Source organism: Cannabis sativa, chromosome X (genome assembly GCF_029168945.1).
Source record: "Cannabis sativa cultivar Pink pepper isolate KNU-18-1 chromosome X, ASM2916894v1, whole genome shotgun sequence".
In the NCBI taxonomy this organism is placed as follows: domain Eukaryota; kingdom Viridiplantae; phylum Streptophyta; class Magnoliopsida; order Rosales; family Cannabaceae; genus Cannabis; species Cannabis sativa.
The window spans coordinates 51,149,558-51,200,257 of record NC_083610.1 but is presented as its reverse complement, the minus strand read 5'-3'; the positions used below and the strand labels follow the sequence as shown (position 1 = coordinate 51,200,257).

The window sequence follows — 50,700 nt, the reverse complement described above, 5'->3', positions numbered from 1 at the left end:
CTAAGTGTTTTAAGGATATACATTGAAGGGTAGAACAATAAATTTGTCCATGTTCAGTGTAGATCATCTATAGAGGATCCTTGACTATTAGGATTGTAACAATGGACAATCATAGCTAGTCTATATCGTGGTACATATAGAGCGTTCTATATAACTGAGAGTGTATTCAATTCCAAATCTATAGTGGAGCAAGTCGAAATTAATAAGTTGAGAATTTACTTGGTGAATTCTAGATCTATTTATTGAAAACTCGGTTATATAGACCCATGGTCCCCTCACTAGTTGAGGTAATACTGTTTGCAGACTCTGTTAATTGATTTTAATTAATCAATTATAATTCTTAAATTAGACTATGTCTTATTTATGAATTTTCACTAAGCAAGGGCTTAATTGTGAAGAAAAGATATTTTGGGGTCAATTTGTTAATTAAGAGACTTTGTTTGGTCTAATTAATAAATTACAAAAATGACAATTTTATTTAGTAATTAATTATAATTATTAAATAAATAGTTTTGGCATTTATAGTTTGAATTGGAAAATATGGTTTTATTGAAAAGAATAATAAGTGGTTGAAAAAAATAGCAAAATTATAACTAGAAAGTGGTCCATTTAATGTGTACAACTATGAAGTTATTTTGCCTAATATTTTATTCTTTTTCAATCCATATAATTCAATCCTAAGCCCTAGTTGAAACACTATAAAAGGAACATGATACTCTCTCATCCAATCAATGTCAACTTGATGCCTTTAACCAAATCAAACTTAGTTTTCTATGTGAGACAACTAGTTGATGAGAGAGTTCCTTCCTTAGTGATTTCAAACCTCCTTCATTTTTCTTCACCATATTCGAACCTTGAGTGAATGAGTGACATGCCCACACATAGCAAGTCAAGTACTCAATCATAGTGAGTAAGACGGTGGTAACCAAACCGAAGGAGAGAAAGAGATCCAGGTTCAGATCTTGATAATGCTCTGCTACAGAAAGGAATCAAGGGTTAGAGATCTTGAACAGAATGAGTCATATTATTCCGCTGCAACCAATGTAAGGTTTTCTTAAACCATTATGTGTTTATTTCATTATTTTAGAGAATTCATATTTAGGATGTTAATCAACATACTTGTTAATAAATCTAGATCCTGGTAAAATATTCCAAACAACTGGTCTCAGAGCCATGGTAATGATTTACTTTCATGAAATATGGATTTAAAATGATGAATATTGTTTGGGTGTTGATTTGGATGTGTTCATGTTAGTTTATGTGTTATATGATGATTGAATGTGAATTACGAAATTTTTCCATGAAAATAATTTTATTTTCAATCTAAAAATATTTTATTTGGATTTCTTGTGAAAAATTAAGCAATTTTGTTTTTTACGAAACTCAATTTTGATAAAACAACGAAGAAGTTATGGTGGTTTGAAAATTGGATGTCCATGGTGTTGAAGCTTGGTGCACGCACGCACTAGGAGCTTCGGACAAGAAGGTTGTGCACGCGCTGGACAAGTCGTGTCTGAAGACACGGCATTGCACCCGTTCAGACACGCTAAAGGCTGCATTCCACCCACGTGAACCCTGCAAGTGCCAAGGAATGCCGCCCATCACCCCTGTCAATCCTTCCTTGCGCGCTCGTAGGAAGCTGCATGCAGCCTCCTCGTGGGCAGCACACCTAAAATGCGATTTTTGTGGGATTTTCTCCCAAATTTCGATTTTTTTTCAATTTTCAACCCCTAATTTCAAAATAAAATATTATTTTTAATATATTTAAACTTAAATATCAATTTTAAATTAATAATATTTAATTTTTACTAGATTATTATTAATTTTTTTGATATTTTGAGGTTTAAACTTAAAAATTGATTATTTTATTTTTTAATTATAGTCAGATTTTAAAAATTTATTAATTTCTTTAATATTTATATATTATTTAATTATAAGATCAGGTATTTTAATATTAGCCATATTTTAAATTAAAAGATAACTTTATCCTTTTAATTTGAAATATTATATTAAAATTATATTATGAGATTAATTAAATAATTAATAAATTTAAAATTAACTTAGATATTTTTATAGATATTCTAACTGTTGCCCCTGATTTTGCCCAATATACGTGGACCAACCAGATAAGGACACGTGGATCAAGCAATCCACAATATTTGCTAAGTCTTTATGCCATAAGGTAGCGTCCAGGACGTAGCCCCCGGAGAAGGCACATGGAACTTCATATGCTCCCGGAAGCTCGAATAGCGCTAAGGCATCTCCGCGAGGTGTCAGGCTTCTCCTGAGAATCAAGTCGCATTAAATGCCGCATGGGAGGAAGCGTGTTGGGACTGCTACACGCAATAAAGTGTGACAGCACAACCTCCAACCAGCAGCGGCACAGTAATGATCATTTAAGTCTAGCGACGGCTACACTGTGAAGAGTCACGTCAATCAAAAGGCAATAAGGACATTCCACATAAAAACCCTACAACACCTAGGGATTTGACCATGCATTACCCATGGTATATTCATTGGGAATACCCAACTTTATGGATACTTACAGATACACTTGTAAGGATAATTCTAGGGATCACCCCACCAAAAACACTATAAATACCCCCTCAAAGCTCATTAAATGGGATCGAGAATCTTGGGCTGCATATGAGCAAGTAGAGTAAATACTCACCAAGAACATTCTCTGTATTTATAAGAGTGAAACACTCCCAAATATATTCTCTGTATTAAAGACATCCATAAATAACAGAGACTCGTGGACTAAGGCTCATTAACGCCCCAACCACGACAGACAACAGCTTGCACTTCTCCAAGCAGGCATCCGCACTGGGACTCCTTTCTGGAATGAACTACAGCAAGAAGGAGCTGCTAGCCTTCAGGACTTCCAGAAGAGAGTCCAAAAATATATCAACCTTGAAGAAGCCCAAATCGTGGCTTACAGAGGATACTATCCCACCGGGATAGCAGGGTACATGCCCGGAGTATCGCCCTCGGGTACTACCCCGACCGCAACTCCACAAACAAGTGGCATACAATTCTCTGCTACCCCCGGATACAGCCAGGGCCAGGCCTTGGCACCAGCATCATCCCATTTCGGCAACCCGTCCAGAATGAATGGACAAACTCCTTCGCACTCTGCTCCGGCTGCTAGCCTGGCCCGCCCTTCCCAGGGCTCAAGGAGTAAAAGGTCCTCCAAGGGTAGCACCCGGACAGGGGAGAAGCGCCAGAAAAGGGGGTACACCCCCCAGTATACTCAATACACAGAGCTGTCGGACTCCCAAGAGCGTGTGTACTTTGCTACTAGGCAAAATACACACTACCGGAGACCACAACCGTTGTACAAAGATAGCTCCCGGAGAGATCCGAGCAAGAGATGCGAGTACCACAACAACATCGGTCATAGCACCAATGAATGTAAGAATCTCAAGGACGAGATTGAAAATCTAATCCGATTAGGCCACCTCTACGAGTGGATCAAAAATAGGTTGCCCCACCTCAATCCGGGCCAGGCGACTGTGGGTATGCCTCAGGGAACACCGGGGGGTACAGCAGGGGCATTGGCTCCAGCTGCTCCCACGGGCGACGCCCAGCACATCCCCGGTCTGCCGCCCAGGCCTAATGGGAGGGTAGCCATGATCTCCGGAGGTCCCCATATCGGAGGAACTACTCGCAAGGAGCTTAAGCGATACGCAGGGGCCGCGAAAGACAGTGAGGTTTGGGAAGTTACTCAACTCCCAGCTCAAAGGCCCCGGTTGATGGACCAACCCATCACGTTCACGGAAGAAGACGCCAAGACAGTGCGCTTCCCTCATCATGACCCATTGGTCATAGAGACCCCCATCGCGAATAGAGTGGTGGCCAGAGTCTTAATTGACAATGGAAGTTCCGTGAACCTACTCTTCAAGGAAGCCTTCACCGCGATAGGCTTGACGGACCGAGACCTCTCACCTAGTGGGTCCCAGCTCACAGGGTTTAACGGGACGACACTTATCCCAATGGGAAAAGTAAGGCTCCCAGTCACCTTGTGCCCGGACACCCCCCAGAGCACATTTAAATACTGCACTTTTCGTAGTGGTGGACTGTCCGACAGCCTACAACGCGATCCTCGGCCGACCGGCCTTGGTAGACTTTGGCGCAGTCACATCGATTCGGCACCTGTGCCTGAAGTTCCCTACCCGGGAGGCCGGGATCGGAACGGTGAGGGGAAACCAGGGGGAAGCAAGACAATGTTACAATGTCGCAACCCACCTGCCCGTGCTAATGGTCCGGGAGTCAGTTGAGCCAGAAGTGGCTGAAGAGGATGAGTTAGACCCCCGTGTGGGGTCCGAAAGACTTGTGGAACCAATGGAGGATGTCGAGGAATTATCAGTGTGCGACCTCGACTCCACCAAAGTACTCCGGCTGGGGAAGAACCTAGATCCGGAGGAAAAATAAAAAATAATAAAAACACTGAAGGGCGCCATCGACATCTTTGCATGGCGCCAAGAAGACATGACTGGCATAAGCCCTCATGTCATCACCCACGTACTCAACATCAATCCGGACATGCCCCCCGTCCAGCAAAAGCGATGCCCGCTCGACTCGGTGAAAGCCGAGGCTCTGGAGAAAGAGGTGGACAAACTTTTGACTAACGGCATGATCCGCGACTTGTACTATCCGGAGTGGCTAGCCAATCCGGTCCTGGTGCCCAAGCCGAACGGAACTTGGCGAGTTTGTATAGATTTCACTGATCTAAACAAGGCTTGTCTGAAGGACTGCTTCCCGCTGCCCAGGATCGACCAGATAGTAGACGCCACTTCTGGGTTCAAATTGTTATCCTTCATGGATGCCTATGCTGGGTACAATCAAATAAAGATGCATACGGCAGACCAGGAGTGCACTAGCTTCAGGACCGATAAGGGGGTATACTGTTACTTAGTCATGCCCTTCGGACTGAAAAACGCCAGAGCAACCTATCAGAGAATGGTTAACCAGATGTTTAAAGGCCTCCTGGGGCGAAATATGGAGGTTTATGTAGACGACATGCTCGTCAAATCCAAAGCATGCAACAGCCATGCAAGCGACTTAGAGGAATGCTTCGAAGTGGTCCGGAGATACGGCATGAAGCTCAACCCAAAGAAATGCACCTTTGGGGTCAAGTCAGGAAAGTTTCTGGGCTTCATCGTCAGTCAAAGAGGGATTGAGGCAAATTCGGAAAAAATCCAGGCTCTCCTGAGCATGCCATCTCCCAAAAAGCATAAAGATGTGCAGAGCCTGACTGGGAAGGTAGCTGCCTTAAGCCGCTTCATCTCTCGGTCCACGGACAAGTGCATACCCTTCTTCAACATATTGAAGAAATGCCAAAAGTTTGAATGGACGGACGAGTGCGAGGAGGCATTCAAAAAGCTAAAAGAGCACATGGCCAAGCCTCCTATCCTATCAAAACCCGTTCTCGGAGAAGACCTATTTCTTTATTTGGCTGTCTCCGAACATGCGGTCAGCGCTGCCCTAGTCCGGGAAGAAGAGAAAACTCAGCATCCTGTGTACTACGTCAGTAAGCGCATGATAGAAGTCGAAACAAGATACCAGTCATTGAAAAGCTAGTTTTTTGCCTCCTGATGGCGTCAAGGAAATTGAGGCCATACTTCCAAGCACATCCGATCAAGATACTGACCAACCACCCGCTCCGGCAAGTCCTCCAAAAACCTGAAGCATCCGGAAGGCTCCTCAAGTGGGCAATGGAGCTAAGTCAATTTGACTTGCACTACATACCCCGAATTTCTATAAAAGGCCAAGCCTTGGCGGACTTCATTACTGAATGCAATGAAGCCGAGGCTACCGCGAATATGCCGGTACCGCTAATCCCCACCTGGAGGGTATTTGTAGACGGAGCCTTCAATGAAAATGGTTCCGGAGCCGGAGTAGCAATGATATCACCAACCGGACTGGGACTCCAGGCGGCCCTACGGTTCGACTTCGCATCTTCAAACAATGAGGCCGAATATGAAGCCCTAATAGCAGGACTGAAATTAGCAAAAGCCGTGGGAGCCAAAAGAGTGGAAGTCTATAGTGATTCCCAACTGGTCGTGAACCAGGTATCCGGAGAATACCAAACACGCAGCGAGCGAATGGCCGCGTATGTAACAATAGTCCGGGAACTACTCCACGAGTTCACGGACTACAAAATAGAAAGAATCCCCCGGGAAAAGAATGCTCACACGGACTGTCTGGCTAAGCTAGCCTCAGATAGCGAAATCGAAGAGTTGGGGGTAGTACCAGTGGAACGCTTGGCAGAGCCAAGCATCAAAATAAAAGAGACCACGATAACGGTTGGGCAAGAACCCAACTGGATGGTCCCCATCATAAAATACATAACAAAAGGTGAGTTGCCCCGAGAAAGGGCACTGTCTCGAAAGATTCAGTATCAGGCTCATCGTTATGTAATGATGGATCAAATTCTCTACCGAAGAGGACTCAGCATGCCTTATTTAAGGTGTGTATCGGACCTTGAAGCTAGACAAATCATGTTAGAGGTCCATGAAGGGTTCTGTGGAGATCATACGGGAGGACCCAGTCTCTCAAAGAAAATATTGAGACAGGGGTACTTCTGGCCAACAATGAAAAGAGATTGCATAGACTACGTCCAAAAGTGTGATTCGTGTCAAAGGTTCGCGAACATACCGAGAGCTCCTCCAAATGAAATCACCCTGATGACTAGTCCCTGGCCCTTCGCGGTATGGGGAATAGATCTTATTGGGTCCCTGCCAACAGGAAAAGGAGGAGTAAAGTATGCAATAGTAGCAGTAGACTACTTCACCAAATGGACGGAGGCTGAGCCCATGAAGACCATAACTGCTAAAAAAGCACTGGACTTTGTTATCAAAAACATAGTGTGTCGATATGGCTTGCCTCACAAAATAGTCTTTGACAATGGAAAGCAATTCGATTGCGAGGAATTCACTGACTTCTGCAACCCACACGGAGTAGTGAAAAGCTTCTCCGCGGTGGCCAGACCTCAAACAAACGGTCAAGCAGAAGCAGTCAATAAAATCCTAAAGGTCACCTTGAAGAAAAAGCCGCCGTCCGCAAAAACAACCGGCCCGAAGAGTTGCCAAGAGTGTTATGGGCCTCGCCGAACGACCCCGTAACCACGACCGCCACTCGCCTTTTTCAATGGCGTACGGTTGTGAAGCGATGGTCCCGGTAGAAACGTTATTCCCGTCCCACAGGAGAACGACTTACGATCCAGCCACGAATCAAGCTTTGCTTCAAGAGGCCTTGGATCAAGTTGAAGAACTCCGGGACGAGTCTCAAATACGGATGGCAGCTTATCAAAAGAAGGTGACCAAGTATTTTAACTCTAAAGTTAAAAACAGAAAATTCGCTATTGGGGATATGGTCCTAAGAAGAGTCTTCCCAGCCACCCAGGAACCCGGAGTGGGGGTACTTGGGCCAAATTGGGAAGGACCATATGAAATCGAGGACGAAATCGGCTCAGGCACTTACAAGCTAAAAAGAATGGATGGAACCATTGTGCCAAGAGCCTGGAATGCCGATCACCTCAGAAAATATTACCAATAGCCAAGAATGTAACTTAGACTTTGTTTAAAGAGTTTGTACCGTCTAAATGTATACTTCCTCCACAGGTAAATAAAACTGAGTGCCTTAAAAACAAAGTTTCTATGCCACTCAGGGGGGTACTAGGGTATACCACACGGACAGACAGAAAACAAACTAAGTAATATATCCTGACCCAAAGGGCAGGTCAAAAAGAGTATGCACAAAAATAAAAAGCATAAGTATAAAAATCCTGATCCAAAGGACAGGTCAAAAAGAGAAATATGTGCATAAAAAAAGATCACGTATAAATATCCTAGCCCTAAAGGGCAGGTCGAAATATATACAAATGGCCCGGGGACAGGCCTTAGAAATTGTCTCCCCTCAAAATAAAAACAGCTATATAAATGTATTGTCTCAAAGTAGCTGTATATAAACAAATATATATAAAAGAAAAAATAATAATAAGAGAAGTGGGTGAAATCCTGGTTGTACTGGGTTAATCTCGAGCGGCCTAATCAATGCGCGGAGGGAGACAAGGTCCGATGCGTGCCTCCACCATGGCATCAAGCTTCTTCTTCTTCTCCCGAAATTTGGCGATCATCTCCTCAGGTTTGGGGTAGAAGGTAAGCTTGATATTTTGGTCATTGGTAGACCAAGCCATGAAGACGCCATCATCGAAGCGCTTAGGGCACCGGCCGCAGGAAACGGGAGAAAGAAGCTCAGCCCTTTTTGCCTTCTTTGAGGCTTGTTCCTTGAAGTCCCTGAGCTCCTTCAGCTCCGCGGCCAGAGCGGCCCTGGACTCTAAGTTTGCCTGGTGAGTTTCCTCTAAGGATCTCACCTTGGCAACCATCTCGTCCAAGGCTTCCCTGGCCTCCCGGAGCTCCCGCCTGGCCTTTGCAGTGGCCTCACCTTCCGCCCTCAGCTCCTCTTGGTGCTTGGCCTCCAGCCTGTCCCTCCGTAGGGCCTCATCCCAGATCATCGCCTCCGCTTGGGCTTCTCTCTGCTTAGCCTCCTCCTCATTGGCTTTGGCAGCGGCCTCCCGGCGCTCAGCAGCCTCTTGGTAAAGCTGCCTCTCCGCAGTAAGATCCTGAAGAACCTTCCTGACTTCGTTCATGTCCCCAAAATCAGACAGGACGAAGCCATTGTTGATTATGTTCTTGGAGAGGCGGCCAGCTTCAGCAGCAAGCTAAACAACAATACAAGCATAAGAAAGAATCTCCAAAAAAGAATAAGGGGAAAAACAAAATTACAAAACACTTACCACAGTGAGGGAGTGGCTGAGATCCTGGACTTGGAAGATGGAGTTCAGGGATGCACAGGTAGCGAACCGCTTAGGCGCGCACCGGGTAAGCTGAGACGCGAACTCGCCAGTCATCTCCGCAGCAAAGGGAGCTAAGGTGGGCCCAAGGAAGCGACGGAACCAGTCCGATAGGGGGTCCAAATTTAGGTCCCACGGATCCTGGTACTCCGGGTTGTTGATGGTGTCTTGCACCTCAACCCGCAGAACCCTCCTAAGGGCTTCCACCTCAGCATACCCCCGGGAGTATTCATCCATGGCGTAGTTGTGTTTAGCTATCCGGAGCTCCTGTCTCGCCTCGTCTCCAGGAACCGGAGTCAGCACAATGTTGGGAGGGGCAGTATGCTCTTCCATGGGAGAGACCCCGCCATCAAGACCGTGGGCCGGAGTATCAGCCCTCCGAGGCCGCTTGGGCTCCTCCTGGGCAATCATTTTGCCTTTACCCTTGCGAATCAGAGCAATCTCTTGCTCTTCTTCACTTTTTTCAGCTTCCTCAGGAAGAGCCCGGAGCCCTCCTACACCTTCTTCAACTTCCTCAGAAAAGCCCCATTGCTTTTCTTGACCTTCTCTCGGTAGCACCTCCTCGTCATCCACTAAATCAATAGTGTCTGGAGGAGCGCTGGAAGAAATCTTTAAAGCGGGGGCCATCGGGGAAGAAGTAAAGGCAGGAGGAGCCTCAGATGTGTGAACCCCAGCAAGTTCGGCCAAAATGGCGTCCATAGAAGCACCTGCTACAACAAAAGAAAGCAAGTGTTAGAACATCCGTGGGAAACCACCAACACAAGATATGGAAAGCAAGCTAGTCCTACCTTGACTCTCTAATTCGGCCCTAGCAAAGTTCCGAATTTTGATGCTGGCAGCATCATCTCCGAGATAGCTGTCCGAAGGCCGAAACCAGCTGGATGAAATGTAAGCTGAAGGACCTAAGGGAACGGGCTCCGGAGGACCAGAACCCATCCGAGACCGACCTAGGAAATCTCCTAAGTTTGAAAAATAAAATTCCTTCAAATGATCCCCCACCGGGTCGAGGGCATCCTAAATCTATAAAGGCGCTCGTCGAACCCTACGGACCTAAGACTGGCATACTCACCAACAGAAGGAACATAATGAACTACCAAAGGAGACTTACCACCGGCACCGGAAGTGCTGGCACCAGGAGCCCCAGTGTTCGGCTCCTGAGCCGAAGGCTGTGGCCTGGGAGCCCTTCTCTCTGTTGAATCCCTAATGTGAAGGGGCTTCCCGTCAATCGCCTGACTCCTTCTCTCCACCGGGCTCCCCACGCGAAGTGCCCTCCGGTAGAGATACTCCTGGTACTTCTTCTCTGTCGTGGCAATGATCTCGTCTCAGAAGGTCTTCTCCGCGACCGGCGCCCTCACGTTGGGACAGATAACCCGGGAAAGGTTAGAGTCCTCCACGGATTGATGCGGAAGGATGAGTTTTGCCTTCCTGCAGTTCTCCGTAGTGACCAGACCCCGACGTCAAGATCAGCCCGGTCGTAAGAGGCAAAGGCCTGGGCCCTCCGAAGAAAGGCCTGAGTAGGTGCAGTCCGTTCATAAGGAGGAATCCTCACCCACTCAGTAAGGAGCTCCGGGTGGTCCACTGCCCGGAATCCGGAGGAGAAGAAAAAGCAATGGCGATACTCCTTAACGTGAGTTTGCCTGTTATACGGGACCACCCCTTCGTTAGCAGGGTGGGCCCGGAACCCATAAAAACCATCCTTAAGTTTGTCCCCCTTTTTGGGGATGGAAACAAGTTCATAAAAATACAAAATTTCCACCGAGCGGGGAGATCCCCATCCCCGAGCGGCATAAAAAATAAACAAGCCTGAAAGCAGGCGGTATGCTTGGGGAATAAGTTGGTATGGCGCAAGGCCGACAAAAACTAAAAAATTAACAAAATAATCTTGAAGAGGAAGCATGGCCCCAGCCATCAGGTGCGTCTGGCTCCAGGCCCCGAAACCGTCGTAGTTATGGTTGGGCGTCTCCGCGTCGCGGGGTGGCCGATGGTAGGTCCCTGATGTGGAAGGCTTGATTCCAGCAACCTCCACAATGTTCTCCAACTGATGGGGATAGGTCAGAGTAGAGTGAAGCTCGGCCGCTTCCCATCCGGTCGCCCGGGACTTGTACCCCTCCTGGGCAACGGGTCCCAGGGAGACCTCCTCAAGGGTAGCCAGGCGCTTACCACTTTTCTTCGATGACTTTGAGCCAGAAGCAGACATTTTTCGATTCTGTGAAAAGAGTAAGATTCCAGCAGTTAGGACCCATACCAAACCTTAAATTAAGAAAAAGGGAATGGGGGTCCCCTAACCGCTGGAAAGAGGCCCCCTCCGGACACATGTCATACAGGAAACCCTGGGAGGATTCCCTGGACAAGAGTCGGGTGCAATAAATTCACAGAAGACGGCCTTACGCGTTAAAGAAAACAGAAAGAAAAAAAAAAGTCTGTCCTATGCCCTAAGCAACCATTATACGAAGAACGTATGGCCTTCTACAAAAAAAAAAATAATAACAACAGAGGCGTGACAACAATAATCCTATCACCAGAGCAGTAAACTCAAACCGATTATATGAAGGGTTTAAACACTTGCATGCCCAGAAATTTCGAATGCAAGCCCAGAAAAGAACAAACAGATAAGTAATAGCATGCCATTCAATAATAAAGCAAAGGGTGCAAAGAACTTACGATGAAGTGTTGAAACTGGGGGTCCTGCTGTGAATCGAATAGAGACAAGAAGGACTGATAGCAACGAACGAAGAGGAACTGGGGAAAATTGCAAAGTGTTTAAAGGCCTTGTTTTAGGTCTGAGAATTTTCTCTCTGGGAAATTTAAGCAAAGTTGGCAAGAAATGGGAAGTAATCGAAATGAAGAAAAGGTGGTGGCTTTTATAGGCAAAGCTGCATGAGGAACAGGCGTCATCACCTACCAATCGAACGGTGGGGGAAGCGCACGATTCGAATGCTCAAAGATCAACGGACCAGATCGATTGGCAATAAAGGCGGTGGAAACGTTTGAGTATCCGTCTGACACCATTAATGCATCGTATCAATCAATGGGCGCGAAACGAATCGACCCCTGCAAAAAGTGAATCGCAGCATTAAAAGCCATCATTAAATACACCCTCACGCGCTCAAAGCTCGTGCCAGGAAACCGAGGAGTCAACCGGAGGCACTTGAACAAGCCTTGTTTCATTTTTCAAAAGAACAAGGCTTGGGGGGTAAATGTTGCCCCTGATTTTGCCCAATATACGTGGACCAACCAGATAAGGACACGTGGATCAAGCAATTCACAATATTTGCTAAGTCTTTATGCCATAAGGTAGCGTCCAGGACGTAGCCCCCGGAGAAGGCACATGGAACTTCATATGCTCCCGGAAGCTCGAATAGCGCTAAGGCATCTTCGCGAGGTGTCAGGCTTCTCCTGAGCAATCAAGTCGCATTAAATGCCGCATGGGAGGAAGCGTGTTGGGACTGCTACACGCAATAAAGTCTGACAGCACAACCTCCAACCAGCAGCGGCACAGTAATGATCATTTAAGTCTAGCGACGGCTACACTGTGAAGAGTCACGTCAATCAAAAGGCAATAAGGACATTCCACATAAAAACCCTACAACACCTAGGGATTTGACCATGCATTACCCATGGTATATTCATTGGGAATACCCAACTTTATGGATACTTACAGATACACTTGTAAGGATAATTCTAGGGATCACCCCACCAAAAACACTATAAATACCCCCTCAAAGCTCATTAAATGGGATCGAGAATCTTGGGCTGCATATGAGCAAGTAGAGTAAATACTCACCAAGAACATTCTCTGTATTTATAAGAGTGAAACACTCCCAAATATATTCTCTGTATTAAAGACATCCATAAATAACAGAGACTCGTGGACTAAGGCTCATTAACGCCCCAACCACGTAAAAATCCTTCTCTCACTTTCTTACAGCTCAGTAATTTTATAATATTTTATCGGTTGCCGAAAAACTCGGTCAACGCTAACCATAATATTTTTAAATTCAAAATTAGTTATTTTGTTATATATTTAATTGTTTGTAAATTATAAGTTAGAAAAATAATATTTTATATCATTTTACTTATTAGAAATTTATAAATAGTATTTTAAATATTTAAATAACCTAGATATTTTTGTAGAAATTTGAAAAATGCTTAATTTGAGATATTTTGACATATAATTAGGATAATAATTATTTGTTTATTATTTTATTCTTAAAATAATAATTGCCTAACCATATCTATTTTAAAATTAGTTTTTTTTAAAAAAATTTTTATTAAATTATAAGATTAGAAAATGATATTGAAAATATCTATTTTGTTATTTTCAAATCATTTATCTTATTAGAGATTTAATTTAATTTGATAAAATAATTCAATTAAACCTGAATATTTTAAATTAGTTTCGTTTTTGAATTTTAAATTTTGAAGAGATATTTAAGGTTGTTTTTAACAACCTTAAACTTTTAAAATTTAATTGGTTAGTTTAAAATAATGATTTAATTATATTAATATCTTATTTCATATTTGTTGCATGGACATTGTTTGCTAAGTATTTAAATTGTTTATTCAAAACTTTTTTTTAACAAACCTATTATTTATTTGATCTAAATTGCTAGATTAACTTGTTGACAGATCGAGTGATCTGATTTTAATCATAGTCCAATTGTCAATAGATCTTATAAATAATTTGTAACAGGTAAATTTTGTACTTCTTTCATCTGTGTAAACCTAGAAACATGATAGTGCCCATCCAAATCAATTTGACCTGTGTGAGCTTAGATGTTTGCTTTTGGGCTTAGATGCATATAGGAAGCACATTTATTTCTAGATATTTAAATGGGCTAGGTTGCTAAAATAAAATATCACCTAATGATAGTTTTATTTAGGCCCAATTAGTACTGGGCTTATTCAATGAATAACAATTATTTAATGAAAAGTTAAATTCCTCTCCTTTGGGCCTTGTGTGAGAGTTAGGGGGCCATTAGTAGTGGGTACGACATACAGAACCCAACCCTCCCTCACACGAACAACCCCAATTGTGAAAGCCCATTTGCCTTATTTAATTAATTGTATTAGGCTAATTATACTAGTTTAACCTAATTAAAATTGAATTAGCAACATAATTAATTTTAAAATAAATGAAATTAATTTTTCATTGGATTATTTTAAAATTAATTTAGATAAATACACTTAGTTTAATGAAATATTCTAGATAGTGATTTCTAGTAACTAATTTATATTTTCTAATATTTAATTAAGTAGAAAAATATTTTTAAGTTGAAAATTAATTTATTAATTAATTTTAGACAAACTTAAATTAGAATATTTTTCTTAAATATTAAATTAGAATTAATAATTAAGTTGATTTTATTCAAGATACATAATTATTTCTATTTTAATGAATTTAATTAAATAAAAAATTATATTCAAGTTGGAAATTTTTCAATTTCAGATCAACTTAAATTAGAATAATTTTCAGAATATATTTTAATTTATTTTAATAATAATTTTCCCACCTAATTTTGAATTCTATTTATTTTTTTAAATGCAGATATTTTGAAATTTTTCAATTTTGAAAATTAGATTAAAGTTGAAAATTAATTTATTAAAATAATTAATTTTAGATCAACTTAAATTAAGTAATTTTCATTAATGATTTATTAAAATAAATAGACTAAAATATACTTGTTGCTCCAGAATTCGCCCAAAATACGTGGACCAGTCGAGAGGGGACACGTGGATCAGATAACTTGTAAACATTTATTAAGTCTTTGTGCGCCACAAGGAAGCGCTGTTAGCATGGGTCCCGGAGGAGGCACCCGGAGTACAAGGTACTCCAGGAAGCTAGTATAGCGTGAAGGCTCTCCGGGATATGTCAGGTCTCTCCCGAGCAATCAAGTCGCATTTAATGCTGCATGGGAGGAAGCGTGTTGAGACTGTAACACGCAATAAAGTCTGACGGCACAACCCCCGAACAGCAGCGCTACAGTAATGATCATTTAAGACTAGCGACGGCTACTCTGCGAAGAGTCACGTCCATCACAAGGCAGAAAGGACATTCTTCATAAAAGCCCTACAGCACCTAGGGATTTGACCATGCATCACCCATGGTATATTCATTGGAAATGCCCAACTTTATGGATACTTACAGATACATGTGTAAGAACAATTCTAGGGATTACCCCACCAAAACACTATAAATACCCCCTCAAAGCTCATTTAATGGGGTCGAGAATCTTGGTTTGCAAAAGAGCAAGAAGAGAAAATACTCACCAAGAACATTCTCTGTATTTAAGAGAAAGACATTCTCTCAAGTGTAGAATCTGTATTAAATACATCCATTAATAACAGAGACTCGTGGACTAAGGCTCATTAACGCCCCAACCACGTAAAAAATCTTTATCTCACTTTCTTATAGCTCTTCATTACAATCATATTTTAATAGTTGCCGAAAATCTCGGTCAACATTTTGGTGCTTTCATTGAGAGCTGAGGAAAGCTGCTACATAACAAGCATTTGACTTCACAACAATGGTGGAGACAAGAGCTACACGTCATCCTCGCCCTCTAGAAGACGCTCAAGATCCCAATGAGGAAGATGTAGCCTCAAGGGCAGCAGAGGAGTCCGAGGAAGAAGAAGAAGAGATAGTTCCCGACGAGAACTACAAGGAACACCTCGACGAGTATGCCTATGACGGAGGAAGCTACTCAGAGTTGGTGCTCCTTAGACAAAAAGCTATCGATCATGAAACTGAGATCGAAGCTCAGAAAGTGTAAAATCAAATAATGCAGGAAGTGATGCTAGCCATGCAGAAAGCCATGGAGGCAGCTGGTATTCACGTGCATCCCAAGGCGATGGCAGCTGGGCTCGACGGGGAGCCAGCGACGTCTTCGCCTAACTCCCAGCAGCAAAGACCTAGGGAACCTAGCCCTATAAGGCACCCTGCTGTGGAAAACCAAACAAAAAACCCTACTTCTACCCCAGGGCGAAAGAAAAAGGTGCAGGATCCGCGAAGGGTCCGCTCAGATTTCCCTAAAGGGAAAGGTCCGCAGAGGGGCAAGCCCCAAAGAGGGAGTCTTGGCCCTCAGGATCGAGGGGACCGGAAAAGCGTTTCCGTGCACCAGGCACCAGGGGGTAGAGGAAGAAGAGGACAGAGATGTCCTCCCATTGATCTGAGAAATCAAATCAATGGGAATCAAGGTGACCTCCGGGATCACCTTGACCAAAAAAGATACAAGCCCGTGGTCTCCTCAGGTACTGTAAACGAAGGGATTATGGCGGAACTTGCCATACTTCGAAAAGATATTGCTCGAGTCTCCCGGAGGCAGAAGGGAGATGACTCCGACTCGGACAGTGAGGATCGGGAGCCTTGTGCCAAACATATCCTGGAGGCGGAGCTCCCTAAAAATTTCAAGATGCCCGAAATGGCGGCATATACTGGGAACTCCGACCCCAGTGATCACTTGTCACGGTTCAACCGTGTCATGACAGTCATGCGGGTCAGCAATGACGCCAAATGCTTGTGCTTCCCCCTCACTCTGAGCGGATGAGTAGAGGAATGGTTCAAAAAATTGGAACCAGGATCGGTGGGTTGCTGGAACAAACTCCAAACCAACTTCCGGAGACAATTTGTCGCTGCCAGGAAGGTCAACTTGGAGGTTAGTGCCTTGACCAACATCAAGCAACTGCCCACCGAGACCTTGAAGAATTACATCAAGAGGTTCCGAGAGGAAGCCTCGAAGACCAAGAAGGTCGACGACGGACAACAGCTTGCGCTTCTCCAAGCAGGAATCCGCACTGGGACTCCCTTCTGGAACGAGTTGCAGCAAGAAGGCGCTGCTAGCCTTCAGGACTTCCAGAAGCGAGTCCAAAAATATATTAACCTCGAAGAAGCCCAGATCGTGGCTTACGGAGGCTACTATCCCACCGGGATAGCGGGATACATGCCAGGAGTGTCGCCCTCGGGTACTGTCCCGACCGCAACTCCACCAGTAAGTGGCATACAGTTCTCCGCTACACCCGGATACGACGTGGTCAAGCTTTGGCACCGGCATCTTCCCATTACGGCAACCCGTCCGGGGTGAATGGACGAACTCCTTCACAGGCTGCCCCGACTGCTAGCTTAACAGGCCCTACCCAGGGGTCAAGGAGCAAAAGGTCCTCCAAGGGCAGCACCCGAACGGGAGAGAAGCGCCAAAAGAAGGGGTACACACCCCAATATACTCAGTACACAGAGCTCACGGACTCTCAGGAACGTGTATATTTTGCCACTAGGCAAAGTACGCACTACCGGAGGCCCCAGCCGTTGTACAAAGATAGCTCCCGGAGAGATCCGAGTAAAAGATGCGAGTACCACAACGACATTGGTCATAGCACCAATGAGTGTAAAAATCTCAAAGACGAGATTGAAAATTTGATCCGTTTGGGCCACCTCTATGAGTGGATCAAAAATAGGTTGCCCCACCTTAATCCGGGGCAGGTGGCCGGGGGTATGCCTCCGGGAACGCCAGGGGGTACAGCAGGAGTATTGCCTCCAGCTGCTCCCGCAGGTGACACACAGCATATCCCCGGACTACCGCCCCGGCCTAATGGACGGGTAGCCATGATCTCCGGAGGTCCCCATATCGGAGGAAACACTCGCAAGGAGCGAAAAAGATATGCCGAGGCCGCAAGACACAGTGAGGTTTTGGAGGTTACTCAACTCCCGGCTCAAAGGCCTCGGCTAATGGACCAGCCCATAACGTTCACGGAAGAAGACGCCAAGACGGTGCGTTTTCCTCACCACGACCCGCTGGTCATAGAGACCCCCATCGCAAATAAGGTGGTGGCTAGGGTCCTGATTGACAATGGGAGTTCCGTGAACTTGCTCTTCAAAGAAGCCTTCACTGCGATAGGGTTGACCGACCGGGACCTCTCGCCTAGTGGATCACAGCTCACAGGGTTTAACGGGACGACGCTAATCCCGATGGGAAAAGTCAGGCTCCCAGTTACCCTGTGCCCGGATACCCCCCAGAGCACATTCAAGTATTGCACCTTTGTGGTGGTAGACTGTCCAACAGCCTACAACGCGATCCTAGGCCGACCGGCCCTCGTCGACTTTGGTGCAATTACTTCAATCCGACATCTATGCCTAAAATTCCCTACCCAGGAAGCCGGAGTCGGAACGGTGAGGGGAAATCAGGGAGAGGCCAGGCAATGTTACAATGTTGCCACCCACTTACCAGTACTCATGGTCCGGGGGCCCCCTGAGATAGAGAAGGCTGAAGAGGATGAGTTGGATCCTCGCATAGGGTCCGAAAGGGTCGTGGAACCAATGGAGGACGTCGAAGAAATACCAGTGTGCGACGAAGACTCCACCAAAGTACTCCGGATAGGGAAGAGCCTGGATCCGGAGGAAAAAGATAAAATAATAAAAACACTGAAGGGCGCCATCGACATCTTTGCATGGCGCCAAGAAGACATGACCGGCATCAGCCCTCATGTCATCACCCATGTACTCAATGTCAACCCGGACATGCCCCCTATACAGCAAAAGAGACGCCCGCTCGACTCGGTGAAAGCCGAGGCCTTAGAGAAAGAGGTGGACAAACTCTTGTCCAATGGCATGATCCGCGACGTGTATTATCCGGAATGGCTGGCCAATCCAGTCCTGGTGCCCAAGCCGAACGGGACTTGGCGGGTTTGTATAGATTTCACAGATCTAAACAAAGTCTGCCCAAAGGACTGCTTTCCGCCGCCTGTGATCGACCAGATGGTAGACGCCACGTCCGGATTTAAGCCTCGTCTTTCATGGATGCCTATGCTGGGTACAACCAAATAAAAATGCATACGGCAGACCAGGAGTGCACTAGCTTCAGGACCGATAAGGGGGTATACTGTTACCTAGTCATGCCTTTCGGACTGAAAAAGCCTCCTAGGACGAAACATGGAGGTATATGTAGACGACATGCTCGTCAAATCCAAAGCATGCAACAGCCATGCAAGCGACTTAGAAGAATGTTTCGAAGTCGTCCGGAGATACGGCATGAAGCTCAATCCAAAAAAATGTACCTTCGGGGTCAAGTCGGGAAAATTCCTGGGCTTCATAGTCAGCCAAAGGGGGATCGAAGCGAACCCGGAGAAAATCCAAGCTCTCCTGGACATGCCATCCCCCAAGAAACATAAGGACGTGCAGAGCTTGACCGGAAAGGTAGCCGCACTGAGCCGCTTTATCTCACGATCCACGGACAAGTGCATACCCTTCTTCAACATACTGAAGAAATGCCAAAAGTTCGAATGGTCGGATGAATGCGAGGAGGCATTCAAAAGGTTAAAAGACCACATGGCCAAACCTCTTATCCTATCAAAACCCGTCCTTGGAGAAGACTTGTTCCTTTACTTGGCCGTCTCCGAGCATGCGGTCAGCGCTGCACTGGTCCGGGAGGAAGAAAAAATTCAGCACCCCGTGTACTATGTTAGTAAGCGCATGGTAGGGGCCGAGACAACGTACCCGGTCATTGAAAAATTAGTATTCTGCCTCCTGATGGCATCAAGGAAGTTGAGACCATACTTCCAAGCCCATCCGATCAAAATCTTGACCAATCATCCGCTCCGGCAAGTTCTCCAGAAGCCTGAAGCATCCGGAAGACTCCTCAAGTGGGCGATGGAGTTGAGTCAGTTCGACTTACATTACGTGCCCCGAATTTCCATAAAAGGCCAAGCCTTGGCAGACTTCATCACCGAATACAATGAAGCTGAGGCAACAGCCAGTACACCGGACCCACCAATCCCCACTTGGAGAGTATTTGTGGACGGAGCTTCTAATGAGAACGGTTCAGGAGCCGGAGTGGCTATGATATCACCTACTGGATTGCGGCTCCAGGCGGCACTCCGATTCAACTTCACAGCTTCGAATAATGAAGCCGAATATGAGGCCCTGATAGCAGGGCTAAAATTGGCTAAAGCTGTAGGAGCCAAGAGAGTGGAAGTCTACAGTGATTCTCAGCTGGTCGTAAACCAAGTTTCCAGAGAATACCAAACTCGCGGCGAACGGATGGCCGCGTACGTAGCAATAGTCCGAGAACTGCTCCACGAGTTCACGGACTACAAAGTAGAAAGAATCCCCCGAGAGAAGAATGCTCATGCGGACTGTCTGGCTAAGTTAGCCTCGGACAGTGAAATCGAAGAACTGGGGGTAGTACCAGTGGAACGCTTGGCAGAGCCAAGCATCAAAATAAAAGAGACCACACAAACAGTTGGGCATGAACCCAGCTGGATGGTCCCCATCATAAAGTACATAACCACAGGTGAGTTGCCCCAAGAGAGGGCACTGTCTCGAAAGATTCAGTATCAAGCTCATCGTTATGTAATGATGGACCACATTCTCTACCGGAGAGGACTCAGCATGCCTTATTTAAGGTGTGTATCGGACCATGAAGCTAGACAAATCATGCTGGAGGTCCATGAAGGGTTCTGTGGAGATCATACAGGAGGACCCAGCCTCTCAAAGAAAATATTGAGGCAAGGGTACTTCTGGCCAACAATGAAAAAAGATTGTATAGACTATGTCCAAAAGTGTGACTCGTGCCAAAGGTACGCGAACATACCGAGAGCTCCTCCAAACGAGATCACCTTGATGACCAGCCCCTGGCCCTTCGCGGTCTGGGGAATAGATCTCATCGGGTCTCTACCTACGGGAAAAGGAGGGGTAAAGTATGCAATAGTAGCAGTGGACTACTTCACCAAGTGGACAGAGGCTGAGCCTATGAAGACAATAACTGCTAAGAAGGCATTGGACTTTGTTATCAAAAACATAGTGTGTCGATACGGCTTGCCTCACAAAATAGTCTCAGACAATGGAAAGCAATTTGATTGCGAGGAATTTACTGACTTTTGCAACCGACACGGAGTGGTAAAAAGCTTCTCCGCGGTAGCCCGGCCTCAAACAAACGGCCAGGCGGAAGCAGTCAATAAAATCCTAAAGGTCACCTTGAAAAAGAAGCTACCGTCCGTAAAAATAATCGGCCCGAAGAATTGCCAAGGGTATTGTGGGCCTACCGGACGACCCCCAGAACCACAACCGGTCACTCGCCGTTCTCAATGGCGTACGGTTGTGAAGCAATGGTCCCGGTGGAAACATTATTCCCATCCCACAGGAGGACGACTTATGATCCGGCCACCAATCAGGCGCTCCTCCAAGAGGCTTTGGATCAAGTCGAAGAACTCCAGGATGAGTCTCAAATACGGATGGCTGCTTATCAAAAGAAGGTGACCAAGTATTTTAACTCCAAGGTTAAAAACAGAAAATTCGTTATTGGGGATATGGTCCTAAGAAGGGTTTTTCCAGCCACCCAAGAACCTGGAGTGGGGGTACTTGGACCAAATTGGGAAGGACCATATGAGATCGAGGACGAAATCGGTTCCGGCACTTACAAACTAAAAAGAATGGACGGAACCACCGTCCCAAGAGCCTGGAACGCCGATCACCTCAGAAAATATTACCAGTAGCGAATCAAACTTAGATTTTGTTCAAAGGGTTTGTACCGTCCAAATGTATACCTCCTCTATATTAAATAAAACTGAGTGCCTTAAAAACAAAGTTTTTATGCCACTCAGGGGGGTACTAGGGTATACCGCACGGACAAACAAAAACAAACTAAGTAAAATATCCTGACCCAAAGTAAGGTGTCAAAAAGTATGCACAAAAATAAAAAGCATAAGTATAAAAACCCTGAGCCAAAGGACAGGTTAAAATATATAAGTGTGACGAATAAAGATCGCATAAAAAAATATCCTGGCCCAAAGGGCAGGTCATATACATATAAATGGCCCGGGGACAGGCCTTAAAATATAACTGTCTCCCCTTCAAATGAAAGCTGCCGCCTATATGTAAATTGTTCTAAGGTAGCAGCAAATATGTACAAACAAAAAAAGAGTTATAAAAGAAACGGTAGAATCCGGGTCAATAATACTAAGAAATTTCACCAGCTCATGAGGAAGACGAGGTCCAATCCGTGCCTCAAGCGCAGCATCAAGCTTCTTCTTCTTTTCCCGAAATCTGGCAATCATCTCCTCGGGTTTGGGATAAAAAGTAAGCTTGATACTTTGATCATTGATGGCCCAAGCCATATAGACACCATCATCAAAGCGCTTCGGGCACCGGGCGCAGGAAACAGGAGAAAGGAGCTCGGCCCTCTTGGCCTTCCTGGTGGATTGTTCTTTGAAATCCCTAAGCTCCTTCAACTCCGCAGCTAGAGCGGCCTTGGATTCAATGTCCGACTGGTGAGTCTCCTCTAGAGATCTGACCTTGGCGACCATTTCATCCAAAGCCTCCCCGGCCTCCCGGAGATCTCGCCTGGCCTTCTCAGCAGCCTCGGTTTGAGCCCTTAGTTCCTCCTGGTGCTGGGCCTCCATCCTGTCTCTCCACTGAGCCTCGTCCCGGATCATGGCCTCCGCCTGAGCCTCCCTCCGTTTGGCCTCCTCTTCCTTGGCCTTGGCCGCTGCCTCCTGGCGCTCGGCAGCCTCCTGGTAGATCTGCCTCTCCGCTGTGAGGTCTTGGAGGACCTTCCTGACGTCATTCATGTCTCCAAAGTCGGACAGAGTGAAGCCATGGTTTATGATGTTCTTGGAGAGGCGGCCAGCCTCAGCAGCAAGCTGAGCCATAACGAAGTATAAGGAAAAATTTCTCAAAGGAAGAAAACAAAATACAAACAACAAAAGGAAACGCAAAAATTGCAAAGTACTTACCACCGTGAGAGAATGGCTGAGGTCCTGGACCTGGAAGATGGAGTTCAGGGAAGCGCAAGTGGCAAACCGCTTGGGCGCGCAACGTGTGAGCTGAGAAGCGAACTCGCCGGTCATCTCCGCGGCAAAGGGAGCCAAGGTAGGCCCTAGGAAGCGACGGAACCAGTCCGTTAAGAGGTCCAGATTAGGGTCCCACGGATCCGGGTATTCCGGGTGGTTGATGCTCGCCTCAACCTCAGCTCGCAGAATCCTCCTAAGGGCCTCCACTTCGGCATGCCCCCGGGAGTACGCATCCATAGCATAGTTGTGTTTGGCTATGCGAAACTCCTGCCTTACCTCGTCCCCCGGAATCGGGGTAAGCTCGATGTGGGGGGGAGCAGGATTTTCCTCCATCGGGGAGACCCCGCCGTCTAGGCCATGGGCAGGAGTGTCGGCTCTCCGAGGCCTCTTCGGCTCATCCTGGGCAACCATCTTGCCCTTACGCTTGCGAATCGAGCCACTTCGTGCTCCTCCTCGTCCTCCTCTCGCTACCTCCGGAAGGGCTCGAGGCTCTCCCGCACCCTCAACGGCTTCCTCCGAGAAGTCCCACCCTTTCCCTTGGCCTTCTCCCGGAAGCACCTCCTCGTCATCCACTAAGTCAATAGTGTCGGGGGGAGCGCTGGAAGAAACCTTCAAGGAAGGGGCTGGGGGAGAAGAGGTGAAGGCCGGAGGAGCCACGGGAGTATGAACCCCGGCAAGCTGTTCCAAGATGGCATCCATGGAGATATCTGTTTCAAAAAAAATAAGCAAGTGTTAGAAGTCCGCAAGGAACCGCTTATACAAGATACAAAGAAATAAGCTACTCCTACCCGAACTTCCTAATCTCGGCCCTAGCAAAGTCCCGTACTTTAATGCCGCGCGTCATCTCCGAGATAAATGTCCGAGGGCCGAAACCACCGGACGTTATGTAAGCCGATGGACCTAAGCGGAATAGGTTCCGGAGGGCGGAGCCCATCCGGACCGACCTAGGTAATCTCCTAAGTTCGAAAAGTAAAATTCCTTCAAATGATCCCCCCACCGGGTCAACGGCATCTTAAATCTACGAAGACGCTCGTCGAACCCTACGGCCTATGATCCGGTGTATTCATCAACGGAAGGAACATAGCGAATTATCAAGGGAGACTTACCGCCGCACGGAGGTGCTAGCACCGGAGCACCCGAGTTTGGTTCGGGGGCCGAAGGCTGTGGCCGGAAGTTTGCTTCTCGAAGAATCTTCAATACGAAGGGGCCGCCCGGCGTAACGATCCCCAATCTCTTCTTGAAGTATCTTGTCAAAAAATTTAGCTTCGGACTTCCCAGAATGGCTTGGCTCCTTCGCTCCAATCGGACTCCCCACGCGAAGTCCTCTCCCCGAGGCGCCTCGGGCCTTAGAGTACGCTTTCTCCTGGGCCTTCCGGTAGAGATAATCTTGGTACTTCTTCTCTGCCGTGGCAATGAGTTCGTCCCGGAAGGCCTTCTCCGCAACCGGCGCCCTCACATTGGGGCAAATGACCCGTGAGAGGTTGGAGTCATCCACAGATTGATGAGAAAGGATTAGTTTGGCCTTTCTGCAATTCTCCGTGATAACCAGGCCCCCGACATCAAGATCGACGTGGTCATAGGAAGCGAAGGCTTGGGCCCTTCGAAGGAAAGCCTGAGTGGGAAGCGTTCGCTGGTAAGGTGGGATCCGCACCCACTCCGTGAGAAGCTCCGGGTGGTCCACGGCCCTGAACCCGGAAGAAAAGAAAAAGCGGTGGCGGTACTCCTTAACGTGAGTCTGCCTATTATACGGAACCACCCCCTCGTTAGCAGGGTGGATCCGGAACCCATAAAAACCATCCTTAAGTTTGTCCCCTTTCTTGGGGACGGATACAAGTTCATAAAAATATAAAATTTCCGCCGGGCTGGGAGACCCCCAGCCACGGGCGGTGTAAAAAATAAATAAGCCTGAGAGCAGGCGGTAAGCTTGAGGAATAAGTTGGTATGGCCCAAGGCCGACAAATACAAGAAAATTAACAAAGTAATCTTGGAGCGGGAGCATGGCACCGGTCATCAAATGGGTCTGACTCCAAGCCCCGAAGCCGTCATAGTTATGATTAGGCGTCTCCGAGTCACGAGGAGGCCGGTGAAAGGTCCCTGAGGTGGAGGGTTTGATCCCAGCCACATTAATAATGTTCTCCAGCTGGTGAGGACAAGTCAGGGTTGATCGAAGCTCGGCCGCTTCCCAACCGGTTGCGCGGGATTTATACCCCTCCTGGGCAACCGGTCCCAGAGAAACCTCCTCCAGCGTGGCCATACCTTTCCCTTTCTTCTTCGAAGATTTTGAGCCGTGGCGTACATTTTGTGTTCCGAGAAAGACAAAAAGGGAAAAAGAAAAGTCCAGCAGTTAGGTCCCATACCAAACCCTAAATCAAGAAAAAGGGAGTAGGGGTCCCCTAACCGCTGGAAAGAGGCCCCCTCCGGACACGTGTCACATGAGAAACTCTGGAGAGAATCCCTGAACAAGTGTCGGGTGCAGTGAAATCGCAGAAAGTGGTTTTGCAAAAAGAAAAAGAAAAGAGAAAAGCCATCCTATGCCCTAAGCAACTATTAAACGAAGAATGCATGGCCCTCTTCAAACAAAGCTGTATGGCTACAACAGGGGCATGATAATGGCAATTCTACAACTAACGCAGTAAACATAAAGCAGAACTCGAAGAACTTAAACACTCACACACCCAGAAGCCTCTAAGTACAAACCCAGAAAACGAACGAAGTAAATATAAGCATGTTATTATCTAAGGATGCAAGAAACTTACAGTAGATCGTTGAACTGGGGGTACTGAATGTGGTTGGGTGAAAGTTGAGGAGAACTGGCGAAGTCAAACACTGGAAAACTGAATGAAGCGTCTAAGTATTAAGGCAGTTCGTGCTACTTTGAGGAATTTTTCTCTCTGGGAAATTCGAGCAGAAATGGCAAGGAATGGAAAGTAACCGAAATGAAGGAAAGGTGGTGGCTTTTATAGGCAAAAACGCATGAGGAGCAGGCGTCATCACCTACCAATCGCACGGTGGGGGAGACGCACGATTCGAATTCCCGAAAATTAACGGATCAGATCAATCTACCATTAAGGCGGTGGAAACGTTTGAGTATCCGTCTGACACCATTAATGCGCCGCATCAATCATGGGGCGTGAAACGAATCAACCTCTGCAAAAGCGAATCGCTGCATTTAATGCCATTATCAGACGCACCTCCACGCGCCCCGAGTTCGTATCAGAAGACCGAGGAGGCGGCTGGAGACATTCCTGCAGGAAGCAAATCGCTGCATTAAATGACATCATTTAATTTGCCCCCACGCGCTCGAGGCTTGAGCTAGGAAAACGAGGAGTCGACCGGAGACACTTGAACAAGCCTTGGTTTATTTTTACTAAGTAAACAAGGCTTGGGGGGTAAATGTTGCTCCAGAATTCGCCCAAAATACGTGGACCAGTCGAGAGGGGACACGTGGATCAGATAACTTGTAAACATTTATTAAGTCTTTGTGCGCCACAAGGAAGCGCTGTTAGCATGGGTCCCGGAGGAGGCACCCGGAGTAGAAGCTAGTATAGCGTGAAGGCTCTCCGGGATATGCCAGGTCTCTCCCGAGCAATCAAGTCGCATTTAATGCTGCATGGGAGGAAGCGTGCTGAGACTGTAACACGCAATAAAGTCCGACTCAAGACAACCCCCGAACAAGCTAGCCGCTACAGTAATGATCATTTAAGTCTAGCGACGGCTACTCTGCGAAGAGTCACGTCAATCACAAGGCAGAAAGGACATTCTTCATAAAAGCCCTACAGCACCTAGGGATTTGACCATGCATCACCCATGGTATATTCATTGGAAATGCCCAACTTTATGGATACTTACAGATACATGTGTAAGAACAATTCTAGGGATTACCCCACCAAAACACTATAAATACCCCCTCAAAGCTCATTTAATGGGGTCGAGAATCTTGGTTTGCAAAAGAGCAAGAAGAGAAAATACTCACCAAGAACATTCTCTGTATTTAAGAGAAAGACATTCTCTCAAGTGTAGAATCTGTATTAAATACATCCATTAATAACAGAGACTCGTGGACTAAGGCTCATTAACGCCCCAACCACGTAAAAAATCTTTATCTCACTTTCTTACAGCTCTTCATTACAATCATATTTTAATAGTTGCCGAAAATCTCGGTCAACAATACTTAAATTAGAAAATTAGTAATTAATTTATGTATTATCTAGATAAATATTTTCTAGGTAGACTTTTTGTTATTTTTCTATATATATTTAATTAAATTAGAAAATTAATATTTAAGTTGATTTTATTCTAGACACTTAAATATTTGAAATTTTTCTTAAGAATTTAATTAAATAGAAAAATTATATTTATGTTGAAAATTAATTTATTTAATTTTAGACCAACATAAATTAGAATAATTTTTTCAGTTTTATTATATTTTATTTTAGAGAATTTTGAAAATGTATCTTTATACATTGGATTTTGAATTCAGTCATATATATTTATAGAAAATTAAATTTGAGTTAAAAATTAATTATTTAATTAATTTTGGACCAACTTAAATTAAGTAATTTTCATAATATTTATTGGAAAATTAATACTAAGGATGGAAAATATTTTTTTTTATTTTTCAGATCTTCCTAGGGTATAATTTTATAAATATTAAATTAAAATTTATATTTAGAGTTATCTAAATTAGTAATTTTAATTAAATAAATATATATTAAAATAAATAGATTAAAATAAGTATCAAATGAAAATACAACTCTTCAAAAATAATGAGCTTTAGTTATAAGGACATTCGATCTCCATTGTTGGTCCTACATGGTTAATTGTTTTCAATATAACCTCGAGACGCTAGACTTCATCACCTAATGGATGGTTATTCGTTGAAGCATTTAACACCGTAACGATCTCGAAAGATAAGTATTTTGTAAGTTTTCGTCTCTATTAAACTCTCCCCTACGGTGACTACTTAGAGATAAATTTACGAAGTATGAAATAATGGTGGAAGCTTATAAAATAAGAATAATCTAGACTCTCGACTACCGGGACAACGTTGGATTCTTGTTTTGATCGAATAAAAGGTTCCTAGAATGGTGTCTATTTTAGATGAGTTGACAACTCTATTCAATGAATGATTACTTTGACTCTCGCCTACCGGGACACTGTATCAGTTTGTTGAAAACCTTAGAAATTATTTAAGATATGATGGTTTTATATTTTCACATGTCTTTGTTACTTGCTAAATGCTTGATAATTTTTGAATTGTGTATCAATTTATATTGAACCATGTTGTTTTTTCTTATTAATTGTAGTTGTAAATTTCGTGTAAAATAAGAATAACTTTGACTCTCGCCTACCGGGACATTGTTTGATTCTTATTTTAATCGAAATTATCCCAATTTTTCCTCTTAGCTTATTCATTTTGAATTTGCTTACATAGTATATCATTGGATGAATGGTTTATAAATTATTTGCTTATAATGTCATTCTGTTTTCTCTTACGAAATTGAATGTCGCAAATGACTATATTCTCGACATTTTATCCCGAAATGATATAAATCCTCGATCTTAGAAATCTCCTACTTGTATATGCTTAGTTTAGGCAAATTAAACTTAGAGTTAGATTAGTAGTGGTGGTCCAAGCTAGAATAAAACTCATTGTATATTTGGTATAAATTTAAGTCTTTGACTTTAAATTTTAGATTCCAAATAGAAATTTTATTTTCAGTTTCCTAAAATACATTTAATAATACAGTATGACATTCACAAGTTTTAATATCCATTTTTTGTCAATGGATTAAGACTGTATGTTTATGTATGGAATTTGAGTTTAGTATTCTGTGACCATGATCCACTTGGAATATTCTAAGAACTCTTTATTGTAACTAGACTTAGATCATCAAAAGACCACAACCACATTCTTTATATCTATGGCATTTGAGTCGATATGCTTATATCCACTTGAAAGTAGGATCATCTATACTGGCATATGGATGTACTTTCAAGGGTGGATATGAGTTTTCGTTATATTCTTTAGACGACTACTCTAGATTTTACCTTATGCAGAGAAATTTGAAATGTTTGAGAATTTCATGAATTTCTAGCAATGTTGAAAAATATTAAGGTAAGTGGTTAAAGATCTTGCGAACTGATAGGTGTTGGGTTTTATGCTCTAAATAAAACCCATTTCAATATAATCAGATTTACTAATTAATAAATACCAGAAATTATTTTATGTTGCATGGTTCACATGATTTATTTCATGATTATATTTAATGTATAAATTCTATTAAGTCCATAACATATGTATTTGTTCATGATTATAGTATTATCAGCACAATGGAATATAATCATGATTATATGTTCAAAAGTTTAATTCCTTGATTTGTCAGTTCACTGGATTTAGAGTAGCATGATAATCAGCGATAGGGTATACTTACACATTGGATAAGTGTTATGTCCTTTCCAGGGCATTGGTAAAGTTTAACAGTATCGGATGTATGGAGTATACATTGGATAAGACCGATATTGAACTTGGATTAGATATGATAAATTTACCGTAATATCTATTCAATTCAATTCACATAGTTGATCCTAGATCAAATGATCTTAATCCTGACATGGCTAGGTTTGATCTCAAGAGTGTTATTTGTGTTCTTTGATTTGTTAGTTAAGCCTACTTTTTGGTCAGGGTGATACGTACATTTTGGGAACACAATAGTACAATTGAGTGGGAGCACTAATCATAGATATGGAATCTATAGCTTCTATCCGGACATAGAAGTGAAATGATGATTTCCTTCGAGCTAGGCTAAATAGAAATAAATGATAGAGCGCTCATTTTAATGATTATATTAGTTCACTAAAATATCATTTATAGGTGGCCAAGTGTTTTAAGGATAAAATACATTGAAAGGGTGTAACGGTAATTTTGTCCCTATGCAATGTAAATCATCTATAGAGGATCATTGATTATTGGAATTATAACAATGGATAATTAATAGCGTATCTATATCGTGGAATATATAGAGCGTTCTATGTAGCTGAGAGTGCAATTCCAAGTTCTATAGTGGATGCAATGAGAAATTAATAAGTTAGTGAATTTACTTGGTAAATTCTAGATCTGCTTATTGAAAGCTCGGTTATATAGGCATATGGTCCCATACTAGTTGAGACAAACTGCTTGTAAGACTCAGTTAATTGATTTTAATTAATAAATTATAATTCTAAAATTAGGCTATGTCTAATTTATGAATTTTTACTAAACTATGGCTTAATGGTGAAGAAAAGAAATTTTAGGGTTTATTTATTCATTAAGAGACTTTATTAAGTCTAATTAATAAATATATTAAATAGCAATTTTATTTGATTATTAATTTTAATTATTAAATAAATAGTTTTTACATTTAAATTTCAACTTACTCTATAAAATATTTGTACTAAATTGTAAATTTGGATTTACATTTGGGGAGTTCTATTTACACCCTACAAAATGATAAGTACACCCCATTATTAAAAAAAATATATAAACTTAAATAATTTTTAAAAATTACTCTTAATATTTTTTTAAAAATTTTTTCTCACATTATTTTATGTTAATTTCAATACTTATTTTGATTTTATTTTCATAATTTTTTCTAACTCATTTATATATTTTTTTTAATTTTTTCTAAGAAAATTTTATATAATTTTTTATTTTAATTTTTTTCTCATAATATTTAAAATATAATTTATTTTTGTTTGATAGGTATATTTTTTAAGAATATGAATTGGAAAAAAAAAGGTTAAAAAAATTTAGTACAATTAAAGATATAAATTTTATATAAAATAAAAATTATTAAAATGAGGTGTCTTTCGAAAAATTTTGGTGTGTAAATAAAATTTCCCTTTACATTTTTATTCATAATCGTTTTTAAATGTAAGACCGCAGGTGTACGATGAAATTAAGCTGAAACACCCCATCTACATTACGATAATCTCTGTCTCTTCCAGCCAGCTCCATAAGTCGGTTTCAGGAAAAAGAAATCCCAAATCAGTGGGACAAGATAAACCCTAGTGATACTTTACCATCTCCCAACTGTAATATTTTAATTGATACTTCAAATTTCGATCGGGGAAGATGAAGGAGGGGGATGGTAAAGATAGAAACGATAATCCTTGGCCGTCGTCTCCAAACAACCCGTCCCAAAAAGAGGACATGAAACTTTGGGGAGTTTTCCTCTTCGGATTAATTGGCGCCACCGTCACCACGTTCGCGGTAAGTGTGTATATAATTATAAACACTTTGACACTTTTATCGGCTCAATTTGTGTATTTATTCGTTTAAGCTAAGGAGAAAAAGACAGAATTTAATTTTCATTTGTAATATGGTGGGGAAATGAACAAAGCTTTTATCTTTGCTTCTTGAAAACTTGCGATAAGTTTGCGTTCTTAGATTTTTATACCCGTTTGGCAGGTTGGTCAGTTGCGAAGAACTGTTGATTGGTTTTACTCTCAGGTAGTGGTAGGCATAACATAATGTACTTTCTAGTTCTCATTAATCTGATTATATAAATGAACTTTAATATTTTCGTTGGAGTTTGGACACTGTATAAATGGCATCATCTATTCTTTCTAGTAAGGATATTTTCAATCGTTAATTTGATACTTAAATCTTTTTAATTTTGCTGCATGCTTTATATAAACTAATACTTAAGACCCCATAAGTAGTGTTTACTTAGTTCGAGTTGGCAAGCCTTGCAATACTTTGGCTTCTCTTTAGCGCTATTTTATGCCTATAATGAATTTGTGGATGTTATAGCAAGGAAACAGCACTTACGATTCATTGAATGAGTTTTTCTTGTTTGTCAGTTTGCAATGAAAATCTATTTTCATCATTTCTTGTGATTTTATTATGTCTGAAATGCACAATGCACGAGCTAATTTACTGTTGATGTTGATCATTGCATTGCACCACAAAAAAAAAAGTTGAGCAGATCACAGACATGGAAAGGAGGATCAGGCAAATCATTCCGATCATCTTTTCAGGAGGAAGCTTGGAAAAAATACAATCGACGGATGCAAGAAGAGTATGAAGAAGAAATGGAAAGAGTGGTGAGTTTTCAGTTTAATGTAATCCTTTGTATTTTTCAAAAAATTAAATAAATAAAGGATTTAATTCGTGCGAAAACTTTTTAGTTGATTATCAAAATAGTGAACATTATTTGCTTGAAGGCTAGCTGTGTTAAAAGTCGTTGCCGATTCTAAAATTTTCAGAATAATAATGCTCTAAGAAAATACTAGGAGAGAACCTAGAACATTCTGTAAAGTTTTAGAAGAAATATATAGTTAGTTAAACTAGCTATAGATAGTTCTAGAATTATTTAGATAGTGGTAGAAACCTTTTTATAACTTTGGAAGTTAGAGAATTCTAGAAAGATTTAGAAATCTCCTATGCAGCCTATACATAGAAGTATGGTGTGTACCCAAAGGGCAAATTTGAGAAATAGAGTCCGAGTGTAAAAGTTGCGTTCAAAGCTTGTATTAGTACTATTCAATAATAATAAAGTGTTGTAATTTCTTACTTAACAAGCTGCGTTCCCGATCAATGAAGAGTTGTTATGCTTAGAAACAGCTTCCCCTATATATATCTCTAAGCCGCCCAAATACTATAAAAGTAGTGTTTGGTTGAGGAATGAAAACATAAGAATGAGAATGAGAATAAGAGTAGGAATAGAATGGAATAAAATTTAAAATGTATAAAAAACATTCTTAAAAAAATCATTAATTTTCTTCATCTTACATCAGAATGGTCTTTCCTTTTCTTTTAAAATAGAATAGTCATTCTACCAAAATAGTGAAAAAAACATTTTATTAGAGTGTTATTCCTATACTTTAAAATGCAACCAAACAAAAAAATAAAATAAAAATTGTTTTCTTTTCATTTTAATTACCTCTGTTAACACACTTCAAGTCTGTTAGTTAGTTATTTCTGTTAGTTAGTTAGTTAGTGGTTATCAACTGTTTTCTGTTATGAGCTAATTGCTCTGTTTTTGTATCTGTATATATACTCTCTTCTTCAGTTGAATACAGTGAGCTTTCTTTGCATTCTCTTTCTCTCTTTTCTTTCCTGCTTTCACTCTCTACATGGTATCAGAAGTCTTGACGAAAGACCATGTCATCGTCTACCTCCGATCCACAGGCACCTGCCATGAACACTGCAACACAAGCTCCTCAGGCACCTGCCGTACAACCCGCTGCAATTGGATCTTGGAATCCATTCTCCAATTCTCTGTCTTCCTCCCTCACTGTCAAACTCGATCGTGTGAATTTCCTCTCCTGGAAATCTCAAGTAATTCCCACTGTAATTGGACATGATCTCGATGAGATCTTGTTCACAGGCGTTCCACCTCCTTCTACACTGCTCAATGGTAACTCGAATCCTGCATATCTCCAATGGCGTCGAAAGGATCAGTTACTCCTCTCTTGGTTACGATCATCAATGTCAGAAACTGTTCTTGCATCTGTTGCAAATTATGATACCTCCTACTCTGTTTGGCGTGCGCTTGAACAGAAGTTTGCCTCTCAAACTAAAGCCAGGCGTCTTCAACTTAAGGGCCAATTTTCTCATGTGCATAAGGGCAATCTCTCTATTTCTGAGTTCTTTGACAAAGTACAATCTATAGCTGATTCTCTGGCTATTGCAGGAGCACCTGTTGATGATCAAGATTTAATTCTACAGCTCCTAAATGGCCTTGGCCCTGAGTTCGATTCAGTAGTTTCTGGAATCACATCAAGAAGCGACACCTTGTCGATCGAAGAAGTTCAGGCTCTTCTTCTCTCCCATGAAAGCAGGATTGAGCATCATCTAGCTATGAATGAGCTCAATGTCAAACTACAGGCCAATATGACTCTTGGTCAAGGACGATCCTCAGGTGTTCGATCTTTTGCCCACAACAATCAATCCACTGCACCTGGCCGTGGCAGAGGTTTTTCCAAGTTTCCCTCTCAGAAAGTTGTTTGCCAAGTCTGCATGAGAGTTGGTCACACTGCGGCTGTGTGTCACTATCGTTTTGATAGGAACTGGACAACACCAAAACCAAAAATAATCGTGCTTTCGACTCGAGATTGATTGTGAATGTGATCCTCAGGCCTATGCTACCACAATGATACAAGACTTTGGCGAGGACAACTGTTGGTATGTTGATTCAGGAGCCACAACCCATGTGACTTTCGACCCTGCAAATCTTGATGATTCAAAACCATTCTCTGGTCATGACACTGTAGCCATAGGAGATGGTAAGAAATTACTTATTTCTCACACTGGTTCTATTTCGCTCCTTCGTCTCATAAATCATGTCCTTTACATATGAATTCTGTTCTAACCGTGCCTTCCATGACTAAGAATCTTGTTAGTGTTTCTAAGCTTGTCGAAGATAATGACGTTTTCCTTGAATTTCACAAAAATTGGTGCTTTGTCAAGGACAAGACAACAGGGTCTGTACTGCTCAAAGGGAAAGCTAGAGATGGTCTTTACCTTCTTGGTGATTCCTCAAGTCCCACACGATCCTCTCTGCAATGTAACCTTGTTACTTCTGAGTCTTCATCCACTGCCTGTATCTGTAATACAGAATGCAATTGTAATCCTAAGTGTGCTAGTACACACAAATCTTGTAACACAAATTCAATAAATGAAGCTTTTCTTTCTCCCAATGAGCAGTCTATTTTTCATGTTTCCCATTCCTCTCGATATCAATCTCTCGGCACCGTAAGTCGGGACATCCAACCTATGTCCACATTACGTAAACTTCTACCCACTATTCCACACACAGCACCTTAAAGAATTTTCAATTCGCAATGCTTGTCGCAAGTGGGAAAAGTCAGAGACTTCCCTTCACTAATTCCACTAAAAGAGCCACTCAACCACTTGCCCTCATACATACCGATCTGGGGGCCTTCCTTGAACCCTCCAAAGATGGCTTTCGTTACTATATTCATTTCTTGGATGACTATAGTCGCTTTACCTGGATCTATCCAATGAAAGTCAAATTCAAGCCTTCGAATTGTTTATTCAATTCAAGAGTATGGTTGAAAAACATCAAGTTACCCATTAAAAGTGTCATGGCGTATGGTGGTGGTGAGTATAAACCGTTTGCTAGGTTTCTAGCCGATCGTGGCATCTTGTTCTCTCATCCATGTCCTCATACTCACCAACGAATGGCAGTAGCGAAAGGAAGCATCGTCACATCACTGAAACGGGCTTAACACTTTTAGCTCAAGCCAATTTGGGTTTAAGCTACTGGTGGCATGCTTTTCAGTGTGCTACTTACACTATCAACAGGCTGCCAACACCTGTAATTGATAATATCAGCCCCTATGAATGTTTATTTCACACAAAGCCTGACTATTCTATCTTGAAGTCCTTTGGATGTGCCTCGTCGGCCACACTTAAGGCCTTATAATTCTCACAAGTTGGAATATCGATCTGCTGAATGCTTGTTTTTGGGATACTCACCTGCACATAGAGGCTATATCTGTGAGAATCAAAATGGTCGAGTTTTCATTGCTAGACATGTCATATTCAATGAGACACACTATCCTGGCATGACTCATCACTCCCATACTGAACAGGTACCTACTGAAACCACTTTTATGCATCCTACTGCTACTTTTTCTACTAAAACTTGTACTAATGTGGTCCCTGTTGGTCCTTTTCCTCGAAACACTGAGCCAATGGTCCCCACAACCGCCGTAGCCACAACATGTACCACAAAGGCCTCAAAGCTTACAACCAATCCTGCAAAATCACCCTTTGCCTCTCTCAGACCATACTACAAACACCAACACCCTTAGTTTCCACCCTGTAATGCCACCAGAAACACCCAGAATCCTTCCCTTAGACACTGGTGCCTCTGTACCCTCTCCCATAGAGAATACTACCACACATCCACCAAATATGACCCTATCCCAGACCTCCACCATTGTCTCAACACCTGCAGCTTCTATCCCTGTCCTAAACACTCATCCCATGGTAACTCGATCAAAAAATGGCATTTCCAAGCCCAAAGCTTATCTAGCCACAAAGCACCCTCTTCCCGAGTCCCTACTACCCTCTGAACCAAAGTCTCTACAAATGGCTCTCAAAGACCCTCAGTGGCTCAACTCTATGCAACCGAGGTTCATGCACTCAAGAAAGCCGGCACTGGACCTTGGTTCCCAAACAACTGGAATGCATATTATCGACAACAAATGGGTTCATAAGATCAAGTTGAATGCGGATGGATCACTTGACAAAGTGTTCAAATCACTAAGCAGAGGCTAAAGGATATCTTCAAGCTCCCGGCATTGATTATGAGGAGACTTTTTCTCCCGTGGTTAAGCCCGTTACGCCTCGTACCGTACTCTCTCGTCGTTAGTTCTAATTGAAAGTAACTCACTTGATGTTAAGAATGCCTTCCTCAATGGCTTGCTCACCGAAACCGTGTTTATGAAACAAATTCTCCGGATTTGTTGATCACCCAAACCTGACCATGTATGCCTCCTTCACAAAGCTCTTTATGGACTGAAACAGGCTCCTCGAGCCTGGAATGACAAGCTCAAAACAAGTTTGCTGCAGTGGGGTTTCACTAGTTCGAGATCTGATGCTTCATTGTTTGTTCATGGCTCGGGTGATACTCTCATTATCCTCCTTGTCTACGTTGATGACATCCTTGTCACAGGCCCTAACCAGAATCTTATCAAACTGGTTGGATCACCGATCCGAATAAAGAATTTTCTCTCAAGGACTTAGGTGATGTACACTATTTTCTTGGTGTTGAAATTTTCAGAGATCACAGGGGCATGTTTTTGTCTCAAACAAAATACATCACAGATCTCTTAGTTAAAGTTCATATGGAAGGTGCAAAGGTGTGTTCCAATCCAATTTCCAACACAACAAAGCTCTCTCTCCATGATGCAGAGGTGTTTGAAGATCCAACTCTGTATAGAAGTACTGTAGGGGCTTTGCGCATTCCCCTTTAACACGACCTGATGTAGCATTTGTAGTTAACAAACTTAGCCAATTTCTCAAAGAGCCTACTGTTTCACATTGGGAGGCCTGTAAACGATTACTCAGATACCTTAAAGGCACAATTACAGATGGGTTATTGCTGAAACCAACCAAAGATCTCACTTTACAGAGTTACTCTGATGCTGATTGGGCCAGTTGTGTTGATGATAGAAAGTCCACAGGAGGCTATGTTGTGTTTTTGGGAGACAACTTAATCTCATGGTCAGCCAAGAAACAAAGTGTTGTCGCTCGGTCAAGTACTGAGAGTGAATTTCGTGCTCTGGCAAACACTGCAGCAGAGTTAAAATGGATTGGTTCTTTACTCTCTGAGCTGCAAATTCAGTTACCTCACTGCCCTGTTGTTTGGGTTGACAATCAGGGAGCATCAGCCTTAGCTGCGAACCCAAGCCATGCCGCATCGAAGCACATTGAGATAGATTTGCACTTTGTCGTGGATCAAATTTGGCCAAAAGTCTCTCGCCCGATACGTTCCAAGTCATGATCAAGTGGCCGACATGCTCACTAAACCACTATCCAAGGACAGATTTCTGTATTTGAAGTCCAAACTGAAAATGGCAGAAACCCCTTTTCGTTTGAGGGGGGATGTTAACACACTTCAAGTCTGTTAGTTAGTTATTTCTGTTAGTTTTCTGTTAGTTAGTTAGTGGTTATCAACTGTTTTCTGTTATGAGTTAATTGCTCTGTTTTTGTATCTGTATATATACTCTCTTCTTCAGTTGAATACAGTGAGCTTTCTTTGCATTCTCTTTCTCTCTTTTCTTTCCTGCTTTCACTCTCTACAACCTCCAGCCAAACGCTACCTTAAGGTAAAATGGTTTTTGAACTGCTACTCTAGGAGCAGGGGAAGTATAATTGTATTAGATAGGTATGAATCATATGATTATCTTTATCTACGTAGGAACGGATAAGGCGTATGCAAAATGTGTTCAATAGAGAGAGGAATAAATACAAAAGGGGATACGATAGTTGGAGGGAAAAAGATTATAGTTCTTATCATCAACATTTCCAGCGAGATGATTGGTATTGGAAGTCTGATACATCTTTCAGAGACAGAAGGGCTAACTATAGGGAAGCTCCTAGAGAAAATGTTAGCTACTCCTTATCTCATCACTACACGGTGTTGGGTCTTGATAGGTGAGTATTGTCTGTGGCCTTTCTTTTATTTAGCATAGTTGCCCCAAATACTTCTGTTTATAAACTCTTTGAAATATTGCGCTTAATTTGTTGTTTATTGACAGTATTAAGTAGCAAAATGATTTGTGTCCCAAGTTTGTGTAACAAGTTACTTCAGTAGACATGTTTGTATTCGTAGCATATTGTATTTGTGCAATAGGTAAAACAATGGCACAAATATTAGCAATAGTGGTAGTTGATTTCTTTTTTCTTTTTAATAGCATTATCACATTATATGAATGACAATGACATATTTATTTTTTCATATTCTTGATCCATACAGGTTCCGAACAAAACCCTACACAGAAGCTGAGATTAAGGTATTACATACTCAATATTTATCTTTCGCTTACCTATAGTGATTATGTCTCTGTTTTCTGTTCCTTTCAAAGGGATCTCTATTAATATGGAAAAAAACACTCAAACGAATTTCTTAGCTCATAACAACCAAAACGTTTCATTTTAATTTAAGGGACCTGTTATCTGATAAAAAAGTTATTTCTTTCAAGATGAAAATTTTCTTGTTGAACTTCATAAATTTATTATAGGAATGAGAAAGCTAAAGGATGTGGTGTTCTCCAGTTAAGGTGTATTCGGAGTCCTGTTCCCTGTCACAGAGACCTACAATACATGTACTAACTCAGCATTTAAAAACACTTTTTTCCTTCCCCACCTTATTTTATGTCATTTATATGTTTCTTAATTCATCTGTGAACTATAAAATGAGAGGGTCATGTCTCGAAGTCACCTATTTTGGTGAAATGTGTATTTTGGCTGGGGGTACTGGAGTGCCTGGTTTTTGGGATTACAGGGGCTTAATTGTGGTGCGACAAGATATGATTAATGAGATCCCTCTGTTATTGTTATGATATCATTTGTTTTCCATATATTTCACATTATCATATCTGCATAATGAAACTATTTTATTTTCTATTTTCTACTTCCAGACAGCATTTAGGAGCAAGGCGAAGGAATTTCACCCTGATCAGAACCAAGACAATATAGGTGGGGATTTTCTGGTCGTGTTACTATATAGCTATTGCAATTGCTTTGCTAGGATCTTTTTAAAGTTAGGTTGCGTTTTTGCTGGAATTATTTCAGAGGTTGCTGAAGCCAAGTTTAAGGAGGTAATGACTTCCTATGAAGCCATAAAGAACGAGAGAAAGGCCGCATAGTTTTGTAAATTCATGGCTGCCACTCTCTCTCCAAGTCCTACAAGGCTACAACTGGAGATTTTGTTATTAATTTTTTTGTCCTACTAAATTTTGAAGCATCTGCATGCTATTGCTACATTTCAACTCTTTCGAAGAGTACTGGCAGATCGCAGAGTGTCTTACAACGTATAAAGATTGATTTCACCTGAAAGATTTGGCGATCTTGTGCTACGCAGAAGGAGCCTCATGTACAGTACACACAAAATAAAAAGTATTCTCTTGAGAGAACATGCCATCAAATCATACCTAAAAACAGCCAAAGCCAATGTAATAATATCTTGTGTTCATATTATTTTTCGTAACCAACTATGTAAATTTTCTTCTGAAAGCCTCTTTTATTTCACAGCATTGCTATGGATACTAAGGTGTTTAGCACCACTATGAGGTATGAGGTAGGTGTTCTTCTATAATTGGTTAGTAGTTTTTTTTATAATATTTATCAAAATAAAATATGGAGATTTGATATTGAATGACACCAATACCGATATTATATTTTATAAAGGTGTTAAGCACCATATGTGTATTTTAGCATTTCTCTTTATTTCACCACTCTCGATTTCAAATAATTTAAAAGGAATGGACAAATGTTGTAACTCTCAGTTTACATTTTTTTTTTCAAAAAACAATGAATAAATTTTTATTGAAAAAAAATCAGCGTTTATTATATCATGAAGAAAAGAAGGAAAATTTAGTATCTAAACTAGCTCACCATTTACTGTGTAAACAATTAATTCACAAGCAATTTTATTAGTAGAACAACATACATGAATAAAGTATGTAAAGAAAAATTAGATAATAAACTAGAAATAACATTTAAAAGAGAGCTTTAATCAAATAAGATTTCTTAGTAAAGGCAGAGGTTAAGACTAGCAAGTAGTAATAGTGATTTGTCTTTTAGTATATTTTTCCCGTTATTTGGATTTAAAAAAAAAAATTTGACAAGTTAACTATAAGTATTTAAATCAATTAAACAATAAGTTTTATATTAAAAAAAAAAGATAATTAATAAAGACAAACATGTAATAAAACAAAAATAATTGGATATCATAAATATTTTAAGTTGATATATATTTAATCTAAAAAATAAATATACAAGTTAACTATCATGATATTTAATTCAATCATCAATTCAAATATCTTATATATCAAGTAACAATATTCTATATATTAATTATTATTAATTTATAAAATAACTTAAATATGTAGAGTTTTAAATAATAGTTATCCATCATTAAAATTTTCTATTATATTTTAAGTAACTTACTCTAGTAGTAGAGGTGTTCATTGGATCACATCCAATAGATTTGGACCCATCCGATCCAATCCAATTATTTATTGGATATTGGATTTTGCCATCCGATCCAATCCAATTGAATTGAGTCATCCGATTCGATCCGATCCAATGGATGTATTGGATTGGATCGGTTCCATCCATTGGATGCTTTAACTAGTTTTTTATTGGATTGGATTGGATCCATCCAATGGATCCAATGGATGAATCCAATCCATTTTAGCCATGATTTCATTCAAAAGAAAAAAATATATGAAAAAACATAATTTAAAGCCTAATAATCCAATAATAAATAATAATTTAATCCAAATTCAACCTAATTTTCATAATCCCATAATAAAAATATAACAAAAATCTAACTTAATAAGCAAAAGTTTTAATAAACAAGTCCAATACATCAAATGCAAATATTATATAAAATATTAAATCAATGTGTGCACGTGCACAATAAAATTTATTAATAATTAATATATTTTTTTAAAACAAAATAATTGAATATATAAAATTATAAATATTAAATATGATTGGATGGATATTGGATGATATTGGATTGGATCGGTTCGGTTATCCATTGGATCGGATGTCTCATCCAACATCCGATCCGATCCAATCGAATTTTTAAAATTTGCATCCGATCCGATCCAATTATGATTGGATATCCGATTCTATTAGATCGGTTGGAATTGGATCGGTCGGTTGGGATTAGATTGGATGCCTTTCTGCACACCCCTATCTAGTAGTAGTAATAGCTAAAGTAGCTATCTTAGACTGAAGGGAAATCTTGCTTCAGCCTATGTCAAAATAAAATAATGGGAAAGATATACTAAAATACAAATCACTCAATAGAAATATATATTATAAAATATAAGATTCAAATATCCTGGTAAGTAAAATGAAAAATAAACTATAGCTAAATAAATAATCCAAAAACAAACATCATCTTATTAATAGAATTCATGAACACAACACCACATCAAGTATCTACCTAAATCAAACTACAAGAGCTTCAAATATTTCTTTACTTAGAAGGATTTGAATATGAGACAGAGATAGTGGTTAGAAGTAGTCAAGGATTATGACTTTAAAATCTTATATTGTAACGCCCTGTCCAACAGGGACGCCACGTGTGTGCACTTTATTTAAAATACCAATAATTATATAAGATGTAATTATACTAAAAGTGTGGGTAATTAAAATTTTGATAGTTAAAAACTCATCCTTTAAACTATTTAACAAAAGATAAGTAACATGATTTATGGGGTCCCCCTGTTTCCAAAATATTTACAAACTGGTTTCAAAGTATTTTACAACATAAACTTTATATTTTCCAAAATACAATCAAAATAGAGCATCCCGTCAGAACTGGGCTGCCTGTGGCTGGTATGTACATTGCTGCTGTGACCATAACTCATGGTTGTTCAACTTTAGCTTTTCCTTTACCTGCACCATAAAGCACCAGTGAGTCACAAAGACTCAGCAAGAAAGTGACAAAAACAATAATTGAAAGAAAAAGATTAACAACTTATTCTCATGCCATTATGTTTACTCACTATTCGATTATAATAAGCATTTCCTTAAACATCATACATTCCTGGTACTTAATAAAGTACCACTTTTACCACTCGTTACATACGAGCTGAATATGTCACTATCGTTGCCCGATAACGCAAACGATAAGTAAGAGACCTAACCGCGGTCTCAAGAGTAATTACTCATAACGGTAATAACCGTTTCCAACCCTAGGTAATAACCTAGGCTTAATAAGCTTAATCAACATCATGTTAATAATCAAAATCACCTCCATTCATTCATTGATTTTTAACCACATACGGTGCTTACCACTTTTCTTACCTTAATTCAGAAGTCAAGAATATGGCCGACCTGGGTGGAAAAACAAGCTAGGCAATCCCGGTCCTATGTCACGACAATTGAGAAACACAATAAATACCTTAACATAATATTCCGGATTTAAAACCCTAATTTAGAAATCAAACGTAACCTAACTCCCAACAACCCTAATTTAGGTCAAGCATCCCATATTTAATTTAAAACAGATAGTACATAACTCCCTAGTCAAAACCGAACATAAAACAAACCCGAAGAAATTCTCCGCAGTAACCTGCCGGCTCTGTATACTGCAACCCATCCGTCCGACCTGAGCTTCGCGTACCTCAGAACAATAGTTCCTTTTCACCAAAAATCGATCCAAAACCCTTCCAAACCTATCCAAACTTTCCTGCACGTTTATTAACATACATATGACATAACCTAAGCTGCAAAACACAATGGTTCAATCTCTAGCTTGAAATCACATACTCAAGTGAAGAAAACAAGTTTCTTTTAGCTTCCTCACTCTCCAATCAATCCCAACAGCCATGAATTCAATCCAAACATGCATTAACAAACCATATTTAACTTGGATAACAAACCTACACCCTCACTAAACCTACAAACACTTTGAAAATTTTCAAAAAAAATATCAAAACCTAGCTTGAAAACTTAAGAAAACACCAAGACTAGAAGTGGTGAACTTACCTAGGTGCAAGGTCAACTTGGAGATGGAGTTTAACTCGAAAATTGGTATTGGCTGAAGCAAACCAATCCCTCTTGAGGTTGGTTCACTCGCTCGAAGGAAAAAGGAGAAGAAAATGGAGAAAAAGAGATTGCTTCTCTGAAGGAAACTCCTTCTTTCTTTTTAAAAAAAAACTTTTTCTTTTCTTTCTTTTCTTTTTTTTTTTTAAAATTTCTTTCCTTTTAAATAAGAATGGGCAGGCGAAAGAAAAGAGGGAAAGTCAAAAAAAAAAAAAAAAAATATTTTCTTGAATTCCTAATTTACCCCTCTCACACTTTTTTTTTTTAAAAGAAAACCCTAGGGGCATTTTGGTAATTTTACTAACTCCCCATTCCGACATTCTAATAGAATTCTAACTTAATCCCATATTCTCAAAATAATTCTTTCATTTAATGTCGTGACATTGCTAACCACATAGCTAAATTTCCACCAATTACCGGCCCAAAATAACATATTTACTTAAATAATTTCTCAAAAAGTCATCTAAGTAAGATCATAATCCTACTTCATTTTCCAAGTAATTACATATTTAATAAAATATGTCCATTTAAATATTATTTATTTTCTGGGATATTACAACTATCCCCCACTTATAGGAATTTCGTCCTCGAAATTTACTCGAAAAGCTCCGGATACAACTCCCGCATCTCGCGACTCTAATTCCCAAGTCGCTTCTTCAACTTTGCCGTTCCGCCACAACACTTTGACGAGTGAAATAGTCTTGTTTCGTAACACCTTTTCTTTCCCGTCTAAGACTGTGACCGGTTGTTCTTCATACGATGTGTCGGTTTGAAGCTCAATGTCTTCATAACTTAAGATATGAGTTGTATCGTATACATATTTTCGAAGCATCGAGACATGAAACACGTTATGAACCCCGCATAAGGCAGAGGTAGAGCCAACCGATAAGCTACCCGACCTACTTTCTCAAGAATCTCAAATGGACCAATAAACTCGGGACTCAACTTTCCTTTCTTCCCGAACCTTCGAATTCCCTTCATTGGGGACACCCGAAGAAAAACAAAATCCCCAACTTGGAATTCAACATCTCTACGCTTTGGATCTCGCGTAGCTTTTCGTCTACTTTGGGAAGCAAGCATACGAGCTCGAATCTTCTCAATAGCCTCGCTCGTTCTTTGGACGCCTGTGTCCAAGATACCTACGTTCACCGCCTCATCCTGCTGAATAGGTGATCGACATTTCCTTCCATAAAGCATCTCATACGGAGCCATGCCAACGGTACTCTGATAACTATTGTTATAAGAAAACTCAATCAGAGGTAGGTACTTGTTCCAAGAACCTTCAAAATCCATTATACATGCCCTCAACATATCCTCAAGTATCTGAATAGTTCTTTCGCATTGACCATCTAAGTTTGAGGATGAAAAGCCGTACCGAATTTCAACTTAGTACCCATTGCTTCTTGTAAACTTCCCCGAACTTGGATGTAAATTTTGGATCTCGATCCGAAACTATCGACTTTGGGGCACCATGAAGTCGAACTATCTCCTTAATATACAAATCAAAGCATATTGATCCACCGTATACGTTGTCCTCACCGGAGAAAGTGAGCAGACTTCGTATATCGATCCACTATCACCCAAATAGAATCATAATACCCTACCGTTCGGGTAATCCCACCACAAAATCCATGGTGATGTCTTCCCATTTCCATTCGGTGAATCTTTAGAGGTCAAGCAAACCCGCCGCCTTTGGTGTTCGCTTTAATTTGTTGACGGAGTTAAGCATTTTGACACATATTCAACAATATCCCTCTTCATACCCGCCACCAATATAAAGCTTTCACATCATGATACATCTTGGTTGTTCCCGGTGTAAGGAGTACGGTGTAGTATGAGATTCATCAAGAATTTCTTGTCCGATTTCTTCGTCAACCTAAGCAACGTATTCGTTTTTGTATCGCAAAGAACCCATCAGATAAGCATGAAAAGTCTCTTGCCAATCCAGCCTCTAACTTCTCCTTATGTCCCTGTAGCTCAAGGTCACCTTGTTGGGCTACTCTAATTCTTTCCAACAGATTAGATTGTATGGTGATATTAGCAAGTTTTCCAATTACAAATTCAATTCCCGCTCTCGTCATATCCTCGCCCAACTTGGCCGAGATTTGCTTTAGTTCACAAACTTGCCCCGGTCCTTTCCGACTTAGAGCATCCGCTACCACATTTGCTTTACCGGGTGGTAGAGAATCTCGCAGTCATAATCTTTGACAGTTCTAACCATCGTCGTTGCCTCATATTTAAATCCTTCGAGTGAAAAAGTACTCGAGGCTTTTGTGATCCGTATAAATTTCACACTTCTCACCGTATAGTGACGCCAAACTTTTAGTGCAAAGACAACCGCAATTCAATATCATGGGTAGGATATCGTTGCTCATACTCCTTCAATTGCTCGGATGCATAAGCAATCACTTTTCCCGACCGCATAAGAACACAACCTAACCCTTGTTTGGACGCATCACAATAAATCACAAACTTTTCATCACCTTTTGGTAAGGTTAGCACAGAGCGTAATCAACCTTTGCTTCAATTCTTGGAAACTACCTTCACACTTGTCGGTCCAAACAAACTTACAATTCTTTCGGGTCAACTCGCTTAAAGGCGTAGAAATCTTTGCAAAGCCCTCAACATATCTTCGGTAATACCTGCTAACCCCAGAAACTTCTAACTTCGCTTGCCGACTTAGGTCGAGGCCGGTCACGCACTGCTTCAACCTTTACTGGATCCACTAAAATACCATCTTTACTCACCACATGCCCCAAGAAACTCACCTGAGGTAACCAAAATTCACATTTCTTAAATTTGGCGTACAACTTATGCTCCCTGAGACGTTGTAATACCATTCGAAGATGTCTTTCGTGAGTCTCTTCCGAGTCTGAATAAATTAGAATATCATCGATAAAGACAATAACAAAATCATCCGGAAAATCTCCGAACACTCGGTTCATCAAGTCCATAAATGCCGCCGGGGCATTCGTCAATCCGAAGGACATTACCAAGAATTCATAATGACCATACCGGTCCGAAAAGCCGTCTTGGGAATATCCTCCTCTCGAATCCTCATTGGTGATAACCAGATCGAAGATCAATTTTAGAAAAGACAAGCTTTTACCGCAACCGATCAAATAAATCATCTATTCTTGGCGTAGGTACTTGTTCTTCACTGTTAATTTGTTTAACTCCCGATAATCTATACACATTCGTAATGTTCCATCTTTCTTTTTCACAAACAAGACTGGTGCACCCCAAGGTGAAGTACTAGGTCTAGTAAATTTCAAATCCATCATCCCCTGTAATTGAACTTTTAACTCTTTCACTTCTGCAGTGCCATCCCGTAGGAGCTTTCGATACGAGCTCGGCTCCCGGTATTAAATCAATCTCAAAATCAATTTCACGTTTTGGTGGCAACCCCGGTAACTCTTTCCGGGAACACATCCGTAAATTCTCGAACTATCGGGACATGCTCCGTCCCGCTAGTGGTTCCCCGGAAATATCCACAACACTTGCTAAGAAACCAATGCACCCTTCACACAACAAATCCCTTGCCTTAAGGGCCGAAATTAAGGGAATCCGAGATCCTTGCATCTTACCCACAAATACAAAAGGGTCCTCGCCCTCGGCCGAAAAGTTACCATCTTTCTTTTACAATCAATGGTAGCGTTGTATTTAGCAAGCCAATCCATTCCCAAAATAACATCAAAATCCTCCGCATTTAATTCTATCGATCAATCGATAACTCTCTTCCTTCCACAAACACCGGAAGGGATCGAACCCACTGCCGGAGATAACCAACTCCCGCAAGTAGGCAACAAGGTTCCAAAACCTCTAGAAAGCACATCACTAGGTTTATTCACCGCTCAATTATTCTACTTGAAATATAAGAATGCGTCGCACCGGAATCAATTAATACGGTCAATAAAGTACCAAGAACAGAAAGCCGACTCGTCACGGTAGAAGGACCAAAGATCGGCCTCGCCTTGAGTCGGGGCAAATACCCGAGCAGAGCGGGTGTATCATCCTTCTTTTGCTCTAACCGTAGCAATTGTGGACAATTTCTCTTCATATGACCCACCATTCCACGGTGGAAACAGGCCCTAGCCCGACACTCGCCTGTGTGATGCCTTTTACACCTCGGACATTCAGAAAAGTCCGCCGCCTTTTCATTCCCACTACGACGAAAACCTTGGTTACCCCGGAATCTTTTGTTTGGGCTCGCCGCCGATGTTTCACTAGGTCTTTTCCTGCGGTCACCAAGATCGCACCTACCCGAACCAAGACTCCGCCGATTGTTTCCATGAATCTCTTCGGCAATATTTTTCTTTCGTATCCGAGCTCTGCACCCTCGTAAACTAAAGCCAACTCAACTATCCGAGCATAAGTTCGGGCAACCCCGGTTGTTTAGAAGCAACAATCACATCCCGGCGATGTGTTCATCCAGCCCCCGAATAAACTTGGCTTTTCTAGCAGCCTTCGGTAGCCACCTCATCCGAGGCAAACTTTGCCGCCGATCGAACTTAGTAGCATACTCGTCACGGTCATACTACCCCGAGTTAACCGTATAAACTCTTCTACCTTTGCCGCCTTAATAGACTCATTATAATACTTTTCAAAAAATAAGGCCCGAAAAGTTTCCTGTGTCATATTATTCGGATCATGGCCCCGAGATACAATCTCCCACCAAATACGGCATCATCTCGTAACATATAGGTAGCACACCGAATCTTGGCCATTATCTTCAACTCGCATAAAATCAAAAATGGATGTTATCATACTCATCCATTGCTCGCTTTAAGTGGATCAACACCACCCTCAAACACCGGCGGGTTCTCGCTTCCCGAACCGTTCATATAATGGTTCCAAACGATTTCCCGCATCCGTGGCACTACTAGAGGTGCGGAGGATCAGATTCGCATTAGAGCAGCCGAGCTCGCCGCTCTCTCAATTCTCTCGATTTGTTCACCCCGCCGCCGAATAGTTTCTTGCATAGCGGCATATAATCGTTCCCAATTAGGTGGTGGTAAAGGGTTCTCACCCTCACCAAGCCCCCGAGCCCCTAGCTCGGCGGCACCCCTACCGATCCGCCTAGTGGTGCATAACTATACACCCGCGATCACATTCCAAGTAATAACAATACCGATAAGTATTTCCATATATTATAATCCTTCCCACAACATTCTGATATCGACATAATTCAAATAACCAGATAATCAGAAAATTAACAAGCTATCTTTTAACTTAAAACTTACTAAACCATGAGTCAATCAGGTCCTTGCAGCCAATGTACATATCAAACCGCCTCTTCGTGATCTAAAAACCTTGGCGCTCTGATACCATGTTGTAACGCCCTGTCCAACAGGGACGCCACGTGTGTGCACTTTATTTAAAATACCAATAATTATATAAGATGTAATTATACTAAAAGTGTGGGTAATTAAAATTTTGATAGTTAAAAACTCATCCTTTAAACTATTTAACAAAAGATAAGTAACATGATTTATGGGGTCCCCCTGTTTCCAAAATATTTACAAACTGGTTTCAAAGTATTTTACAACATAAACTTTATATTTTCCAAAATACAATCAAAATAGAGCATCCTGTAAACGGGCCGCCCGTGGCCGGTATGTACATTCGTCGCCGTGACCATAACTCATGGTTGTTCAACTTTAGCTTTTCCTTTACCTGCACCATAAAGCACCAGTGAGTCACAAAGACTCAGCAAGAAAGTGACAAAAACAATAATTGAAAGAAAAAGATTAACAACTTATTCTCATGCCATTATGTTTACTCACTATTCGATTATAATAAGCATTTCCTTAAACATCATACATTCCTGGTACTTAATAAAGTACCACTTTTACCACTCGTTACATACGAGCTGAATATGTCACTATCGTTGCCCGATAACGCAAACGATAAGTAAGAGACCTAACCGCGGTCTCAAGAGTAATTATGTTGGAAATTATTTTACCAGGATCTTAGATCTACTCACAAGTATGTTTATTAACATCCTAAATATGAACTTTCTAAAACGATGAAATAAACATATATAAAGTTTAGGAAACCTTACATTGGGTGCAGCGGAATAATATGACTCCTTCCGTTCAGATATCTAGCCCTTGATTCCTTTACGTAGCGAGCATTATCAATATCCGAACTGGATCTCTTTCTCTGAATCTTTTATGCTGAAACTCCTTTGCTGATGATCTTTCTTCACGATCTTCCTCACTATGATTGAGGTATCACTTGATGTGTGTGGGCACTACTCTAATCACTAAGGATTTCGAAATTCTCAAGAGGGAAGAGAAGAAGTGACAGCTAAAGATAGGGAGAGAGAAGGCTCAGGTTTTTCTCTGAAGGAAAAATAGAAAATTTAAGTGTAATTTTCCTGAAGCCTTCACTATCTATTTATAGCATTCCACTAGGGTTAGGTTTGAATTATTTGGCATTAAAATAATGAAAAAATCAGTTTAAATTTCCTACAAAAGTGGCTGGCCCTACACTTAGTGGATTGGGCCTTGCTTTTTGCAATTTTGCAATTTTAACACCTTTTGTATCTGATTTTCTCAAAAATGCCAATTTCCTAATTCAACCATTTAAATGCCAATTCTAACTATTTAATAACTATAAATAATTATTAAATAATATTGTCATTTATCATATTTATTAATTGAACCATACAAAGTATCATAATTAACAAATATGCCCCTATAAACTCTTTCTTTACAATTTCGCCCTTACTTAGTGAAAAATTCACAAATAGACATAGTCTAATTTGAGAATTATAATTGATTAATCAAAACCAATTACATGAGTCTTACAAGCAATATTATCTCAACTAGTGGGGGGACCATGGGTCTATATAACCGAGCTTCCAATAAGTAGATCAAGAATTTAGCACTAAAATTCACTAACTTATTAATTCTTCGTTGAATCCACACATAGAACTTAGAATTGCACTCTCGCATATAGAATGCTCTATATGTTCCACCATATAGACACATCATTAGTTATCCATTGTTATAATCCTAATTTGATCAATGATCCTCTATATGAATGATCTACACTTGTAAAGCGGATTAAATTACCGTTACACCCTACAATGTATTTATTCCTTAAAACACTTGACCCCGTATAAATGATATTTCAAATTATGTGAAATGAGTACTCCACCATTTATGTTCGTTTTTGGTCAAGCTCGAAGGAGATCATCCTTTGCTTACTATTCGCCAGATAAGCTATAGATTCCATGTTTATGATAGCGCTCCCACTCAATTGCACTACCGTGTTCCCAAAATGTACGTATCACCCTGACCTAAAAGTAGGCTTAACTAACAAATCAAAGAACACGAATAGCCTTTCAAGATTGAGCCTAATCATAACAGGATTAAGAACATTTGATCTAGAATCAACTAGGCGATATTGACTTGAATAGATATTACGGTAAGTTTAATTAAATCTAAGTCAAAGTTCAATATTCATTCCTTCCGATGCATACTCCATGCATCCAACCCGAGCTTTACTTTAACCAATGCTCCGGGAAAGAACATAGCACTTCTCCAAATGCAAGTAAACTCTTGTTGTAGATTATCATATCAAGTAAAACCCCGTGTCTCGATAAATCTAGGAAACTTTATTCACATAGTCATGTTTACTTTCCAATGTGTTGACGCACAATAAACGGAAAGATCAAGTATGTGAAAAGGGTTTCGATGAATTTATACATTATGTACATATAATCATGAAATAAATCATGTGA

At 41.3% G+C, this 50,700-nt stretch overlaps 1 protein-coding gene and 1 long non-coding RNA gene across 6 annotated transcripts; one reads left to right on the top strand and one right to left on the bottom strand.

Moving 5' to 3' along the window:
* Window positions 1-30,557: 30,557 nt before the first annotated feature.
* LOC115712792 (uncharacterized) lies at window positions 30,558-39,595 on the top strand. Of its 5 annotated transcripts, none has more exons than XM_061105198.1 (8): window positions 30,558-30,887; window positions 31,086-31,130; window positions 31,598-31,723; window positions 37,576-37,811; window positions 38,134-38,170; window positions 38,433-38,482; window positions 38,798-38,855; window positions 38,952-39,042. In XM_061105198.1, the coding sequence occupies exons 1-7, from the start codon at window positions 30,750-30,752 to the stop codon at window positions 38,853-38,855; spliced, it is 690 nt and encodes a 229-aa protein (XP_060961181.1). In that variant the 5' UTR covers window positions 30,558-30,749; the 3' UTR covers window positions 38,952-39,042. The 5 variants fall into 5 exon arrangements, 4 of the variants coding, with proteins under 4 accessions (XP_060961181.1, XP_030497035.1, XP_030497028.1 ...); XR_009684758.1 differs by having other exon boundaries at window positions 30,559-30,887; window positions 38,399-38,482; window positions 38,952-38,992; XM_030641175.2 differs by lacking the exon at window positions 38,433-38,482 and having other exon boundaries at window positions 30,559-30,887; window positions 31,086-31,127; window positions 38,952-39,595.
* On the bottom strand, window positions 30,563-37,652 carry LOC133031675 (uncharacterized). Its single transcript, XR_009684759.1, has 2 exons — window positions 37,461-37,652; window positions 30,563-32,562 (listed from the first exon to the last, which is right to left on the bottom strand). It is a non-coding gene; the product is annotated as an uncharacterized LOC133031675 (long non-coding RNA).
* Window positions 39,596-50,700: the final 11,105 nt, after the last annotated feature.

Excerpts from the sequence above, each read along its gene's own strand:
- LOC115712792 (XM_030641168.2), top strand. The coding sequence starts at position 30,750 with ATGAAGGAGGGGGATGGTAAAGATAGAAACGATAATCCTTGGCCGTCG. Across the intron at positions 37,812-38,133 it reads ACGGTGTTGGGTCTTGATAG|GTTCCGAACAAAACCCTACA; the intron begins GTGAGTATTGTC and ends TGATCCATACAG. Across the intron at positions 38,171-38,797 it reads ACACAGAAGCTGAGATTAAG|ACAGCATTTAGGAGCAAGGC; the intron begins GTATTACATACT and ends TTCTACTTCCAG.